Here is a 72,089-nt window from a genome sequence, read left to right as displayed (position 1 = left end):
GTTTATGGTGCTTTTATGGACCTTTTTGGACATGCGCATGACTTGCTGTTCTGAAGCAGGTTGAGATGAATCAAAATTAGGCAAATACCGGAGACAGCAGTAAACATCAAAAAAGCGGTGAGGGGGGTTCTAAAACATTGCAGACGACTCATAAAAGAGGCTTAATGTTGAAAATACCGCAGTTCTCCTTTAAATCATTTGAGTGCAAATACTTACAATTGTTTTCACATTTATTTATCATAACAGTTTCCCAACATCACCTTAGGTGTCGCCAAAGAATCAACAGCTGTAGAAAAGTGCGTACGCCAGCCCTGAAGTTGGCGTGAGGCACCACACATTTCCACGGTCTTTTCGCACTGATACATCTGATCGTTGACGTGAAAAGGTACGTACGCCACTATTTTGTGCGTATGCACCCTTTGTACATGAGGCCCCTGGAGATTGTGACAGAAAATAACAGAAATGCAAAAAAGTAATTAGAAATTATAAGAATTTTAATCAATTTCACACCTGTCAACCATAATATTCTAATTACTCTCTTCATATGGAGCCAGTCGCCCTTGTTTTGTAAAAAACAGCCTTGACCTGTCAAGGCATGGACTCGTTTAGACCTCTGTAGCTCCGCTGTGGTTTGTGGCACCAAGCCATATGTGGCAGATTCTCTCAGTCCTGTAGGTTGTGAGGCAGGGCCTTTATGGATCACGTATGTTAGTCAGTCAAATTGCACAGATAGTCAAGTAGACTGAAATCTTCCAAATATGGAGGCCAAGTCAACACCAGGGTGATGCATGTCAAAGAAATGTCCACATAAACGGCAGGACTTAAGATTTTCCAGCACAACCCAGAGGATCGCACTGCCACCGCTGGCTTGTCCTCTATCCATTATGCATCCTGGTGCTATGTCCTGCCCAGGTATTAGATGCTCTATGGTCCAATTCTGTTGCTTTCGAGGCCATTGTAGGTGCTTCAAACAGAGGACATGGGTCAGCATGGGCACTCTGAACCACCTGCATCAATAAACCTTGGCTGCCCATAACTCCGTTGCTGGTTCACCAGTTTTCCTTCCTTGGACCATTTTAGGTGAGTCTTGACTACTGCAGACTGGTAACAACCTATAAGATGCTATGACCCAGCGATATAGCCATCAGACTTTGACACTTGTCACTTGTCACTTGTCCATTTTCTTTTGCTTCTAACACATTAACTTCCTGGTCAGCTGCCTGATATACCCTACAAACTGTCAAGTACCATTGTAATGAGATTAAAAAATATTGTTCACATCACCAAATGGTCTTTAAATGCAAATTCAGATATTTACTGAGACATTAAACCTTCAGCTTTGTCTTTATGTTTATCAATATATCTTTTTAAGAATTAAAGTGTGTCTTTAAACTGTTGATGCAGTGTGTGTCCGGGCCTTGAACTCTAAAAGCACACGTATTTTCAAATTCAATTAAATTCAATTTAAATTCAATTCAAAAATACTTTATTTATCCCAGAGGGAAATTAAATGTTGATGTAACTCAATTAAATCAAGGAGTTATTATAGATGCTGATGGCTGTGGGCAGGAAAGATTTCCTGTAGCGGTCCGTTTTGCATCCAAACTGAAGAAGCCTTTGACTGAAGAGACTCTGTTTTCCGATAACAGTCTCATGGAGAGGATGTTCAGGGTTGTCCATAATTCTCTTGATTTTATGCAAAGGTTAAAATGGAAAAACGTTTCTTATGAAAAGTAGAAAAAGGTATATTATCAGTGACTATTGTGCAAACTCTGCAGCTATCATGAAATTTCTTTGTCTTCCTCTCTCTCATGCTCTCTGTCTGTCTCTGTTGTGATATGTAACTACAGGTTGCCGTAGTCACGGCAGGTGACGCCACCAGCGTGCGCGTACGTCAGGACATGTGGTGTACGTGCCTGGATTATGCTCGGTTAGCGGTAGCAACTCCTGTGGGTAATAAATCGGCTCTTTACCAACAAGACGGTTTGGTTCCTCCTTTTCTTATCATCGACACATGACATGGTGTCAGAAGTGGGCGACTTCACGCTCACAAAATAAGACATGGCGAAGCTCGGACCTCCGGAATCTTTTGACTTCACTCGCCCGGCGGAATGGCCAATGTGGCGCCGGCGCTTCGATCGCTTTCGAGTGGCGTCGAAGTTGAACAGAGATAGCGGGGAAGTTCAAGTCAACACGCTTCTCTACGCCATGGGGAGAGAGGCGGAGGCAATTTATGATTCTTTTGTGTACGATGAAGATGATGACGACGATGATGACGATGACGGCGAGGCAGAAAGAGACAGACCGGAGTTGAACTACGACACGGTGATAGCCAAATTCTCCGACCATTTTGTGCTCAAGAGGAACGTGATCCATGAAAGAGCATGTTTTCACAAGAGAGCTCAGAAGCCCGGTGAGTCGGTTGAGGCTTTTGTGAGGAGTTTATACGAACTGGCACAGTACTGTGAGTTTGGGCGGACTAAAGATGAGCAAATCAGAGACAGAATTGTAATTGGCATTTCTGACAACGATGTATCACAGAAATTACAGCTAGAGCCTGAACTCTCCCTTGAAAGGGCTATCCAAATAGCGCGCCAGAGTGAGCAAATAAAGCAACAGAATGTGAGCCTGCGCTCGGAGTGTGCAGTGGACGCCATGAGGCAGGGGAGGCGACAGTTCCATGACAGCAGGAGCAGCAACAAGGGACAATGGCAGGAACACAGTGAGTCAAAACAACATCCTACCTGTTCCCGCTGTAACAGACAACATGGTAAAATACATCCCTGCCCAGCCAAGAATAAAAAGTGCAGAAGGTGCAATAAAATTGGACATTTTGAAGCAGCATGTCAGACGAGGATGCTGAAAGAGGTAGCTGAAATGTCCAGCAGCCCCACTGATACAGACGAGATGTTTTTCCTTGGAGAAGTTACTGAAACAGTGTCAGACGTAATGGATCTACCTGATTCAGAAAATGAGTGGCTTGTAAACTTACCTGTCAATGGCAGCACTGTGGAATTTAAAATAGACACTGGGGCAGACATTACTGTAGTGTCGCAGGCTGCATTCAGGAGACTGCCACAGCGCTCACAGCTGGTATCTGCAAGGAAAATACCCATCACCAGCCCCGGCGGCGAAGTAAAGAGTATTGGCAAGTTTCTTGCAACAAGTGAGTACAGGGGAAAGAAATACAGGTTCTGGATAACTGTAATTAAAGGGCCATACTCTCACAACCTCCTGGGACGGAGTGTTGCCACAAGGATGGGACTGGTCATGAGAGTTGATGGAATGGACACTGTAATGTTAAGTGATGTGTTTGGGGATATTGGATTGCTCAAGTGTGACCCTGTTAAAATTGAACTAAGAGCTGACTGTGAGCCCTACTCACTGACTACGCCACGTCGCATCCCGTTTCCCCTCCTGCCTAAGGTTGAGGCTGAACTCAGACGCATGTTAGCCCTGGACATAATTGAGGAGGTTACGGAGCCCTCAGACTGGTGTGCCCCAATGGTTCCAGTTGAGAAGAAGAACAAAGAGCAGGTGCGAGTGTGTGTTGATCTAAAACGTTTAAACAAGGCAGTCAAGCGTGAGAGGTACATCATGCCAACATTGGAGGATATTGCTCCTAAACTGGTTGGAGCTAAAGTGTTCTCAACCCTCGATGCTTCCTGCGGATTTTGGCAGATCCCCTTGGATACTTCCAGCCGGAAGCTGACAACCTTCATAACCCCAATGGGGAGATTCTGCTTCCGACGTCTGCCATTTGGTATCACGTCTGCTCCGGAAATCTTCCAGAGACAGATGTCGACACTGTTGAAGGATCATGATGGAGTTGTCGTGGTAATGGATGACATACTTGTTTATGGAGCAACAAGGAAAGAGCACGACACTCGTCTTGATGCGGTGCTGAAGACCATAAAGGACAGTGGTTTAAAGTTGAACAAGGCCAAGTGTCATTTTGGCGAAACAGAAATACAGTACTTTGGCCACATCATAAGTGCAGAAGGCATGAGACCTGACAGTGACAAAGTTAAAGCCATCACACAGATGCCAAGTCCAACTAATGTTACAGAACTCAAACAGGTTCTGGGTCTTGTCAACTATGTTGGAAAGTTCCTGCCCGGCCTCTCCTCTGAGCTGCATCCCATCACTCCCCTGCTCAGGAAGGGAAATGAATGGGTGTGGAGTGGTGCACAAGAAGAGGCGTTTGAGAAGGTGAAAACTATGCTTGTGTCAGCCCCAGCACTTGCATATTATGACGTCAACCGCAACACCGTAATCAGCGCTGATGCAAGCAGCTACGGATTAGGAGCAGCGTTATTGCAAGAACATGAGGGGGAGTTAAAGCCAGTGGCATTCTGCTCCCGCACACTATCAGATGCAGAGAAGAGATACTCCCAAATTGAAAAGGAGTGTCTTGCAGGCGTGTGGGCATGTGAACGATTCGCCCGCTATGTGCAAGGCATGGAATGCTTCCGTCTACAAACGGACCACAAACCACTCGTGCCCCTCATAAACACATATGATTTGGACAAAGTCCCTCCAAGGTGCCAAAGACTCCTGATGCGTCTTCTGAGGTTCAATGTTGTGGCTGAGCACGTCCCGGGAAAGCACCTCGTTGTGGCCGATGCTCTCTCCAGGAGCCCACTCACTGACAGTGGTGATGAACACACAGACCAGGAGGTACAAGCATATGTGGAGTCAGTGGTGGAAAATGCACCTGTTTCATCACAAAAACTGGACAAAATCCGCTCAGCCACACTACAGGATGAAGAGCTGCAAAAGATAGTGCAGTTCATTAGGAACGGATGGCCACCAAAGACAGCGCTGCTTCCATCCCTGCATGGATATTACTCTGCCAGAACTCACCTCTCTGAGACCGATGGACTGGTGTTGTATCAAGAGAGACTCGTCATCCCTGCTGCACTTAGATCAGAAGTGCTCAAACAGCTACATGAGGGACACCAAGGTCTGACAAGGTGTCGTGTTCGGGCCAGGATGTCAGTATGGTGGCCTCGGATCAGTGCAGAGATCACAAAGACAGTGTCAGCATGTAAGTTCTGCATTGAAAACAAACCCACTCAAAGACGTGAACCGCTTCTCACCACATCGTTACCTGAGGGCCCCTGGCAGCGCATTGCTGCTGATTTGTGTGAGTTAGAGAGGCAGAATTATCTCATTGTGACTGACTACTACTCGAGAGACATTGAAATTGCTCACCTGTCTTCGACATCCAGCCACCAGGTCATTACCAGGCTAAAAGGCATGTTTGCTAGATGGGGGATCCCGCTGCAACTGGTGAGTGACAATGCCACACAATTCACCTCGGGTGAGTTTCAAGACTTCTGCCAAAGGTATGGGTTTGCACACATAACCACCAGCCCTCACTACCCCCAGGCAAACGGTGCCGTAGAGCGAGCTGTGCAGACTGCTAAGCGCATCTTAAAGCAGCCTGATCCGTATCTCGCTCTGATGTGCTACAGAGCCACCCCGAGTGCTGCTACTGGGGTGAGCCCAGCTTTACTGATGACTGGAAGACACATCAGGACCACACTTCCTAGGCTGGAAGACAAATCACAAGCTACTCCTGTGAACAGACAGCAAATCCAGCAAAAGGATGCTTAGACTAAGTCAGCTTACCAGTTTTTCTATAACCGCCGTCACTCTGCACTGCCACTTCCTGAACTTCAAACTGGGCAGGCCGTCAGAGTGAAACTGGATGGAAAAAAGGGTTGGAGAATGTCTGCTACGGTCATTGGCAAGAGCACTGAGCCCCGGTCTTATATTGTGAAGACGGACAACAGACAGGATAAATAGGAATTGGAATTGTACAATTGCCTGAAATCACAAAAGAAGGAAAAAAACAAAAGAAGAAGCAATGCTGATGTAATACATCAACCACCCAGAGACTGTTCTGAAAACTGTTCACACACATCATAGGAACAGCAACTATTGGGGGCAGAATAAACCCTACGTTGCTGTGGACGGCGGGCAGTCTACCCCAAAGTCCTAGAGCATGACTGTTATATTCATGTTTATCTTTAATTGAAGTGATGTACGCCTGGTTTAATTGTTTATGTTTAAACTTTTGAAAAAAGGGAGATGTTGTGATATGTAACTACAGGTTGCCGTAGTCACGGCAGGTGACGCCACCAGCGTGCGCGTACGTCAGGACATGTGGTGTACGTGCCTGGATTATGCTCGGTTAGCGGTAGCAACTCCTGTGGGTAATAAATCGGCTCTTTACCAACAAGACGGTTTGGTTCCTCCTTTTCTTATCATCGACACATGACAGTCTCTCACTTTTAGTTTTCTTTTAAAGAAACCTAAAGCAGAAGCAACATCTTCTGGACAGACTCCCATAAGTTCCTGGATAACACAAAGTCACATGACTGCCCGACACAGAAGTAAAGCAAATCAAATTGCAACAGAGCATCACGGAGACACTGTCAGGGTACAGATAGTAACGGTTTGCTAAAATGCTCGGAGGAATATACGTTTTCTATGTTAGGGTGCATTAAGGAAAAAGATCATCAAAAATTTCTCCGTCTCTTTCTTCTTGGTCCTAAAAAAGAATCCACTGGTAACACCACTCCACCTCACTAACCCTGATCTCCCGCTCTGTTTCCATTTCTCCTCCTTCTCCTAGTTTGTTCCTAAAGTTCTAAGAAACATTCGCAGTTCCAGTTTCAAGTAATGCTGGGAACGACAAGAAGCTGCCTGCTCCAAAAACTCCTCCTGGCCTGTCTCTTCACATGTTGTTCACATGTGAGATTGTTCCGTTGCCAAACTGTTGGTTGCCCGTCCGATTTGTTCACTGCAAGTTGGTCTAGCTGCCTTTAAAGGTAGAGTTCAGAGCTGCCTTTTTGTACAGTATGTGCGTCCAGTACTAGGATGTAACGATAAGTTTGATGACATACATCTCAATAAAAAATGTTCTTCAGATGATAAATGATTAAAGCAATTATTTTGTATTTTGTATACTTCAAAGTTTAGATATTTTTACAATGGACCAAATGAATCCTCCTCGGAATACCTTAACTGCTCTTCCCATCAGCTCCACGTGCCATTTATGTCCTTAAGTTTCTACAAGATAGTGTCTTAGCAAAAATAAACACTCTGTGCACTGAAAAGCTCAATGTATGCAACAACAAAGATAGATATAACCACAGGAAAGATGGAGCATTGAGCAGCTAAAGCTTGGTTTATATGAAGCTTATGTACGTTACCTACTGCTATGCTGTTGTGAGCATTTTTATTATTCTGATCCAATTCATTCTTCGCCACAGATGGACTCTATTTCAGCTTAGAAACATCTCAACACTACAGCAGAGCTCACTGTTATAATAAAAGGGTGTGATACCTATGTAAATAGTCACTTACTTTTAGCTAAATGATCAAATAATTCAATTCAATTAAATTCAGTTTATTTTTATAGCACCAAATTACAACAAATTTCATCTCACAGCACTTAAATAATACAGTCCAATTCAAGCCAATTGGAATTCAATTAATTGTAATCATAATCCAATCAAATCCAATTAATTAATTTAAAAATTAATCCAATTAATTCATTCAGAGCCAATTCCAAAACAATTTCTTAGCTAAGGGAACCAACAGATTGCACCGAAACTTCTCTTCGGTCCTGAGCGCGCCTGAGGCGACTGTGGAGAGAAACGACTCCCTTTTAACAGGAAGAAACCTCTGGCAGAACCAGAACCAGGAAGGGTGGCCACCCGCCTCGACCAGCTGGGGTTTGAGAGGACAGAAAAGAGGGGACAATAAACACCGTAACACCATTCAATATAGAATTAAACTTAATACTTAGACTGTCGTTTTCAACATCTACATGAATGACTTTATCCGTACTCAGCACTAACTGGGATAAAAACTGAGAATTCAGACAGAAACTCAGAATGAGGACCAGGTGGATGATACACAACAACAAATACAAGAGGTTTTTGTGATTTCCACTTTGGGAAAAAGAAAGATAAAGATGGCAGCTGTGCAATTTACTTTGGGGGAACCTATGCCCATCAGATAAAAGCCATTGCAGTTAACATGTAAAGTTTCAGAAAAAAGGAGAAAAGGTGGCTAATAAGGGATAATATTCATTACCTATTCATTAAATAAGGTGATAATATATTTTGGTGATGCACTATTCTTCATTCTGAACCTGAGGATTTGCTACCAACCAAAATACAGAAAATGTCCTGTGATGTTTTACATTAATGGAGCCCGAGATCAAACATCAGAAAACTGACATGTTCCAGGAGCTGTGACATTAAAACACTGAGGGAACCCTGTCCTATCAAATATAATAACCAACCGGAAAAACAAACATGTGATGAGAGACAGAAAAAGGCATCTCCATGTGGCTGAACGGGTATTCAATCACACAAAGGAGCATCTGTGACTGTGTGCTCAGAGGTCTGCAGGGGATTAACTTCAGCTCAATACGACAGTGTGTTTTATTTATGTCTGTGTACAATATGAGCTGTGTGACAATAGGAGCAGTGTAACTACTGTAGCATAAGTGGGGCAGGCCTGTGGCTCGGCAGGCAGACACAACTCCCTCTGAGCTGGAAGCAGTTCCAGCCTCACTTAGCTTCTGTCCGGGGTCAGCTGCATTATTCCTTAAAAAACAAGAGCTTAAAATACTGTTTAAAATAAATAAAAAGGGGTTGATTATGCCACAGAAAAGAAGTATCAACAGCAAATATAAATGTCAGGACTGTCTCCACGTTCATTCCTGCAGTCTTTCTGAACTTAAAGGGGAAGTTTGTTTTTTTTAAACCTAGACCTTATTTCTGGTATAAAATACGTTTATCTACTCACCGATAACAGTTTGGTGAAAGTCGGCGTCCTTCGAACGATATTTAGATCACTCGAGATCCGCGTATATCAATATAACGGGAGTGAACAGGGCATAGACAATACAGCCTCTAACTAAGGCATTATCTGTCTTTATTTCACCAATACTTTAAGACGAATGAATGAATGAACGCGTACTATTGCACTGTTAGTTCAGAGCTGCCGTGTTGTTGTTATTGTGGGCTATCGGGGACTTTCTACACACGCATCTACTGGGTGACGTCATTGAAGTGCGTTTTCAGTGCTTGGACACTACTTTAGTGTCACATGATGCACAGGGAACTATCCTAAAGCAGGATATTGCCAGTTATTCCTCTGCAGCAATAAGCGACACTCTTTCTGCACCAATTGTGAATGGTAACAGAAAAAGGTCATTGTATGGCCATCGTGGTGAAACAGACTGCAAACGGAAGTTGGAGGCTAGGAGGAAGTAAACATCTTTATGTTACTCAAGCTTAAGTCCATACCTGGGACTGATGACCTTTCACCTTCACATTGTTCTTTTGTCTTTATTTCAAATTTCAGTCTTTAACTCTTTCCCTTCCTTCTCTCTTCTACTGCACTACTTTGTTAGGCATTAAAAGTTCTTAGTTAGGGTTAGGCATTAAGGTTAGGAAAACATCTCAGTTTGGCATTAGAATACACGACTAAATTTGTAGAAAGCTTTGCAGACACTTTCCACGTTCCATGATGACGTATCCCAACACGGTTTCCTAACAAGTTTCTGGAGACGACTTGACATTTTGGGGTTTCACTATACGATCAAAGCCGATTCAGCATGCTTCTGACAAAGAGTGACAACAGGTTGGCTTGGCATGTTTTGCAACATGTGGAAACACTCGACTTCATTCATCAATTTATGACTGGATTGTTGATTGTCATCAAGATAGGGAGTTTGTAACAGCCATATGGTTAAAGTGGATGTGTGCATCTCTGGAACTGAGTACATCCACTATATGTGCTAGCTGCTATGCTATTGAAATGTTTAGCAAGCAACTCGATGTGCTTCAGGTGTGGTGTCACAGCAGAACCCCTGACCTGTTGCCACTTTGTTAAATGTCCCATCAGGTGCTTTATGCTACCCTAAAAGGTCTAGTGGGAGGAATACATGCTGATTTAAAGGAAAACACTGTTTATTCTTCCTCTCAACTGCTCTTCACACATCTCTGCTAACTAAAATAGTGTTTTTACAGAGTGTCTTCAATGTCAGAGATGTACAATCTGTGGTCAAGAAGCAACAAGTTCTCAGCGCTTGCGACACACAGGGTTCAGAACGTCCTATACTTTCTATTATTAAGCAGAAAGAGGAAGAGAGAATGAGGCAGTTGGGGTACTGAAGACCTCTTCCTCTTCCTTTGGTTCATCCTGTTGCAGAGTCATGAATGAGCAGGTTCCTGTCAGACAAAAAGGAGAAGTATTTGTTGTGTGTGCGTTCTCTTAATTAATGAAAGTACATGTTTTGTTACATTAAACCCACATACGGTACAAGTCTTTGCTGCGATAGAGATGTGAAAACACATACGAGATTTGTAACGTTGAAAAAAACCTTTGGTTTTTCCCTTTGAAGAGAGCGCAGAGTTATGAACTGACCAGAGTTCAGTAAGGGTTTGTAGCACTGCCTGCCTTGAGTGTTGTTATGGCAAGTTACTGAAGGCAAATTCCTATAATCTAGTGTGGGTTCATGACCAAATCTCAGAACATGCAGAAAATGCAGACACACGGTTTTGTTTTCCTTTTGTCCATATTCCACCACTTATCTGGAGCTGGATCAGTGCAGCTGTGGGATTTCTTCAGGCATTTCTTTGCTGTATCTTCAATACGATTACAGGAGGACTACCCACTGTCACCTTGATAAAATTTTGAGCCAACTTGACTTACATTTTCAACATGAAGGAAGCTTCTGCAAATGAGGGATTCCTCATCTTATTATTGAAGGTGAGCCCAGTGCCCAATAAAGCCCCCAATTATTGCTTCTATGAAATTGCCATATAATTCTATAAATAAATGGTAAATTGACTGTATTTATGTAACACATCTTGCATCTTGTTGACCACACAAAGACCACTCTTTTACTCTACTAGCCACATTTACCCATTCATACCGAATCTCATTGTCTATACTGTGTTACAGGCTGTGCGGTGCTTTTTTTTCTCTATCACACACATTCCCACATGAATAACCTGCTGTGACCCTGCTGAATTCTGCACCGTTACTTTAGGCAAGGCAAGGCATATTTATTTATATAGCGCATTTCATACCACAGGCAACTCAAGGTGCTTTACATAAAGACAAGGCATTTAAAAGAACAGCATAAAGCAGCATAAAAACAAGCAACTTAAAGAGAATAAAAAAAATAGAATAAAAATTAAAACACAGTTAAAAGCAATCAAAGAAGAGGGGAAAAAAGAAAAAAATATAAAACAATTAAGAGGATTTATAGCATTATGCTTTAAAATTATTTAAAGGAACCATAAGCACACCAAAAGAGAAATGTTTTTAACCTGGATTTAAAAGTGCTTACAGTTGGGGCTGATTTCAGTTCTGCTGGTAGTTTGTTCCAGTTGTGTGCAGCATAACAGCTAAAAGCTGCTTCACTGTGTTCAGTTTGAACTCTGGGCTCCACTATCTGACCTGAGTCAGTAGATCTCAGAGCTCTACTGGGTTTATACTCTACTAGCATGTCATTTATGTAATAGATAGATAGATAGATAGATAGATAGATAGATAGATAGATAGATAGATAGATAGATAGATACTTTATTCATCCCAATTTGGGAAATTGTTTTGTTGCAGCAGCATACACTAAAAGATATGAAAACAATTAAAGTAAAAACAAGCAAATAGAATAGAATAAAATAAATATAAAATAAATAAGATAAATATAAAATAAATAAAATAAAATAAAAAATAGTGAATAAACATTCGCCATATACAAATCAACAGTATTTTTTTTTCTTTGTTATTGTTTTTTAGGAGAGACTTCAAGCCTATTGAGCTTGAAGTTCTCTTCCAGCCAGAGGGGAGGTGTTGTTGATGGTGATGGCTGCTGGTAGGAAGGATTTCCTGAATCGGTCCTTGTGACAGCGGAGCTGGATGAGCCTGTTGGAAAAGGTGCTCCGCTGTCCAACCAGCAGCTGGTGGAGAGGATGGGTGGGGTTATCCATGATGGATAACAGTTTGTTCAGTGTCCTCCTCTCCACCACAGATTCAAATGAGTCCAGTTTGCAGCCGATGACAGAACCAGCCTTCTTAATAAGTTTATTAACAATTCCGTGATTTGTAGAGGAGTAGCAGAACTTTAAAATCTATTCTGTATCTGACCGGGAGCCAATGTAAAGACTTGAGAACTGGGGTGATGTGATCTGATCTCTTTGTTCTGGTTAAAACATGGGCTGCAGCGTTCTGAATGAGCTGCAGCTGTTTGAGACTCTTTTGGGGGAGTCCAGTCAGAAGACCGTTACAGTAGTCAAGTCTGTTGGAGCATGAATCAGCTTCTCCTGATCTGTTTGGGACATGAAACCCTTAATTCTGGACATGTTCTTAGGTTGATAAAAGGCTGATTTGGTGACTGATTTGATATGATTGTTGAAGGTCAGGTCTGAGTCTACCAGCATGCCAAGGTTCCAGACTTGGTCTTTAGTTTCTAGAGACAGTGACTCAAGGTGTTTACTGACAGCAAACCTCTTCTCTTTGTTGCCAAACACAATGGGCCTCATGCAAGAACCGTTCGTACGCACAGATTTGTTCTTAAATCGTCCGTACGAGTGATTTAAGAGAATTTGCGCATTCACCAATCTTTTCGTATTTTACGTTTTCTTTCAGGTACGAACAGAATTTACGAGTGATCCAGACCTGTCGTTAGCCTGGGAATTCCCATGCTGCTTTGCGCGCGATTTCATTCTCACTGCAAAGTCAGCCTGGAAACCACCGCCCTTATTTTTTCCAGAGTTTGGGAACCAATCACAGAACGAGGGGGCAGCAAGACGATGACGACGTCTATGCGCTACACCGAAGCTTGTAAAGTGTTAATCCAACATGGCAGCGGACACAACGTTACCGTTCGATGCAGCCTTAGAAAGTGTTTTAAGTAGCTTAGAATGCAAGTTTACTTTTATTTGACTTTTTTTTCTTCTTCTTCCTCGTCGAATTTCTGTCGTCATCTGGTATAAGTGATACAATTGGCTATGAATCGTATGCAAAGCAGCATGGGAAGAACCAGACGCCATTTGATAGACATTCGTAGCGCCCAATAAACAGCTCTAGGCATTCGTAAACCACGCCTCAAATACGAGAAAATGCACACCTAGTTCCCAGACCACCATCTCATCGAGATTGTGGATGCATCAGCCAGGCTAACCTGTCGTAGGAGTTTCGTAAAATAGTCCGCTGTTATTCAAATCAAGTTTGCTTGACTAATGGATTGTATATTTAATTACTTTGAAGAAAACATAAATAAATATATACATTATACCCCATAATTATGCTGACATTATTTTGTTTGACTTAAATTGTGCACTAATTGAAGGTTCATTTGAATCTGTAACGGGAAGCGCAGCGGCTGTCTTGTTACTTTTGGATGCCTCAGCACGTCAGGCTCTTGGAAGAGACCGTGTGGAGACAGACGAATGGCTGACATCGCGATTAAGATTCCCAAGGACTGTGCTGCTGCTAATATGCAGCTTGCTAGAGCCACAACTCCAGAGAAAAACACGCCGATCAAACCCAATTCCACTACACGTCCAGGTCCTCACCACCCTTGGATTTTTGGCCACAGAACCTTTCAGAGGGAGACTGGAGACAGATCGGGGGTGTCCCAGTCCTCTGTGAGCCGTGCGCTCCCCTTGGTCATCAAAACTCTCATCAGTTTATCTCCCGTGGTAGGCTACATCAGATTCCCATACACCGCTGTCCAACAAGTACAAATTAAGAGGGACTTTCATGCCGTGGTTGGACTGCCAATCATAATTGGAGCACGAGACACATACGCATCAAAGCCCCCGTGCTGTCGTGGAGCGCACTAAGCTGAAGGCCAGGTGGGTGTGTCTCGATACCTCGTTCATGGCGCAATATTGCCATGAACGAGGGTCTCCACCTGAACCAGCCCAGGCAGACCAGAAGGTGTGGTGCCAGAAGACCCCCCTCATGGACCACCCCATCAAAGTGCCATCATGATGAGGCAACAACTGATTGCACAGCTTTAGTTGCAGTCATCGATCGCCTGCCCATGGCGAGACGTTTTTTTTAAGCCATTTTCATATCAAACCATTTTTTTGTAATTCCACTGCTGACACTGCTAAAAATGACAGATTTTCCTTTTTGGATCTCTGAAAGCAGAACTTCAATCTCAGAGCCCGTAAAGTTGTTCTTTTTGCGCTTTGATGTCATTCTCATGACTCAACACTCAACACTTCCTGGCACAGGAGCGAGGAAGCACAGCCTTATATGGTATAATTTAGGGCGTGCAGTATGCAAATCTACTATCCTTGTGCACGTGAACTTAGATACGCACAGGTGTGATTCATCATTTACGCAGGTCGTTTACACACTTTTTCCGAAGTTAAGAGCGCTTGTTGAATCTGACGTGGCGTGTTCGTACGAGACCTTCTTACGAAAAAATTGAGAGAAATTTAGAATAAAAGTACGAAAATGTTCTTGCATGAGGCCCAATGACCTTAGTTTTTTCTTGATTTAACTGAAGGAAATTTTGGTTCATCGACTTTTTGACTTGCTCTAAGCAGTCACACAATGACTCTGTAGGACTGCAGTCATCTGGAGACAGTGCAAGATATATCTGTGTATCATCTGCATATCTGTGGTAGTTGACTTTAGAGTTCTTCAGAATTTGAGCCAGAGGCAGCATGTATAGGGTGAACAGAAAGGGTCCAAGAACTGACCCCTGAGGAACTCCACATGTCATAGCCACTCGATCAGATTGATTACTTCCAATAGTCACAAAATAACTCCGGACCTGAACCATTCTAGGACTGTCCCGCAGAGTCCTGCCCAGGTTTCCAACCTGTTCAGCAGTATACTGTGATCCACAGTGTCATATGTAGCACTGAGATCCAACAGGACAAGAACTGACACCTTGCCTGAGTTCAACCTTATGTCATTTAACACTCTAATAAGAGCTGTTTCTGTACTGTGGTGAGGTCGGAAGCCTGATTGAAATTTGTCGAGTCCACTGGAGTTAAAAAAATTACTGAGTTGATTAAAAACCACTTTCTCAACAATCTTGGCTATAAAAGGAAGATTTGAGATGGGTCTGTAGTTGGTTAAAATGGAAGCATCCAATGTTGTCTTTTTTAGGAGTGGCTTAATGGCAGCTACTTTTAAGGGTTTAGGAAACGTGCCTGATTGAAGTGAGCAGTTTATTATTTGCTGCAAATCTGTTTGGACAGAGCTTACAATAGTTTTTAAGAAGTCGGATGGCATTGTGTCAAGACAGGATGTCGATGGTTTAAGATGCTGGACTGTTTCTTCTATGTTTTTTTTGGTCAACTGTATTGAATTCTGACATCATAGTTGATTGATAGCTAGGTGGTTTTAAGGATTGCGTCATTTCATTATTTTGCTGATTTATGTTGATATTTAGCCTTATAGATTTGATTTTTTTATTGAAAAAGCAAGCAAATTCATTGCATTTTTCTGTGAAACAGAGTTCTGAAACTATCTGTTATGGGGGGGTTGTAAGCTTATCAACCATAGCAAACAGAGCACGAGTGTTGTTGATGTTCTTATTAATCATTTCATATAAGTGTTGCTGTCTAGCCTTGAGTAACCCATGGTTAAAATTACAAAGACTTTGTTTGTAGAGTTCATGGTGAATTTGAAGTTTAGTTTTTCTCCATTTACGCTCTGCTTTCCTGCATTCTGTTTTCAAGGCCTTTACCATGATAGTGTTCCTCCATGGTGTTCGCTTTCTGCTCAAGATCATCTTGTTTTTAACAGGTGCAACAGTCTCCATGACATTTGAGATTTTCAAGTTAAAATTATCTAAGAGTTCATCAACTGTCTCTGCACTCGCAGTTGATGACAGAGCTATAACTTCCATAAACATAGCACTGGTATTCTCATTTATGTACCTTTTTCTAACATACACACGGGTTAACTGACTGTTTGGAGTTAACTGTAAGTCAAAGAACAAAGAAGTCAAAGGATCAGAGAGCGCCAAGTCCTTGATACCAACAGAAGAAATGTCAACACCTTTAGAGATAACCAGATCCAGTGTGTGGCCTTGAGTATGTGTGGAACCATTCACATGTTGAAGGAGGCCAAAAGTGTCAAGTAGAGAGCAGAGTTCTTTGGCATTAGTGTCCATGTTATTGTCCATGTGAATGTTAAAATCCCCTGTTATGATAAAAAAGTTATAGTCAGTGCAGATAACTGACAGCAGTTCAGCAAACTCATCAAAGAAAGTTCCTGGGTATCTTGGTGGTCTATAAATGATTAGGAAGATAACTTTTGGATCCCCCTTTACTAAAAAACAGAGATATTCAAAAGAGCTAAAATCACCAAGTAAAATTTCCTTGCACTGAAAGACTCATTTAAAAATGGCGGCAACTCCCCCGCCCTTCTTACCACTTCGACACTTATTGATAAAACTGAAATTTGTTGGTGCTGCCTCATTGAGAATGGTATCACAGCTATATTCAGTCAGCCATGTTTCACTAAGAAATATAAAGTCTAGATTATAGGTCATGATCATGTCATTTACAAAGAGGGATTTGTTGGCTAGTGATCTGATATTGAGTAGGGCTAATCTTGTGGAGACAACAGGTGATACAGGTGCGTTTCGGGGTTGACACACTATATTCAATAGATTGGTAGATTTAACTGAAACTTTTTTATTTCTCACCAGTTTGACCACTTTTCTGCTACCTGTCATCACAGGGATTGAAAAGGCTTTCTGAACTCCATAGGGCCCTGACTTTTTCTGGGGAAGGGCATTCTTGATATCAGTATTACAGCCTGGACCCGGCACATATCAGTCAGACTCACAGATATGATGATTCAGAGGAGGTGGGGGGGCTTGGTGTCTTTTGGTTGAGGGTTGTTTCCAACGTGATGGACGTGGTGGAATGGGAGGGGCTGGATGAGGTGGGATGTTAAGGGGGAAGAATATGGGATTTTGGTGTGGTGTCAGTTGTATTCCAATATTGAGATGGCTCTTCATCTTGTCAGGGAAATCCAGAAGTGAGGAGTCCAGACTGAGTGGAGAGAGTTGGGGGCTGGGTGGGGTCTGTGGGGGGGTGAAGGTTGGGGGTTTCCTATTGGGGCTGGGGGAGACTCCGCTTGTTGGACTGTTGGGGCTGGTGAAGACTCCACTTGTTGGGCTGATGGGGATGGTGAAGACTCCTCATCTTGGGGTGAGGCTGATGACGTTGCAAGTTTTTTCTGGATCCGCTGTCCTCCAGCTTATTTATATCATTGTACTGTCACTTTACTGCATCCTTGCACCTTCTGCACTGCTTATGTGTCTTACTCAGGCCTTACGCCTATGTACATATTATTCATACTACAATACTGTCTACATGCAGCTCTTGCATTGTCCACTCACTGTATGTGGATACCTAATATATATACACTCTCTCAACAATGTACATATATTTACAATAGATATTTATTTCCTATAAGATTTCCACTGCACTTTATGTAAATAATTCTGCATATTGCACTTCTGGTTAGATGCATTTCATTGGCTCTGTACCTATACTCTGCACAATAACAATAATGTTGAATCTGATCTGATAAAGTAATCTGAGGCAACGTAGACACGTGGCAAGTGTCACAGAGTTTTGGTCAGCGGAAGCGGGCGATCGAATCACCTTACGATTGGCAGACAACCGCTCTCCCTCTTGAGTTACTACAACCCCACATTCAAGTGACTGCAGTCAAAGTATTAAATATCTCAACAACTATGGTTCAGACTGTCATAAATATGGTTTATGACCATGTTTAGTTTTGATTTAGAGAAAGCTGGCTGTTGAGCAGGTTCGTGGACAGGAGGAAATGTTAAGGGGTGCAAAGCAGTGGCTCAGGCTAAGCAGGGACGGTGGTTGAATTGGGAAGGTGTAGAGAAGAAAAAGCTTAGTTGGAAAGAACTGTGGAGTATGGACGAAAGGAGTATTAGATTTTTGATAGGGGCAACCTATGATGTATTGCCAACTCCCCAGAACCTAAAACTCTGGGTAAATGGAGATCCGTTATGTTCGTCATGTTCAGGTACTGCAACTCTAAGGCATATTTTGTCAGGTCGTAAGGTTAGTCTGAGAAAGGCCGGTATACATGGCGACATGACCAAGTATTAAGAAGCTTAGCTGCAGGTATTGAAGATAAACGAAGGCAGGTAAACTTAGGAGGGTCTAAGGTGAAGAGAGTTGCAATTCAGATTGTTCAAGAGGGGGAGAAAGTTAATAATACGATAAGGAGGCACGGCAGCTTGGAGGATGCTTGTGATTGGGAGATGCAGGTAGATTTAGGAAATAAACTTGTTGTTCCCCAGGAGATAGCCTCTACAAATCTAAGGCCTGATATTCAATTCAATTCAATTCTATTCAAATTCAAAAATACTTTATTTATCCCAGAGGGAAATTAAATAGTCTTGTTTTATATTTAAATAATTAAATATAGTCTTGTGGTCTAGGAGTAGCATGAGAGTCTATTTCATAGAGCTGACTGTTCCTTGGGAGGAATTAGTAGCAGAATCATATGAAAGGAAAAAGCTTAGGTATGTGGAGTTGGGGGCAGAAGCAGAGCAGCGAGGATGGAAAGTTAGGATATGTCCAGTGGAAGTAGGATGTAGAGGATTTGTTGCAAAGTCTGTTGTCTCATTGTTGAGGGAGCTGGGTGTAAGTCGACAGAGTGTGAGGAAAATAGTGAAGGAAGTATCAGATGAGGCAGTAAAGTCCAGTCAGTGGATTTGGATTAGAAGAAGCAATAGCAGCTGGGGGCCCAGCAGGGGAAGCACTTAGGGTAAACAGACTTTTGGAAAAGCAAAGAAGAAGTTCAAGATATTTAGGTGGAGGGTGTGGCCCATGTGAGCCTTTTGAAACCAGGCGGCCATTTTGGGTGAGTTGGCTTTGAGTAAGTTGAATGGCTTTGTTTTTGCTGGCATTTTTAGTGATTATAGGACTGTTAAGGTGAATTTGTCTGCTGAATCTGCTAGTGTGTCTTGTCCTGCCTCCACCTCTGGCACCCTCTATATTTTCATTACCCCCTACCCGAACCAGGGTTTGAATCCCATTCCTACTTATCTTTACCTCTTTTATTTCTCCCCCTACCCGAACCAGGGTTTGCATCCCCACCCCGCTGTGACTCGTGTGCAGTTGGTGAGAGTGAGTTGTATGGCTTTGTTTTTCTGGCATATTTAGTGATTATAGGACTGTTTAGATGAGTTTGTCTGCTGAATCTGCTAGTGTGTTTTGTCCTGCCCCCACCTCTGGCACCCTCTATATTTTCAATACCCCCTACCCGAACCAGGGTTTGAATCCCATTCCTACTTATCTTTACCTGTTTTATTTCTCCCCCTACCCGAACCAGGGTTTGCATCCCCACCCCACTGTGACTGGTGTGCAGTTGGTGAGAGGCTGAGGTAGCTTGTGGCTGTAAAAGATGGTTGTTGTGGTGTGAGGAGCAGTATTGGCTGGCATTAGGGGGGTGACTCTGGGACGCCAGTGGTCATCTAGCCTCCTGGAGGTGTCGTGGGCCCAACTAGACGAAACACTGATGAAAGGAGGTTCCCACCTGATGACCCCAATGACATGTTGGTCAGCATTGCTCACTGATCTATATGGGGAGTATAGGGAATTATTCACTGAGTCTGGTCCATTTTTTTCCCCCTTTAGCTAGCCTGATAAACCAGCCTAAATGGATTGGATGTCTAATTTAGTCTGGCACCGATCAATGGATACAACGGAACATTGTTGATGAGCACAACCCGTTGTCTTTCACACCGCGTCTGTGCCTATAGGCCAACGCTCTGACGAATCAGCGCAACTGACTGTGACGTAGTAAGCGCGACAGAAAGCTTTGGTGGGAGGGGACTCTTCCGGTTTCCAACGAGGCGATTTTGGTTGCAGTTCCACCCTCTTTCCACGTGGGGCGCCCAATTTTGGAGACCAGAATGAATGGAGTCCTATGGAGCTATACGCCCTTTCGTGCCCTTATCTCAAGATATAATTTTTTCTCTAGTAATTCGAATGTTGTTTTCGAAAAAGGGTGTTTAGAAAATACCCATGGCTGAGTTTTAGATTTTTAGAGCCACTCATTTGCTTAAAAAAAGGATTTGAAGTGTATATGACGTCATACATAGCGGGTCGACCAGCTGTCATTAGCACAATGCTAGCGCGTTGTGGACAACAAGAAGCCAACCAGTAAGAAATCAAAGCGATATATGTACTCGTTCAGTAGATTTTTTTACTTGAAACCCATGTTGAGCTCTCAGAAACTACATTCAAATCTGAGCGCTCTTGAGGAGACTTATGTGAAACTGACCATTTGTAGCATCTAGCTCCATAGGGCCCCATTCATTCTGGTCTCCACCGACGCTCCCAGTGGAATTCTGGTGGAACTGCAGCCAAAAAGCCGGTACAATGGGGCTTAATACAGAGTGGCAAGGCTGTTCGTTATAATGGCTGTGTGCCAAGGCTGAATCAAACGAGCACTGTTCCATTGCCGCCGCCATCTTTCTTGTTGTGCTTTCGCTTGTCTATGTTCGCTTCCACTGCCCAACGTCGCACTGCTCTGTCGTCACTCCCTCAAAACCCTCTGGCCCGCCCGCGTTGATTCAAAACACATCTCTGCGTTGTGATTGGTTTAGTTGCCATCTGCCAGAATCAGGGCAGTATTTTCAAAATGACAAGTGGATCGAGGCCAGACCCAACCGCAGGCAAAACATTTTGCCGTCCAGCAGTTGGCGCTGGTTTTCCAGGCTACCCTTTAGCACAAGTTTCTTGTGTTTACCTTGAATGAATGATCTGGTGCCAAAACTGTCAAAGGTGGTTTGTGACCAAATTGTTGAAAAAGTGGTGTGAGCTGTACTTGTTTAGTGCTAATCAGTGTCTTACGGTGACTATGGTAAAGTACCTGCTAAGCTTTTGTTACTATGCTAGCTAGCCTACAGACTTTCACACTTTGCCCACCATACATTATTAGCGTGGCTCAACTAAGGTAGCACCAAAAAAGTATCTACAGTCGTAAAGTATTTGTACAAAAAAATTCCATAAGTTTGTAACATATTTAGCTACTTTAAGAAAGCAAAAATTGAAAGAAAAGAAAAGAAAATGGACTTTAAAGTGACCTCAGCCTCTGAACTTACAATGTTTTAAAATGGCACCAAAGAAAGCAGCAAAGTTCTCAACTATTTTCTCAGTTGTTCAGCCCTGCCTCAGGCTGCGTTAACACTATAAAACAAGCTCTCTGTGAAAAGATCAGAGACTTTGGATGCACCTCATTTAGATGCCTGGAAAACTTGACTAAGATTGTTTTTGTTTTTCTAAAGTAAGTTATGATATGTCATGAACTACATCCAACCATTCTCCTATTGTAGGGGGGTTTGGCTTTAACCATCTTCTGGATATTGTTTTTTTGGTTGCTACCAGCAGAATAAGTAACAGCTTTTTATCCCAGTAATCCCAGACATTCATTGAAATATTTCCCAAGTCTAAAGTCTCAAAACTATAAGGAATGTCTACATCAAATATCTTGTTCAGATGACCGTGAACGTCCCTCCAGTATGGTGTTATCATTGGGCAATCCCAGAAAATATGAAAATGATTGGCCTCACTTGCCCCACAGGCCCTCCAGCAGCCAGTGCTTGATAGTTGTGTATGCTGCTGTAGTGGTGTTATAAAAAATCTGGATAAGTTTTTCCAACTATATTCACGCCATGTGTTCGAGCATGTTGTTCCCCATTGTAATCTCCAAAGATTTCCCCATTCTTCTTCAGATATTGTAAGATTACCTTCCTTTTCCCATTTATGTTTAATGTACAGAGTATTGTCTGGGCTAGCTTGACGTAATGCATGGTAAAGTTTAGATACAACCTTCTTGCAAGTTCCTGAACTAATTGTCACATGGAACACCTCTAAGATACCTGTCTTTTGCCCCTCTAGTGCTCTAGCTATATTCTCCTGGAAATAACGTCTTAGTTGGATGTATCTGTAGAAATCTTGAGGTTGTAATGCATTCTCTTGCTGCAGAAGCTCAAAGCTTTTAAGTGTGCCTTTGTTTACAAAAGTGTGGTAGGTGGTAAGCCCTGCTTTAGTCCAGGTCTTAAAATTAGAATCCAAAGTGTTAGGGGAGAAATCTGTGTCATAGGCACACCAGCGTAGTATTTTTAAGCTATGTTCCAAATCACAGAGTTTTCTTACTTTCTGCCATGCTCTCAATGTAGTATTAATCCATGGGTTTTTTTTTCCAATCATATTGTTAATTAATTTAATGTCTGCTGTTACGGCTGCTAAAGGAATCTGGCTCATATTGCTCTCTATATCTTTCCATCTTGCGGAATATGATGAGTTGCTCCAGCACAGTAAAGGTCTTAACTGGGCTGCAAAATAATATTCCCGCAGACAAGGAAGGCCAAGACCACCATAATCTTTATGCAGTTGGAGAGTTTTGTACCTAATTCTGGGCTTTCTACCTTGCCACAGAAATCTTGATATCATTTTGTCCCATTCCGTGAATTTGTGGGCATGTCCACTGGAAGACTCTGGAAGAGGTATAGTAGCCTTGGTAGCACATTCATTCTTATAGATTCTACCCTTGAATAGAGACCAAGGAAGGGAATATTGCTCCATCTCTGCATGTCAGCTTTAATGTTGTCATTTAGTGGTCTATAATTCAAACAGGTTAGTTTTGTAATATCTTTTGGGAGATTTACTCCAAGATATCTTATATGGTCTGCCTCCCACCTTAATTTGTACTTTCCTACTAAGGAGCTGGAAGGGTCGAAATTAAATGTTAGCACTTGGGTCTTCTGAACGTTTAATTTATAACCAGAGAGAACACCGTAATTCTCTAATTCAGTCATTAGTTTAGGAAGTGTCAGATTGGGCTTTGTTATGTAAACTAAAACATCATCTGCAAAAAGTGCAAGTTTGTGTTCCTCATTATGTATAGTTATTCCTTTGATGTCGCCATTCTGTCGTATCCACTGACTCAGGGGTTCGATAAATAATGCAAAAAGCATAGGTGAGGCTGGACAACCCTGCCTTGTTCCTCGTTCCATGGTAAATGATTTTGAGAGGGCTCCATTTACCTTAATCCTGGCAGTGGGTTTATCATATAAGGCTTTGAAAGTATTAATGATTGAGTTATGGAATCCAAATTTTGCTAAAACTTTGTACAGGAAGGACAGCCTGACAGAGTCATGCGCCTTCTCTGCATCCAGGCTTACCAACATTGCTTCTGTATCTTTTTGTATGATATGATTAATGATGTGAAGTGTTCTTCTCACACTGTCCTGAGTTTGCCTTTGCCTTATAAAACCAGTCTGGTCGATTTGAATTAACAATGGTAAAATGTTGTCAATTCTGTGTGTCAATATAGATGTAAATAATTTGTAGTCTATGTTTAATACGCTAATGGGACGGAAATTACCACACTCCAACACGTCTTTCCCTTCCTTGGGGATTAATGAAATTGTTGCCTCTTTCCAAGAGGGTGGATTTTTGTTTTCCCTTAAGACCCAGTTGAAAGTATCCAATAGTATAGGAGCTAATTTTTCTCTTAACGATTTGTACCATTCCCCAGTAAAACCGTCTGGGCCTGGTGATTTGTTTGCTTTTAACCTTGAGATTGCTGCATTTATCTTATCGGTTTTTATGCTGCTGATAATTGTTCATTTTGTTCTGCAGAGACAGAGGGGAGGTCAAGTGAGGCCAAGAATGTATCAATATGTAAAGAATTGTCAATATGTTGCTGAGAATATAACTTTTGGTAGAACTTTTCAGAACACTGCTGGATTTTCCCTAGTCCATGTTCGATTTCCCCAGAGTCAGGATTTCGAATCTTAGAGATTGTATTGTCTGCTTGCTGCTTTTTCAATTTGTATGCCAGTAGTTTCATTGCCTTCCCTCCAGCCTCATAATAACGTTGTTTTAGAAATAGAAGCTTATTTTGTATTTCTTGTGTACTCATTTCCTCTATCTCCCTCTTAACCGCTTTGATTTTTTGTTTTTCACCTTCATCTGAGGTGGTACTGTGGACCCTCTGTAAATGTTTTAGTTTATTCTCCAATTCTTGCCGCTTTTGGTGCCTATTTTTCTGTAGAAAAGAGGAGATGGCAATGATTTTACCCCTTATAACAGCCTTGAGTGAGTCCCAGAGGATACCAGGTGTCACCTCCCCATTATCATTTAAATCCATAAACATGTCAATTTCTGCTAATAAACAATTCTTCATATCTGGATTGTTCAGTATATTTGAGTTCAATCTCCATAGTGTAGATCTTTTTTTTCGTATTCAAAGACATGTGGATAAACACAGGGCTGTGGTCAGAAAGAGTTATTGGGCCTGTGTTGCACCTCTCAATTTTGTGTAGATCTCTACTGAAAGTAAAGAAATAACCTATCCTGGTGTATACTGAATGTGGAGCGGAATAGTAAGTATAATCTCGGGTAGTAGGATGTAATTCTCTCCATATATCTACAATACCTAATTCCTTCATTAAGCCCATTGTTCATTGTTTTGTCTCAGACTTGCCATTTGAAACGTCTAGTGTTGGGTGGAGATATATGTTAAAGGCCCCCGCACAAATGACCACCCCTTGCGCTTTAGTTGTCATCAAATCAAACATTTTCCTGTAAAACATCCATCCACTGCCTGGAGGAGCATAAACATTGAGTAGAGTTACTATTGACCCTTCTAATTGACCTGTAATCAACAAATACCTGCCCTCTGTGCCTGTGATTTCTGACATATGTTCATAATTCACACCTCTTGCTATCAATATAGCTACTCCTCTTTTATGTCCTGACCTATCGGATGAAGCAAAAACATATTTGAAACCCATTCTGTTAAGTTTGGCATGCTCAGTGGTATTGAGGTGAGTTTCTTGCAGAAAGGCTACTTGAACCTTATCTTTTTTAAGCTGTGTTAATATTTTCCCTCTTTTTACTGGGTTATTCAGACCATGAACATTATACGTGGCTACTTTTATGTTCTGCATTAAGGCTGATATCAATGATCATGTCCTACATTTAAGTGAAAAACGACCCCTGCACAGTATAGAACAACTGCAAACACACAATATAAACAATGAACAGAAAAAAAGAAAAAAAAGAAAAAAATGAGAAAAATCTTCCACGTCATGAGCTGGAAGTTCACTTTAATTATATTCAATTTTATTCATATCGTGCCAAATCACAACAAATGTCATCTTAAAGGAGCCATGGCATGAAATTTTCACTTTTTAAGGTTGTTTAACATTAATATGAGTTCCTCTAGCCTGCCTGCGGTCCCCCAGTGGCTAAAAATGACGATAGACCTAAACCATGCAATGGAAATGATTCTCCGCCTTTGGTAATGTGACCATGCAGATGGCCTGATCGGGAAAGCTGCCTCTTATGACGTGGAGGTTGTTTCCTCCAAGAGCCCATATATGGCTATGCCAAAACTGCCCCGCCCACAGCTCTTTGGCCAGCTCATTGCGCTGTACATGGATGTAAAAAATCTGTTTAGAGCTCCTGCATCAGAACCTCTAAAGAGCCAGTGGACAGATTTAGTTTTTTCTGGGAAAGTGACAACAGAACCGAAGAGATTTGTGTGTGCGCCAAACATTTCACAGACGAATGTTTCCAGAACTTGGGCCAATACCGAGCCCAAGGGAGAGCCCAGACACCCTGCGGAGGAAACTCATTTGGCCGCTTGTATTCGGGATCTCATTCTCTCGGTCACTACCCACAGCTCGTGACCATAGGTGAGGGTAGGAACATAGATTGACCGGTAAATCGAGAGCTTCGCCTTCTGGCTCAGCTCCTTTTTCACCATGACGGGCCGGTGCAGAGCCCGCATCACTGCAGACGCCGCACCGATCCGCCTGTCAATCTCCTGCTCCATTCGTCCCTCACTTGGGGAAGGATCTCATTCCCGAGAGTAAGTAATTTAACGCTCTATAATTGTGTTGCTTTCCTGTGTACAGTATAGTTATATAGCTTGTTACCACAAGAAAAGGGTTTGTATCGTTAGCTATGCAGCTAATAGCATCTGCAAGCACTTATCTCTGCCAACTGGGCTGTTGGAGGTGTTTGCATGCCCATGAGATGGTTAGCTCGCTCATTTTAGACAAAACCCCCCACTTCAAACTTCCTAAAGAAGAATGAATCTGCAAATTCAGTGCATTTCATCAGGATAATGATTCATTCATGGTTCCAGCGCTAGCGCTACGTGCATCTTTGCAAACCAGAGCAATCAGCTGAGAATGTCAAAATCCTCACTCCTGCTTTCCCCTTCACGCACGGCTTTTTTGCTGTGTCTTGTGTAGCACTTGCTTGATGTTTGACTGTGTTAGGAGAGCTGTTCACTAACTAGTTCTTCATATTGTCAAAGTAAGCTCATTTCAACAGGTTTCACTAGTTTTACGGCATAGGGCTGCCGTGCCATCTACGTGCCATAGCGATTCACAAAACATTTGCGCATGGTACCACGGGCGTAAGTAAGGCCACACCCCCACCCTCTGCTTTGGATTTAAAGCTGCAGACCGTAAACAGCTCATTCTGAGGATCCTAACGGTGCGTTCAGACCGGACGCGGTGCAAATTTTTCACGCAACGTGATTACATACAAAGTCAATGCAAAGACGCGCGAATGACGGTTTTGAGGCGTGTTATGGAATTATTGTCTTAACTCCCTATTAAGATTTTGCTTACCTTCCTATTACATCTGATGAGAAGTGAAATAGAGACTTTCAATGTTTCTGCCGGCCGGCCACGTGTTTATTTTCTTCTGCAAAAGAGGTCAGTCTTCACCAGTCAGCGTTCATGGTGAGAAGAGACCCAGAACAAGGGGAATCAAAAGCATTTATACAGGAGGAAGGGGCTTTGTTCTTTCAGGTGTGTATTATTCAAACTGTCTCCTTGCCACACCCCCTGGGGGAGAGTCTCGCACTTTGGGGAAGGGTGTAGAATCTGGTGACAATGGTCATTCAAATGATTATTTTCTATGTGTTAATCAAGAGACGAATAGTCTGCAGACATTGGATTTACAACAAGATGTCGTCTAAGAGACAAAAGGTTAGCAGACATCGAATTTACCATAACAGGCGACGCGAATGAGGCGAATGACGCAAATTCCGCCGTGCGAATGACAAGAAAATCAAACTTTGGCGACATATTCACGTCACGACAGGCTATCAGCGTTGAGATTCTGGACGACAGTGACGTCATGCGTCCCGGGATCTTTTTAATTGATTTATCTGCCACTCACCGGAGACAGATGGACAGGCGCTCCGCAGCTGAAATGGAGTCGTGTCTGGGTCAGTGACATCATCCGGAGGTGCACTCAGCTCGGAGAATTTCACCACCTTCTCCAGGAGTTGCGTCTGGATGACGGCCGCTTCCAGCGGTATTTCAGGCTCACCAGGACCCAGTTTGATGACCTGCTCGGGAGGATCGGTGCCGTGATCTCTCGGCAGGACACCAACTACAGGCGCTCCGCAGCTGAAATGGAGCGCCGGATGATGTCACTGACCCAGACACGACGGCGTGTGCGTTTCCGACGAATCTCGGACTGCCACAGCAGGTACAAGGACACGATGGTACTTACATCAGCCATGGTTGATGAGAGAATGAAATGGATAGCCCCTTGAGCCACAATTCGCTCGTTGTTTACTCGCGCGAGTAAATTCAACTACACCCGCGGCAAAACTCGCGCGACTGACGCGAAAATTCGCACCGCGTCCGGTCTGAACGCACCGTAAGGAAAGCTCATTTTTGGGACTGGCTGTAATTCTGCACCAAGGCAGAATTTGGGGGAAAAAAACTCAGATACAGTATTAGGGGACCACTAAAGCCTATAAAAATATATAAAAGCCTCCATTTATTTTCATGACATGGAACCTTTAAGGCTCTTCTGTTCTGATGCATAGAAAAAAAAGAAGCCTGGAACAACAACAACAAGTGCTTCTCTTTTGTAAGAAAATAAAGCTGATTGCATGCACAAAATGTACGGAGCCGTGTCCAACTCATCACTCGAAATCGAACTGATTTAACAGGTGAGCCTGAAATAGACTCATACTGACAAGCTGAAGAGGTGCATATTGCCACCTATCGTAGTAGTGCCGGACAAACTTTAATCTCAACAGAGAAAGAGGGAGAAATACCAAGAGCTGGTGGAGGAATGTCGGAGGAACAGGTGTATGCCAGTGGAAGTGGGCTGTCAGGGATTTGCCAGCCACTCTCTGAGCAAGGCCTGCAGCACACTGGGCATCACAGGTGCCAACTGAAGAAGAGTCATAAGTAACAACATGGAGGCAGCAGAAAAAGCATCCAGAGGGCTCTGGTTGAAGAGGGGAGAGCAGTGACGATGTGTCCAAGGTTGTGCATTTGAACATGTTTCTGTAACTAATCAGTAAATGAATTCCCCTCCTGTGCTCGTATAATGGGACAAGGAGAACACACTAGTCTTATTACAATGGCCCATCCGAGCTTTAACTGTGGTTCAGCTTAATTTTGCATGTATGAATAACTGGATAACAAGATCTAAAAGAATGGACTCAATCTGGGGATTGAGTCCAGTCTCTTCCCTGAACCAGGAAAGTTCTGTTTTCAGTTTAAAGATCCACTTCCATCGTTATTTCATTTACAAATATACATATTACTGTGGTCACCACTATGATTGAATGCATTGTGCATCGTTTCTGTCAAAAATATCGTCCTTGTCTCCTTGTTTCAAGCTGTTTTGTGTGAGCTGGAATTGGCCTGTGTGGCAAACGACTGGCTTTTCCGGTTTTCCTCATGAATATCCGCGACGTGACAATAAGGCACCTCTGATTGGTTTCTAAAAAAAAAAACGTCACGGGGCACACCCCCTAGACCTACAGCTGAGCTGTGCCACTGCCAGCCCGCAGCGCGCTATGTTTGAACTGTGCCCGGAGTTTCTTGCTGCACTGCAACGATTGGCAATCATTGCTGTGAATTTGTGAAAGTTGGCGGATAAAATCATGTCTTCATGTCTTCATGTATTCGCACCGCCTTACTCGCGCGAGTATTGCCGCGGGTGTAAATTGAATTTACTAGCCTTATTCGCGCGAGTAAAAAACGAGCGAATAGCTCAAGGGGCTATCCATTTCATTCTCTCATCAACCATGGCTGATATAAGTACCATCGCGTCCTTGTACCTGCTGTGGCAGTCCGAGATTCGTCTGAAACGCACACGCCGTCGTGTCTGGGTCAGTGACATCATCCGGTGGTGCATTCAGCTCGGATAATTTCACCGCCTTCTCCAGGAGTTGCGTCTGGATGACGGCCGCTTCCAGCGGTATTTCAGGCTCACCAGGACCCAGTTTGATGACCTGCTCGGGAGGATCGGTGCCGTGATCTCTCGGCAGGACACCAACTACAGGCGCTCCGCAGCTGAAATGGAGCTACGGTGCCGTGATCACCTGAAATCGGTGCCGTGATTTCAGGTTTATTTTTTTATTTTATTTATTTTATTTAGTCAGGGACCATGTGCAAAGTACATTAATTACAAAGTAAAGAGATGACCTGCACCAGATTGTAGTTTAGAAGCTAATTTCCATCTGCAGTCCCATCTGCATGTCACAGACACGACTCCATTTCAGCTGCGGAGCGCCTGTCCATCAGATTAGCTGTGGCCATGCCATACAAGGCTATGGGCGAGGCTTACGACCGAGTGACGAATCAAAGTTTCGCCTTCTCTCACGCGCTCATTTGTCTGTGTCTCTAAGTGGGTTGACCCTTCAATGACTAGTGCAGCCCAAGTAGATCGAATTACACTTTGGCGCGGCGCATACTCATATGACTTGTTGTGACCTACCACATTTTAAAATGAGTGACACAAAAGTGGTTGGCCTTTAATAAAACATTGTTTTTGTGTTGTCAGCATGAAATTTCAACACATTCATGTCAATGAACTGTTACAACGTCCGAGAAGTTTCACAATATTTTGTTAATCAGGCTAACTCAGCTCAGCACTGACTGATATATACTGTTGCACAAAAAAATACAGTTTTAAATAATGAATGAAAAGTACGTCTTATTTCATAATCATGCTTTTTGCTACTTGATCTGACAATGATCGAGGCCGGTGATGGTGGTCTGCAGACTTCCTCATTTAGTAAAAACTCAAATGAGTGACATCCTGATCACCCTGGGTCCAAGTGCAAATGTGTCGACTGTGTATATGAATTTGAGTTTCGTTAGGTTTTCACAGTTGGGACGCTTTGTTCTGCTCTTTTAGCTGTATGAGGTGAGAAAGCAAAAGGAGAAGCTAGAAGAAAATGCTACTGATATTACTAGAAAGACTGTAGCCTCTAGTTCTGTTTTCATGCATGTAAGTTGGGACATTTATGGCAAAACTGTAAAGGTCTTGTCACTCAGGAGACATTTCAACCTCGCTGTCGGCTTTATTTTTGTTAGGTTTGTCTGGTATTACTGGTTATCTGCAGCTTTGTAGCCTCAAGTGTTTTAAGGCCTAAAAATTCTTCCTGAGGATAACCACACACTGGGAAGCTCCCAAGAGATCGATGGACCCTAAAGAGCTTTTTTCCTGTTTGCATTTGCACTATCAATACCAGTGCAGTAGTGATGCAACAGTCATTTGGTATGTTTTAAATTCATCGTTTGCGTATTAGCTCAATAAAGCCAGTATTTCATGTTTTGTTCCATCTTTTGAGGCCATGCTAAGAGAAGCAGTTTGCAAGTCTATCGTTAAATGGTGCTCGCATGTTTTCTTAAAATGGCATTTGCTGGTGTTGCATTCATGTATTCGACTTATTAAAGTACAATTATGTCCGGACCATCAGCATAGTCAACATAATTCCCTTTCCTCTTGTGCTGGGACTGTTAATAGGCTGTGGTAAGAGCTAAAAAAAATTACCCTAAAAGTGGAGTGATTTTTAAGAACTGTGATTGTCTTTTAGATTTTAAGTGCAGTGTACCTTCTCCGATTAAAAAAAAAAAGTATGAAAATCTTCATCTGGTTGAAAATGCCATAATCCCCCACGCCATAAGACTGCTAAACTCTCAACAACCCCCCCCCCCCATACGTATGGACACTGTGAACTCTACTCAGACTGTCTATTTCTTTTTGTTTCTGTATATAAGCCACATATTTTTATTCTGTTTCTATTTCTTTTATATTTTATTCTACTTTATATTTATACTGTTTTTACGAAAACTACAGTACTGAAGTCTGTCTAAGTTTCTCTGCGTCTCCTGTTTAACTTCTATGGTCAATTAATTGGGTTGAAAAGATGTCAAAAAGTTCAAATTCAGTCAACAGGGGGACAAAAAATAAAAATAAAAAGAAGATGACTGAAATGTAAGCGCAGGTTGACCAAATCAGAAAAATTGTCAGTTTTTACAGGTAACAGGAAGTTTAATAGGACACCAGAGCATCTGGGAAATGAAAGACTTCAGCAGTGAATTAACACTAAGGAGAATTTATCTTTTTTAGCGTAACTACAGCATCAACAGGGGAGGACTGACAGGCGATTACTTGCTCCTGAGCAACAACGAGACTGCCAAAAATGCATCAGTGTGATCCATAGAGGCTTTGTGTTTGTGCACCCAGAGCTTTAATCCCATGTCGCCACCACAGCGTCCACCATGGCCAATATGGCTAAAGATGTAGCTGAGAGACAGGCCTGCTGTATTTCCCGTCTCACACACTAAAGTTCATTACACAATAAGCACGTTTAATATATCACGTTTTAATACATGCAAGTCCAGTGGAAGCAATTGGGCATAGTGATTAAAGATTTTGCAAATAAATCATGACAAACACGAAGCTTGTGAGCTCCACTTGGAGATGAAAAATAGCGGCAGACAAAAGCATTTGATCTTGGGTCTTCATAATTAGAGACCACAAAAAGGTGCTTCAGTTCTACATTCTTATTCAGCAGCTGAGGTTTAACCACTTCAGACAAGTTGAATTATTAAAACCACGAGCTGCTTTTAATCCATTAAACATGGTTTTGCACATTGTTTTGCAGATTTCCTCACATTTCGGTTGGTTTGCATTACATTTTGTTGGAATCCTGCCCACAGCTTTGTGTTGTTTTCTTGATATGGACTGTGATGGGGGGTGTCTGTGAGCATCATGTTCTTTCACCTTATGGGAGGAGATATTTCAGTGGAAAACCTACTCTGTCAAACGTTTCTTCACTTAAACAGAAGTCAGAAGTTTCAGTGACGCTCTTATCAATCACCTTGTGTGAGCGTGTGGTTGTTGATGAGTGTTTGTGTGGTAGGCTCAGGCTTCAGGAAGTGTGATGCATGTGTGGAACCAGATAGTTTGTATCTGTGTGTGAGCAGGTGCTTTATGTAGCATTCTTTCACCAGCTTTCTTGTCAATGGACTGGTGTGTGTGTATGTTAGGACAGTAGTGTGTGGCCGCTGATAGTAGCGTTGAACAGTGTTTTTTCTGTTTTCCACTGATTGTCAGTCGGGATTCTCTTATCTGTCCTGACGCAGCACAAACTGATGATGTTCACACACACACACACACATACCAGCAACTGATTTCCCCTCTGTTGAAACACAACGGTCTGTGTGCGCACACAGACATTATGAATTGTTTCCTGCAGCAGAAGAAATAAACCATTTCTTTATATATTTCCAGGAAAACAGGACTTTAAAACATGTGCAAACAGAGTTTGTACAATTCTAACGAGTTTCAAAGTTAATGTTTGGTCTTCAACACAGCCTGAACCCTCTTAGACAAGCTTTCTGTCATTTCTTTAAGTAGTCTTCAGTTATAGTTCTCCAGGCTTCTTGAAGGAAATTCCAAAGCTCTTCTTTGGATGTCGGCTGCCTTTTGTTCCGTTCTCTGTCCAGATGATCCCATACTGCTTGAATAATGTTGAGGCTCTGGGGAGGATTCATCTCTCCGTAAGACCTGTTGGCACAGATTTTCAGTCCACTTCTTGTTTAATTTGACAGCCACCCTTCCATGGAGACCATCACATTTCAGATGAGGCTTCAGTGAACAGTAGTTGGATCAAGTGAAGTCCAGATGGATGCTGTTCATCTGCCGTAAATAGTTTTTCACTGTTTAGCCTGCCACTTCTTCTTTTGTCCTCCACTTGTCCAGTTTCCTCATTTTGTTTTAAGGACACACTGCACACCATGCTGAGATACACCTATCATCTGATAACCTCGAGGAATCACTTTGTTGGTGACAAAATACAGTCTTTGTGACAGGCTGCTAGTCACAAAGTGCCAAAAGATTTGTTTAAATTTGGTTTCTTGCAAAGTTGTCTGTAATGTGTAGACACAACACTGGTACATCCCTTGGGTTAGGTGTCTTTTTTATGCTTCAATGACGCAAAAATGAGTGAAAAAGCAACCAATGTCCAAAGAAAAAACTTTAAAAGACTTTCAGAAAGCCTGGAGAACTGTTGCTCAAGACCACTTTGAAAGACTATGAGAAAATCTGGAACCTTCAGAGCAACAACACGAAAAAATAAATGGTGGCTCAAGACGTTTGTACAGTACTTCTACAGTACTGACCAACAGAAATGATGGTCAGATAAATCAGTCTGAAGTTGTGCATGCGTCCTTTCACTGGAACGATTAACTCAGAACCTGCTGTTTGCCCTTTAAAACTGCAGTTTGGTGGTGAAACAGATACAGGTACAACTCTCACTTGGGTTGTCTCCTTTCTGAATACTCAGTTTAAGCTGTGAACCAGCTATTGTTGATCAGGCCACAGGTTGTATTCAGGAAAGCTTTCCTCTCCCATGGGTCTGTTCTTCTAATCCAAAGCCATCTCAAGGACCTTCTCATTGCCTCTGTGATGTTATTGATGGCTCTGCTGTCTGCCTTCCCAAAGATGCCATGATGGCTTAAAGGGGACTTAATATATTCTATGCATCCAGCTTTGATGGACCAGCAGTTTGCCCCCTGGAGCTGCTTCTGGCTGTTGATAACTAAGGCCAGATTATGTGTGCCGTAACACAGTTTTCATGGTTATTTTTCTTGATATAAGGGCTTACATAAACATCTGTAAGTGCTGTCATTTCATCTGACAGATATTCTGGAAAGCCAAGACATGTCCAGAAACCAACAAGATACAACATGTATGAATTGACTCCAGGTGTTTTCACTTTGACTGTTCACACCTCATCCTCAGGATTGACCCTTCCCACTCACGTGACCTTCGTAAAAGCGGCGGCCATTTTGGACATGTAGTGGACTGCAGTTTGAATGCAATACGAGAAAACTAAAATAAAAAACTAAAATAAAGGACTAAAATAAAATGCAGAAAACACCTTCACTGTCCAGCGACGTAGGGCATTTACAGGGTGAGCAGAGGGAGAGGTATTTAGAGAAGTTGAGATTAGCTGGCGTAGAGAATGACGTTTACCTGCTTCCATCAGGATTGTTCTCTGACGTTCGGAAGTTCACGGCGATCTCATCATTACCCGACTTCACCCCTTATGATCTGTACCAGTATGTGATTAACAATCCATCGCCATACACAGGTAGTGATCTGAAAGAGTTTAAAAGTTTGGATGCTTACAAGTACTTTGTGTCAGGCTGGGTCACATGCCTACATCAGTGGATCGTCCCTGGAGCCGGTGTTCGCCATCTTATTACAGCTAAGGTTTGTTTACATTTTCATTTAACGTTGGTCATCAGGATCAGGATAAACAAAATGTTATGAACTGTCATTGAAATAACTGCTTAATCTGTTGAGGAATGGTCCCTGTCATAAATGTGCTGCTATCAGAACCAAGCACTGTATTACTGAAGGGTCGTTGTCTGTAGTGTTAGTAGCCTACAGGGGTCGGGAACGTGGGGCTCGCGAGCCACTAGTGGTCGTCCGAACTGCATGTCGCACACTGAAACAAGTTAGTATTAGCATTAACAAGTTATAATTATGTTCGATTCCACTTATGCACGTGAGAAATCCTACTATTCGCGATCCATCTTCTCCGTCGCTCAGCATCTGTTGGGATCCGATAAAACGATATACCTTGCCTCGAGTGTTGATTGTTACTACAACCAGGTGCGCAACAATATAATGGCATGATGGAAGTGGGAAGTTTTTCCTAAAAAAAAAAATTTTCAATGTTCTGTTCCTTTCGATCATCCTCTTGCTACTTTGCTCCTTGTTCTTGGTTGTTAGCAGTGGTAAACTACTGGTAGTCCATGTCCAAAATGGCGCTTACTTTTGCTCTGACGTCACACGGGATGGGTCAATAAAAGATGGATGGATGGACTTGAAAGTATATCAAGCGATCAGTTTGACCTTAATCATAGTCAAGTATTTAGTTTTTTAGACTGATAATTGGTACATTTATTTCCCATTTTCGGACAAACACTGAAGTTTCTCCAAAATCCACCATAAAAAAATCTAACATTTTCATCCAATCAAGGCAAACTGTCGACCGGAATACAATGTAAGCAAGACTTTGGGGATCATGGATTCCCATAGGAAATAATTGACTGCCAAATGATTCCCATACACATAGTTACATGGAAATTAGACTTAGAGGAAACTTCATCTGAGACTCCCAGGACATGCAGAAAAAAACGAGGTGGTTGTGGGAAGGAGGACATTGTGCATTAGTGGGTCACATAGGCAGAATGATAGAATTACAATGATATTTAAAGAACAGGAACCAGGGGCTGATTGGCTTGAAGAATGTGTGCAGAAAGATCATTAAGTGTGGTAACTTGAAAATTGTGAATGAAGAGATTTTGACAGCGTGGGAAAGAGGAAGTCAGGGAGAAAATAGAGCAGCAGGAAGAGAGCACTTTCACCCACAGAGGACGAGAGACACAAGGACAGTGTGGAAAGAGATCCATTTAATTTAAATCTACTGCTGAGCCGCATAGAAGCATATCACATTAAATTTGTTTTACAATCGTATTTGCTCACATCTTCAGGTGCTTTTAAATGTTTTTTTTTCCAAATGGCATATGTAACTGCACTAACTGTAATGTGTGTTGATATTGGGCCTATGAACTCATTTGAATTGGCTGATACAAAATTAAAATGGCATCAGCCTCTTGTCGATATTATCGTCGTATTAGATGAGAGATGGATGGATGAGACACTGTGGTATGTCTTTTCACATATTTTAAGTGAACAAGCTTACATTCTACAGAAAAGAAAGATGGAGAATTTTTCAGTACCATGAATCTCTGTATTTTCATCACCAGGCCAGTGTGAGATCTTAAAAACTCCAGCCGGCAAATTAGATTTTTTTCTTCCCATTAATCAAAGCATTTAATTACTGAGTACGAACCAGCCTCATAATAACTCACTGACACAATTTTTATTGAATCTACTCTAAAATCATCCTCAGCTGTGACTCATGGGAACAGATATGAAGCACAACAAATCATGAATCTGTTTCAATCACAGCAGTACTTTTCCTCCTCACTAATTGTGCCTGGCAACATTGCAAGGGCACGAGGGTAACTGCAGCCAACACTGACACGTAGCTTGCTCCTGTTATCGTAGCCTCTTGGACAGTGTGCGCCATACATGTCCGGTAGGTTGATGTCTCCAGAAAGGGTCCGGTCGAATATTCTTTATTTCCTCATGAGGGTTCCTGAGTGAAAGGACCCAGAGGTATCTCAGTTGCAGTCATGATAAGAGCTTGTCAAATTATTTGAATAGTAAGGAAATGAGCTTCAATGCCTCTTTTTGTATCTACTTTAGTATAGGAAACACTGGCGCATTCTTTATGGAAGGAAAGAAGATAATTCCATCACACAATTTGTTCCAGTCGCAACTTTCAAAGCAACACAGTCGTAATGTTCATACATCCATCCATTTTCTATGCCTGCCTAATCCAATTCAGCTGCAGCCTATCCCAGCTGTCTGGCAAGAAGCAAGGTACTCCCTGGACAGGTCGCCAGTCCATCACAGGGCCCCACAGAGACACACAACCATGCACACTCACTCCTAGAGACAATTTAGAATCATTAATTAACCTAACATGCATGGTTTTGAATGGTAGGAGGAACCGGGTATCAAACCAGGAACCCTCTTGCTGTGAGGTGACAGTGTTAGTCGTAATGTGATGAGCGTACATAGATTGAGGGGCATGATCATCATCTTGTGACAACAACTGCTTTCACTTTTGTGGCTTTAAGATGAGATAATATTTTTCATGAATTAATAAATGGCGACATTTGAAATGTTTTCTGTGCCCCGTTGTAAGGGAAAAATGTTGGTTTATTTGCAAATTTATCTCGCCTGTTAGGAGAGCTTCTGATTCTGCAAACTAAGGGCGCTTTGATCGCTTTCTGCTGCAGAGTAGACTCCGTCTGATCATGAGAACTTCTCACAATCCCAATGAAATAACCAACACATTAACATGTTTAACAGAGATATTCTTTTTGAAGTCATGAGGATGTTAAAAGAGCTCATCATTATGAACAAATGCCCTTACTCCATTAGTTTAAAACGGAAATGTGTCCACACAACCGTATGAATGTCTTCACACACACACACACACACACACACACACACACTGGAGAAAGTGCAGCAGGATGCACTTTTAAATGTTCCTGGCAAAGATGTGGTTACTCCCTTTGATGATTACCACCAAGCATGCAGAGCCACCCACCCTCCCACACACACATACACACACACCACATGAAGGCTTTTCCCAGAAGGAATGCTCCATGGGTGCCTGCCTCTCTTCCTCCCTCTTCTTCCAGCAGCTGACTGAGGTCAGTCGGGTACTCGCCTCCATTTAAATGCTTGAAGGAAGACTCCACCCGAAACCACTTAAACCCTTTAAAACCCAGCTGCTTGTGGTCTGCCTTCAATTTTCTGGCTCTGTTTGGCATTTCTGATGCATTGTTCTGTTTCCTGACTCTGATGTCAAATCCAGATATTGCCACTACGTTTCTTTGGTCTTAAACAATGGCAATTGTCAGTTTTTTGTGCCTCTTTTTACATAGGCTTCAAGTTCTGATAAAAGCTTGTGTCTTTTCTTTTGCCGCAAACTAAACAATACATATTCTGCTTTTTAATTAACTCAAGCTACTCCAGCCAATTATTCCTTAAATTACTAATGAATAATGACATTAGCGAGGTGCTGTCAGGTAATTAACTTCACCACCTGGTCAAACTGATCAAAGAAAGTGTTAGAAGCTTCTGTATTTGTCTCCTGGCTTTTGTTTGGTCATATTTTCTCTCACTATACCACAAACAACATCCATAAAGCAGTGAGATGCCACAAATGCTCCATATTAACTTTTAGTTTTGGCTCTAAGTTATAACTTGTGTGATCTCAAGGCCTTTGTTGCCCTTTGAGCTGGGTTATGACCTTGTTCTGGCCTTTCGGGTGGCACACTTTCCTTTATTTTACAGCCATGATAGCAGCAGCCCCTGTCACTGCCTGTTGAAAGTAACCTAAAAAACATAAATCTCATCCCAACTTCTTTGCTTGTGCATGATTTTTCTCAGGACATAGGACATAGGACTTATATGCATCTCTACAACCCAACAGCGCTAACATTTAGACTTACTGCGTGCGTCTGTGTTTCTAAAGGTCTGTTATTACACAGTTGGGTGAGATCCTGCGCTGACCCTGCGAGAGCTGTAATTTCAAAGGAATGAGGGGAGGACATCTGATTCTCTTTCTCTCTGTGACCTCAGTGACCTACAGTAATGATATAAAAGGTTATAATTTTGTCCCATTTTTCCCATTTTACTTCTGGAAGGGATGCAATTTAAGTTGTCCCAAAGATCCTCAGTACAAACATATACACGTATACCCACACACGGTGACAAATAACAGCCATCAGTAGCTTAGACTTAGACCTCTTTCAGACATGAATACCTTCCATTTATGAGACAGCAACTGAACTTGTCGGTGTCATGTCTGAATTAGCCCCCTGATACTTTTTGTGACAGCAATCTGACTAGGTTGCACCCACTGCGGTTCTCTTCATCACTTTCATGTCTGAATAAAGCCTGAGGAACATTAACCCAAAAGTGACCTTTATCTGGAATTTTGGGAATCTATTATCTGAAATGGACATTAGCAAGCAGAGCTGAAGTGTCGTAAAGATTGTGTGGATGGAAGAACATTAACTCTAACTGAAGAGAAATAACATAGTGATGTCACTGATGAAAAGTAAAGCCTATATTTTCTTTTAGATATTTACAATATCTACATAAGTATAAGAATATGTAAGGGATATGATTTAGATTAGGCTTCAATCAGTAGCGAACCTTGATTCCCAGAACCATGACTCTCGTTCCCTCGCTGGGGGAAAATGAATAAATAAATGCTATAATAATAATAACTAGAAAATTTCTGAAGAAATTTAGAAGGGGCCTGCCAAAGTGTGCGTATCGCTCAACCAATCATGGCTTCTCAGGAATGGTTCGCAAGGCCTAAAGAAGAAGCATTCAAGCCTAAACGGCATCAAAGGATGACATGGATGCTTCTTCTTAAAGCGGTGAACTGTCCCTTTAAAGAGGCGAACTGGCCCTTTAAAGCGGCGAACTGTCCCTTTAAAGAGGCGAACTGTCCCTTTAAAGAGGCGAACTGTACCTTTAAAGCGGTGAACTGTCCCTTTAAAGAGGCGAACTGTCCCTTTAAAGAGGCGAACTGTCCCTTTAAAGAGGCGAACTGTCCCTTTAAAGCGGCGAACTGTCCCTTTAAAGAGGCGAACTGTCCCTTTAAAGAGGCGAACTGGCCCTTTAAAGCGGCGAACTGTCCCTTTAAAGAGGCGAACTGTCCCTTTAAAGAGGCGAACTGGCCCTTTAAAGCGGCGAACTGTCCCTTTAAAGAGGCGAACTGTCCCTTTAAATCGGCAAAGGACTGGCTGGGCCACTAATAGCCTTGTTTCTATGGTAATTAATCTCCCTCATTTAACTGACAGTTAAAGGGGAACTCCGGGGCATTTGAAGCGCATTTCCATTGCTAGAGGTTGTCAAATACTGACGGTAGGACACAGACCGGTGCAAATCGGCGCTCCCTGTGAAGCGATTGCGCTGTTTGCGCAGCCTGTCATGCTAACCAAATACGTGGTGGCTAAGGGGCAAGAGCTAAACCTTCCATGTAAAACAACAACTTGCACACTGCAGAAACGTCACACCACTTTATAAACCATCCGACAATAAAGTCACAAGCCTTACCATCAAAACCATATGCATGGTTCTCACATTACTGGCATGGGGACGTTACAAAACAACTTTATAAACAGCATGTCACTTACCTCTTGTCGGTATGCTCGCGCATGTTAAAGCCCAAAACAGTCAATGGACGATAATCCCATATACAAAACAATTATCTTCTCTAGAAAAACTGCGTTCAAGTATTTAAAACATTACAACAATATTAGCAGTTTTTCTAGAGAAGATAATTGTTTTGTATATGGGATTATCGTCCATTGACTGTTTTGGGCTTTAACATGCGCGAGCATACCGACAAGAGGTAAGTGACATGCTGTTTATAAAGTTGTTTTGTAACGTCCCCATGCCAGTAATGTGAGAACCATGCATATGGTTTTGATGGTAAGGCTTGTGACTTTATTGTCGGATGATTTATAAAGTGGTGTGACGTTTCTGCAGTGTGCAAGTTGTTGTTTTACGTGGAAGGTTTAGTGCTTGCCCCTAGCCACCACGTATTTGGCTAGCATGACAGGCTGCGCAAACAGCAATCGCCGCACAGGGAGCGCCGATTTGCACCGGTCTGTGTCTTACTGTCAGTATTTGACAACCTCTAGCAATGGAAATGCGCTTCAAATGCCCCAGTGTTCCCCTTTAAGCTGCGCTACACTAATTATATGAGACTCAGGCTTCTCAGAGCCAAAAAACCTCTACGAACAGATGCTTCCCATTCGGAAACCGTAAGAGCTACGGAAAAAATTCTCGCAGAATGAGCAAGGGATGCCTTTGGACTTCAATATTCCCGCGTTTCAGATCTGTAACACATTCACAGTGAAAGCACGGATGAGAGAAAGAAGGGCTGCAGGAGCTGCTGAGATTCTGAGAATTGGATGAATTAAAATGGGGATTTGAGGTCTTTGAGCCCCGACATCACTTTGCTCTGAGGGGCTCTGAGAGCAAACGGTCAGCCCTAGATGAAATATGAAAACATTTTATGAATCCCAACATGCGTGCCTATATTATGACAGTACATAATGGCATTGGAGCGATATTTGTAGGCGTGAGGGCGATTCGAAAATGAATCTGAGGTCAGAACTCTTGCTCTTCCCACACTCTAATGAAATGGCAGTTGTGCTCTAAAAATTCAAATTTTGCAGATTTTGGCCAAAACTTTGGGTCGCTTGGAGGCATGCTGTGGGAAATCCGTAGCAGGTATTGAAATGGCGTCTTCACTTCTGAACACAGCACGGACGTATCTACAAACTGACATTTGAATGGCGTTTCTAGGTTAATGCATGATGACACAGTAACTGCTCAAAATTTAGGGTTTTTTATGATTTTTCCAGGTCATCCCCCTGTTTATTCCTAGGGGGGCTTTGGGGGGCTGTTTTTTGCTTATTAAGTCACCATGGTAACTCCAATCTTCAATAAAAGTAATAGCCCGCGAAAACTCATCGAGCCGGTCGTTTTGATATATATATATTGTTGGGATGTGCGGGCCCATTAATGTGGACGGAAGAATAAATATATAAATCTATAAATATCCTATGCAATGCTATGGGAGGCCCCAATAATGATCATTGTAGACTTTGCTTCTGTTCTTTCATATAATTGTCTAACAGTAAAAGTGTCCTTTAACCACTTCAGCTCCATAACAAAAGTTAAATCAATAGTACGGCAGTGCAGTTTAGCAACAGTAAGTAAAAGATACCAAAATAAATAGCTAATTATGGAGTGGGGGTGGAAATAATTATATCATTACTCAATAGGTGCACTATAGGTAGTGATATTAGCACAGGGAACAAAATGCATGACAGCTGAACACACAAAGCCAATTCAGATCTAAGTTCACATCATGAGAGCACACGCACACACACACAAGCCAAGCACCAGTGATTACATACAACTGATAACTGATATCAGTTGTATATCAGACTATTAAATGCATGCCAAGTGTGAAGGTGGATGACTTATAGTAAATGCAGGCTCAAAAGCAGAAGGTAGGCAGGTGTCAAAACTGAAGACTTTATTTTAAAGTGCTGCATTAAGAAGAAATTCAAAGGCTGAAAACAGAGAAACAGACATAAAAAAACAGAGAAACCAAGAAGATGAAGACAGGGCTCTGGCACTGAATAAAAGAAATCTGGGAGTATTTATACTGCGGGAGCTTTTATCTAACAAAAGGCAGGTGTGATAATTGTCGGATGGCGACCAGGTGTGCAGGAAAACAAGAAAACAAGACTAACAGAATATCCAAAGGCCAAGACCAAACATAGACCCAAACAGAAAACTCTGATATAAACTGAACAGAAGAGCCATACTCACACAGAACCAAAATTATAACAAAAACCCACAGACCATGACAGGAACCTGGTAAATGAATCATTGGATAAGCATTACAACTGTTTTCCCCAAATTAACTTCAACACAAGCTACAAGAAGACAGTGGACTCAAATCAGAGTAAAAGCATAATAGCATAGCTGCCCACTGAACTTGTCATATTCATTACCTTTAACAAAGGCTTTACTTGAAAAATATGGGCAGGTAATGACATCAATGGACTGACTTGGATAAACTTTTTAGATCCATATTTCTAAATGGGAAACAATCCCAGCTGTATAACTTCTGTGCTTTTGTTGACCCAGTTGTCCAGAGGTAGCTTCACCTTGATATCCTGCACCAAATTCAGCTCGATGTGGGTCTTCTTTTGATTATCAACGCCAACTGTGCTTTAAAAGTTAATCCTGAGAACTGCATGACCACCAAATTGGCAACGATTTCCTCCTCACTGTCGCTGCCATGAACAACAGGTTAGCTAGCTCTTTCACTTATTCTGAGCTGTTCTTTGGTTGTAACTTGTAGTGAAAAGTCTTCAGGTAGCTTGTGATTCGTGGTTCCACGGCAAGCAGAACTTGTCATGCATTTTGTATTTACACAGCCCACCCATTGAGGGAGGATATATGATTGGCCGATTTAGATAAAGTTTATTCATATGTTCAGTTCAGTAAATCATTATTATTGCCATGTCCGTTTTAAATATACAGAAGGCCCACCAATCACAGAGCTGAATGCATACCATTGTCTGCCTAGCAACACAGAGCTGGAAAAATTGTGATAGGATGACAAACTGGCTTATTTTTATAAACCATTTAGCACAGACAGTATGGACCAAATTCATTTTTTTTTTTATTCTGAAACATTTGGTTTAGTTAAAATTAGAAATTTGCATGAAATTAATTTAATTGATTTTTTTTCAGTGTCAAATCACAACAGATGTCATCTCAATACATCTAAATGAATGTTATGTTTATGTTTATGCATTTAGCAGACGCTTTTGTCCAAATCACCTTACAATTGAAAAAATCTTTAACATTACAGCTAATATCAAAGCTAACAATAAGCTACATAGAAGGGAAATTAATGTAATTGTAATCCAATTATGATCCATTCAGTGATATCCAAATTGGTCCAATTAAAATGCCAATTCATAAAAAAGTTGTCCAGCTAAGGAAACCAACAGATCTTATCAAATATTCTCTTTGATTCAGTCCTCATCAAAGGAGGCCTAACACTGGAGAGGAAAACTTCCTTTCAACAGGAAGAAACCTCTGGCAGAACCAGACTCAGGAAGGGCGGCCATCTGCCCCGACCGGTTGGGGGATGAGAGGGGGAGTAAAAGAGGTCAACAAACACCATAACATCAGGCCAGGCATAGCTGCTGAGAAACAGAAACTCAAGTTATTGTCATTTGTACATGGAAAGTACAGGGAGCAGGAGGGGTGCTCAGTGCATCACGTTACAACTGAGGATATTAAAAACTTAAATTTCCTGATACATTAGGCCTTCATTGAGGACCTAAAAAGCCCCTAAGTTTTCCCTCAGGGTTAAATTCCATTTATGCAAGTCAGGGCATCGCCCTTAAAGTGGAACTTCACTTCTATCACTAGACCACATTCCTAACAACACTGGACTCATGTGCCCTTTAACTGAATCAAAACCTGTGCAACAGAACAAAGGTATTTGCTGTATTTAATGCCACTCTCTTTCAAACCTGTCACCCACAATGCTACTCAACTGTTACTCAAGTGTGTTGTCAGTGGCTAGTGTCGCGTTGACCCATTACACATCAGCAGAGAAGAGGTTAAAGAGTTCAGAGTTCACTTCTTTTTCCACACCCCTGTTAGCCTGGCTGACGCGTCCACAATCTCGATGAGATGGTGGTCTGGGAACTAGGTGTGCATTTTCTTGTATTTGAGGCGTGGTTTACGAATGCCTAGAGCCGTTTATTGGGCGCTACGAATGTCTATCAAATGACGTCAGGTTCTTCCCATGCTGCTTTGCGCGCGATTCATAGCCAATTGTATCACTTATACCAGATGACGACAGAAATTCGACGAGGAAGAAGAAAAAAAAGTAAAATAAAAGTAAACTTGCGCTCTAAGCTACTTAAATTAACAACAAAGTAGGCCTATATGCTATATTCTACATGAATTTTTATGTTGTAGAGTTGTGAATTTATTTTAATAATGGAGAAATTGAGCAGACTTGCTTTGTTGTCTACAGTAGCAGATCAACCCTCATCTTACTTTGAAGCTCCCAGCTCCCAGAAGTGACGTCAACGAAGCTTTAGCAGCAGAAAAGCTATCAGGCTTGTGTTGATGATAATAATAAACTCCTGGACTATGTACAAACTTCCAAATGCATCGTTTTGTGAGTACAGACCATATTTGTACTACTGTAGAAGTTTGGTGTCATGACATGTGATTTTAGTGTGGTAATTTTGAAGATACTGCCAGGGTCCGTCAGCGCTTGTACTAAGCTATTCGGGATAACTCAGTAACTCAGCTGATGTTCAGCCAATATCGGAAAAACTTCGGGTGGGCTACTTGGCTGGATGTCACGGTTCACATGACCCTAGGGTGAATCTACTCCGAAACGCTTTCTAAGGCTGCATCGAACGGTAACGTTGTGTCCGCTGTCATGTTGGATTAACACTCTACAAGCTTCGGTGTAGCGCATGGACGTCGTCATCGTCTTGCTGCCCCCCCCGTTCTGTGATTGGTTCCCAAACTCTGGCAAAAATAAGGGCGGTGGTTTCCAGGCTGACTTTGCAGTGAGAATGAAATCGAGCGCAAAGCAGCATGGGAATTCCCAGGCTACACCCCTGTCCCATTTTATTTTAGTTTCCAGCTCCAACCACTGCTTACTCAAATACCAATACAAGACCTCACTAAAATCCTATGACTTATAATTAGGATTTTAATTTTTCTTGATATGTAGTAGTGTGTTTACTATAGAAGGGTAAACACACATGTGCAGTTGTATTTTGTGAAAAAACAAGCAGACTTTTTATCTTTCCAAAATGGCTGTAAACACCCTTGCGTTAGTTATACAAAAGCACATCTTTGTTTTTGTTTTTTCAAGTGGTTTTATGAGCCTGGGGTTTTAATTTCATCTTGATAAATGACACCACAGTCTGAAAAGCATGCAAATGCCCCAAATGATAGGACAGGGTTTTAAGAGAGAGTAGCTCAAAACTTTATACCTTCTTGAGAAAATACTCTGACACAACATACACTTGATGTTTGAAACTGTGGCAACTATGGAAGTGACCGAGGGGAATGTAATGCTGTGAACCAGCTTGAATTCAAAAAGTGTGGTGTAATTGGATTAGTGACGCAAATTAGTGAGCGAGCACTTCAAATCTTAATTTTCTACAAGAAGAAGTTCTTAGAAAACGACTCCACGTGATTAGGAACTGGAATGTTTATAATACACTGATGAGCATGTTTAGCAGTTTAATTCTGGTTTATTTAAGGAATCTGAACAGTGAAAATGGTGTCCTTCTTTCTGTTTTAACACTAAATCACATGGGATTTCTTTAAATACTCGCAATACGCTCGCTCAAACAGCTATCATGAGGACTCTGAAGGCTTCCTGGTCCAGTATACCTCTATCTCCCACTAAGCAAGCCTGTCACTGCGACAAAGTCAAGAGATGGCATTACAGTGGAATCTGCAGGCTGCGCTTCTTATAATCGTGTATAAACCTGTGTTTTCTGTCCTTTTTTGTTGCCCCAACAGCAGCAACCTCAGTGAAAATTAACATGTAAACTCGGATGTTGTGTTCCCATTGATGTCGAACCAAGCCGGAGCTACTTAATACCTGCGTCTGCAGCAGACTGCGAAGCTGAATGTCGATCAAAATCTTTGACATTACACTCAAGAGCCAGATGTTTGCTGATTTTGTGACCAGTGTCACCTTGAGATGCCAGAGAATCCGGCTGCACTAACACTAGGCTAACACGTGGCTCTGCCTTGGTAAAATTCCAACAGTCCCAAAGATGTGCACAAATTATGCTGCATACTTCGTCATCTGTGCTTTCTCACTCTTAAATTCCTATTTATTTACATGAATCCCGCCTAGTATGACTGTGTGCAAATAAGCTGTCAACAATGTTATCTCCTTTACTTCCATAAAGGCTCCAGTGCTAAAGGAGATCACTAGGAGAAAGTGCTTGCTTGTTTGATGCATTATTTTCACTGTGCTCTGGGGTAAGGTTTAGGAACTGAAACTACTTGGTTAGATTCAGTAAAAGTTTGTTGTTTGGTTGAAATGACACAACCTCACAATCGTAATCCGGTGATATCGATGTGACAATACCCCACTTTGCTTTTCTTATCTAGAGCATTGAAACTGACTCAAGGATCCTGACATAAGTGACTCAGAGTTTAGACTATACTATACAATCAATACATTCCAGACCTTAATCAATACTGTTGAAGTAATTACTCACAGTCCTGTTGCAAAGTTTACTTTTGAGGGTGTTGTAATTTAGTATTAGTTGGTTGGTTGGTCTGAGAAGATTGACTGACACAGAAAGTTGGCAGGACTTTCTACATTAAGGTACATCAATGCAAAATTTAAAAATGCATAACTTTTGTTACATTTGCACCTTGCAACCTCACAAGTCAAATATTCTAGAACTGCATAAATGGAAACTTTAGGAAATGATATGAGAGACACCGATTTATTTAAAGCACTCACTATATTGTCCCTCCTTAATTTATTATACAATTCTTTTTCAAATCCATTTCAGGCATGTTAAAATGGACAGGGATTTGTTTTAAAATGCCATTTTAAAGGTAAGACATATCAGTTTAGCTTATGAGATGATCAAAAGGTAAGTGGGGACGACTGCATGTCAAAACTGTCAGATCGGTAGGTGGTTATCAACAGTGATTTGCATGTCGGTGCCATGTACTGGTGGGGAGTTTACAAAGTCAAAGGGCGATGAGATCACAGGGTTTGGCGCAGAACAACAATCAATAAGATAGAAGAAGAAAGCAAGATCAATAAGTTAAAAAAACTGAGGGTAGTAGAGTGTTTCTAGACATAACTTGATTAGCTTTGGTGGACAATTTCATCCATAAATAATAGAAAAACTATTACAAAGACTGTCCTCTTCATGCCTGGTAAATTAATATTAATACTAATATAGAAAATGTTACGAATAATTCAGTAATTTATTCATAAATTAATAGATTATGAAATGGCTTGTAGTTGGCAGTTGTCACATGATTCATGATTTGAGTGCTGGGGGCAAAGAGGGGAGTCGCAAGCCCCTTTCACACTGCCATATAACCCGTGTTTAATCCGGGAATTTAGCGTGTCCGCTGTTGCGTTCACACTGCCGACCCAGGCTGCCGCGTCAACTCGACTCGCCTTTCGACACATTTCGGGGACTATAGTGCTCTTGTATTCTCCGCATATGTTCTTCGGCGGCATCCCACGTTGTAACCATCCACACCCCGTAAAATAACATCTCCATGAACTGCATATACAATTGCAAAAAGACCGCAGAGGTAGGACATCAGCATGGATAATGGTGCCCAACATGTTTGTATCACTCTAGTGACTAAAGACATGACATCATATTATATTCCATTGTTTAGTCAAAAGGATTTATCAATCAGAAGTCAAAGGGAAGTCCAATTCAAAGGAAAGCTTTTTAGTGTTAAAGTAGAAAATCATGGAGATACTTTAAAGAATCCCATCCTGCAACAGTCAGTGAACCAGACCTCAGACCAGAGTTTGATAACTGCCAACTTCAGTGGATGGTTTGTATGTGTATGAGCTCATTCAGTAGCTGCTGATGTCTAATTTAAGCATGCCACAGACAGACAGGCAGCAGCAGCCTGTAAGTCTGCACAGAGAGAAACTGCAGGATGAAGAGGCCTAATAAGGAGGAGATTGTAGTGGAGAGGAAACACGCGCACGCACACACACACACACACACACATTTATACACGGTGGTAATCCCATTCCCTGGCTCCCAGGGGGTCTGTCTATGTGTGTGTGCTCTAATGGCTTTCTTATGCCACTGAGTTCACTGGGCCAGTTAGTTTGGTTTGTCGGTCAGTAAGTCAGTCAGTCAGTTAATTAATTAACCTTTTACCTCATCAGTCTGAAATTTGATCATTTTAAACAAAAAGAAGCTTACATAGACTGAGGTTCCTTTCAGATTCCACATTTTACCACCTCGTTTTGTCAAATCATATACGTTCAGATTTTTAATCAGCTCTAACTATTACCCCATTCAAGTGTAGATGTCTGATGCAGCACAGCCCAAACTAATCTGACCTTTTATATGGAACACATGCCACATTATAGAGCATATCCAATGCCGTTTCCTGTATAATCATGAAAGTCCACGACACAGATACTATAACACTTAAATTTATTGACAAGCACAAGACCAATTATGATTGCTGGACTGATCCCCCTGTGAAAATAGTTTGAAACTCAGTTCAAAATGATCCAAGTCATAATTATTAAGTGGGTTTACATGCACACTACTATCTTGGTATTGATCATATTCTGCAGGCAGGTTATTGATACCATTATATAAATTATCCAGGTTTCAGTCCCTGTGTCTACAGTTATGTCTACTTTCTCATTAACAAATATATTTACCAGTAGGGCATGTTCAGAAGCCCTGACAGGGTGTTTATTTGCCACAGTATACTCAGGCTTATCTCATTTGTCTAATTTGTGCCACCGTGTCTCTGTTCACCTCCGTCCTCCTGTGAGTGACCTGAAACTCGACCTCAGCAAATTACTTTGACGGATGTCTCGATTCTTAAAAAGCACCTGGAAGAGAAACAAACGATGAGAGAGGAGGCATGCTGAAGCAGTTAGCAGTCAGAGTACACTAGTGTATCCTTTGTGGAAATGGGACATATTTTGGAAAAAAAAAACTGGAAAACTCAGAAAAAAACACAACTAACTTCAACTTCAGATATTTCCGCATTCACTGTATCTCGGAAGTGGGAAGTTAAAACCCTTTTTACTATCAACATCAAATCTCATCAGTTATGTAGTATATTTGACTCGAGAAACATGAGCGAACAATCCTTTATCAACACTTTATTTAATGTTTTATAACCCGGCACGAAAAAACCTGACTTCTGATTGGTGTTCTTCCTATTTCTCATAAATACACCGTCAGAACAGCAACACTGGTGAAATATTTCCCATGTAAGCAACAGTTAGCATGTTAGCTGCTAAAAACTTTATGAAAATTAGTGGAAGAAAAAGCAGCTGTTATGTCTCCTTTGAATTTAATTATAGATTAATATATATTGTTAAAAAAACACATTTAAGGCTCATCCGAAAGAAATACTAAAATACAGGTGGATGCTACAGAAAAATGGTTAGAGGTTGCAGTTGTATCACACCTCATATTTAATTTAAGAGGAGTATTTCATGTAGCATATCCAGGTTTCTTCAAACCAGGATAACATAACAACCAGGTTTCTAACAACAGCATGACACTGTTTGCATGCACAACAAAAAAATCTAATTAATGTAATAATTGACTTCTATTATTCACACAATTTGAGTCGTGCTCTTAATAATTCATATTTACTGATTAACCCTGAGTAAAGATTTGGATTTGTTCAGTCTTTATTTTTATTTTTGGACAAATTAAACCAACTTTAAAAGGATCCCATAGGCACAAAAGAGGGGCCTTTACATGAAAACAGTGGATCGCCAGGCACTCTGCAACTTACGAGTGAGTCTCTCAAGAAAATGTTGACAGTTATATTCATTGTAAAGGAAACCAGCCAGTTAATTACCATTTTAGCAAATTAGTCATCCAGTGAGTCAGTTGAGATGTTTATCTTTCAGTTATAACGGCATGTGTCATTTTGGTTGTTCAAACAAATTTACCACAAGAAAAGAAACCTGTGTTCTGACAGGAACCTTCATACCAAATGTTGCAACACAGTGCAGAGTCAGAGCTTTATTAATAAGGCAGTGCTGCAGCATTTTCTCAGGTAGCTGTGCAACACAAAGCTGCACCATTTCTTTTTTACTCTTCTTCTTCACTGGTCTATATTTGTATAAACACAGTAAAGAGTGGCAGGAAAATAATGCAGTGGCTTGGCTATAGGTTACAAATTCAGTTGTATCACACACTAAGAAGGGAAGGTAAAGGAATGGTCACAAGGAGCCCATATGTTGCAGCTCATGGTGATGGATGACCCATATACAGAAGACTCAGGCCAGCACTTTGCAGAGCGCAAAACTTAATTTTGACAAAAATGAAAGCTGCCAAAGCAGAGAAACCTGTGAAGAACTAAATTCCAAGCATGCTGGAATCCAGACAGCAGTGGGACAGCTATATAGCAGGCAGCTGCAAGGATTTGACAATGACCAATGAAACCCAAGGAGTATATATACTGGGTGAATAGATTAATTGATGCAGGTGTTTGATGAGTAACAGGGAACAGGTAACGTACTGCTCCAGGGACAAGACAGACGAGGACATCTGTGGACAACAGCGGGAAACAGAGAAAAGCAAACTCAACAGCAGACTGGGACTCCCAGTAACACATAATATGAGAAATAAAATAAACTACACAATACCAGACCAGGGTATTCCACGAAAGTAGCTAAAGAAAGCCAGGCTATAGCCGCAAAGCGTCGCTTGAACTAGCGCCATCTCCCAATTAAGCCTCAAGTTGTTCCACGAAGATATTTTAGCTGCATCTCGGTGAGGCTAATCCAAGCGAGGCTTACATAGCCTAGCTAAGTGCGAGTGCACGAGGAACGTAAGAAGCCCTGACGAGTGGATGATGGAAAAACGGAGATGGCAGAAAAGGAGAGCAAGACAAGAGCTGTTATTTTTTTGGCAGCTGAACAAATAATGCTTATGGAGCTGTATGAGGATTTTAAACGCGTAAGTTATGAAAGTTTTATATAATTGTCAACATTAGACATTTATTTTACTGTCCTCATGTATTTATGCTCTCCTCTTTGTGTTATAATTTCTTTACATAAAGCATGCTGAATTGTCTCTGTATGAGATGTACAGCACAAATATACTGGCCCAGCTCAGTTTATTAATACCCAACAATCGACACACATCATCATACTTTGTGACTATATTATCTTGAGTGTGTGACCCACATATTCATTTTTCACTGTTACATCTCAACAGGAGCTATCTTAACAGCTACTGTACTTTACCTGGCAGCAGGTGAAGGTAAAGTACAGGAAAATATTTCAGAGTGGTAAGTAGCCTTTGAAGAAATTTGTCCAATAAAGAGAGCGCCAAACTAGATATGGAATACAAGAAACTGAAAATAAAAAAGATCAAGCTAGAGATTATGACACTGGAGATGGATGTTAGTATAAATTCAGATAAAGGAGAATTTTGTGTTGTGAACTGTATTTAATTCTGTTTTCTCTCCACAGCTTGAGAAACATGTAATAATAATTAAACAATTCAACACAACTTGAACTCAAACTTGTCATTATTGTACGGTTCATGCAACGTGTTAGAAATGTGTTTTTTACATTTATATTCACAGTGGGGTGCCATGACCTAAACGTGTGGAAAGTTATAAATCATCTCTGTCCATTTAGCCTTCTTACACTTGCTCTGACTTAGGCTATGTACACACGTAGCCGGGTATTTTTAAAACCGAATGTTTCCCCCCCTCCGTTTATAAAATAATCTGTATCCACATTACCTCGTTTTCGAAAAAAACTCCTTCCACACATAACCGAACATCTGCGTTTTCACCTGTCTTGACAACCCAAATGCTGTTTTGCGCAATCTGCCCTCGTCAGCTAAATAATAAAGTGTGCACGCAACTTTTTTGAGCACACTGACAGGTGATCGCATGACAGTCCTCGATATGAGGACGTAATAATTCCGACAGCGAGAGGACTGAGGACCGGGACATGCGAAATTGTCACGCCATTCCTCTGGGAGTACGACTTGGGCGTGTAAAATCAAGGCAGTAAACAGCGCCTGCACAATAATAACCACCACAGTTCTCAAGGCATCCATGCTTCTTCAGTAAACAAAGGTCGCACTTTAGACTTTAAAGCAGATTTGTTGTTGTTTTGGCGCATATTGTGACGTTCGAAAACGCAAAACTCCGGTTATCTCTGTCTACACGCAGCTGCATAAACGGAGTTTTCAAAAATCTTCACTTTGCCCGGAGTTTTCAAAAACATTCGTTTACGATGCGTTTTTATGCGTTTTCATGTGGATGACAGGTCCAAACGTAGAAAAATATATTCGTTTTAGTAGATACCCGGCTACGTGTGGATGGGGCCTTAAACTGCTACTGTGTCAATGCTAAATTATGAAAAGAAGTTCTAACTCAAAGGTCACAACAATAAGGATCAAAGGAAATATGTGTCCCTGTATAGGTCGCTCACTGTGTCAGGAGAAACTGAGTCCTTTCAGGCACTAGAACCTGCAGGGACTCAACGAAGAAAAGACTTGAGCCTGAAAAGTTGTCCACAAGACAAAATGTATAAAATATGAAGTATACTATTAATTTAAGATGGCTCTGTCAGAAGTCAGCCATGGTGCCTGAAAACTTTAAGCAATGAACCTGTATTTAATTTGGCCAAAGGTCATTTCTATCCGTGCTTTTGTTTTAGCATGTGCATGTGCATGCCCTTGTTCCTGGATCAGGATATGGCGTGAGGAGGTACGGCCAGCATGCATAGCCTCTGTCCCCAAGCAGGACACCATTGAACTCTCCTGCAGAATAAGAGAAATGTTGGATGGATATACATGTGTTAAGACTTGGCAATTTGATGCAATATGTGCCTTATATGGCTATCTATAATAAAGTATGACGAGCACTTTAAATTCCTTAAGATAACCTCTACACCTGACATCTCATTAGATTACCAAAATTCTGCCTATGCTACACCTTACTTCAAAAGTACACTCCTTCGGGTAAGTAAAATTCTTGCGCTTTGTGCAAACCTCTGTGCCAGTGAGGATGCTCGGAAGATCCTAGAATCATGAACTGATCCCGGCCATTTAGCCTCAATGTTGGAAATGAAATGACCTCCATCACAGATCATCTGTATGCACGGAGGATAGGAGTCAATGATGAGGTTTCACAGGGCATAAATGTAACATTGCTCAGCATTACTCAAAGGGGTTGATGTGGTATTTTTCAAAATGAGAAATCCAGTTCAGGGTCTATGGACAATTATCTCCAAGTGTACCTGTACATTTAGGATATGGAAAAATTTTCGGTTTACATAGTCAGCCTCCACGGGTCCAGGAGGGGCCTGGACAATGTGAAAATGTTTAAATCCAGACTGAAAACAGTTCTATTTAGATGTGCATATGACACCTGAAAGTATTTTATCTGCACTCTTCACTTTTAAATTAATTAATGATTTTTTTGTTTTTTGGAATGATTTTATTGCCTTCTTGTGATTTTATGTAGCTGTAAAGCACTTTGAATTGCCTTGTGTACGAATTGTGCTCTACAAATTGCCTTGCCTTGGATGCGTACATGACATTCGCAATACTGACACTCTCCCTCTGTTCAAGTCTTAACTCAAAACCCATCCGTTCAAGTGTGCTTACCTCCATTGATTGCGCCGTTCTGTGTATTTTTAGTATGGTATGATGTTTTAATTCCTGTGTTTTATCTAATATCTTGTTTGTACAGTGTCCTTGACTGTTTTGAAATGAGCTTTCAATAATTTGTATCATTAACATTATTACCTGTCCCCCATTTTTCTGAGTCTGGTCCTACGTGGGTGTAGATCGGATGTTTGTTAGGTATTGATTAGTTTTAATGAATACCATGTTCTCTCTCATTTAATTTCATTCAATATGTGTGTATAGTTGCGTTTCTTTAGTTGCACTGGCACCGACTGATTGATTTTTCGAGACAGTGAAAGTGGTGATATGATAACCACAGTTTTTGTTTAGTTTTTTAGACAAGACATGAGTTGTGGGAGCGCAGAATTCTAGGTGAACATTTCTTTCGGGAGTCTTTTTCAGCCGGTCGGACATTCTTTGAGATGCAGCTAAGCTAAGCTTCAAATTTAGCCTGCCCGGGACCAGGCTAGTTCAGCGGCATAAGTTACCATGGTTACTCAGCGGGCATTCAAATAAGCCACGAACGTGGAACGGAACTCTCTCTAAGTTTAGCCAGAAGTAGCGAGAAAAGCCAGGCTTTCCGCTAAGCCAGCTTCGTGGAATACCCCCTAGGTAAACACCACGTAAACACAGAACAGGAGCAAAAACAAAAGCAGAGAATCTAACTTTGGAGATAAGAACAGAACATGAGACCAAAATGGTGACAACATACACGCTTTGTTGCATGTGAGATGCACAAACTGCACCTCAAAATTTTGTTCATTTTTGTTCCTTCTAGTCTTGCGTTTTTTCTCCCTTGTATACATACAATGATCAGCAGGATTTTGCACAAAACCATTTTTCACTCACCCACGTATGTAACAAAGCTTTCCAATACCTGCCAGAGTTTCAAACCATATAAAGACTTCTGTAATTTGCAAACCAACTTTTCACCCGTTTTTTACTTTTTCCTCATAGCTTTCTGGTTGCTCTATATAGAGCTCACAATCACTTGGTGCATGCAAATAGGCTGTTTTTACATCCATCTGGTGTAGGATCAGGTCTTCCTGCACTGCCTTTTGCATTATCACTCTCACACTCGTCATGTCCGCTGTGGGTGAAAATGTCTCTTCGTAATCAGTTCCTGGTTTCTGACTGTAGTCTTTTGCTACGAATCTTGTCTTATATTTATCAGATCCATCTATGTCACTTTTTAGTGCGTAAACCCATCTGCCCCCCACTGCTCGTTTGCCCTGTGGTAGTGGGGTGAGGTTAAAAGTCTAATTTTGTTCCAGTGATTTAATTTCTTCATCCATAGCATTTTTCCATTGCCTTGACTTGAGGGATTTCATGGCATCCTGAAAAGTCTGTGGAATGTCACAAACAGCTCGATAACAAAAATCCATACATATTTGTAGTTTGTCCACTGTATTCTCTGTCTCAAATTCCTGCAGGTAAGCCGGTTTCTTTCTGACTTACTGTGGGTTTCTTCTGTGAACCGTCTCAGTGACTCTACCAGGCTGTGTGTTCTCAGTCTGTTCAGGTAAAGTCCCAGAAACACCACTCTGCATTTCCTGACCGGGTTCATTTTGCATTTCACCACCTTTTTAATTTCTTCACTGTTATCAAACTTAGGATGTATCTCCTCATCAGCATATTCTATGCCTGGCTCAGGTGTTTGTGTTCCTTTTTCATTTACCGTTTTGGTTGTGAACTTCATCAACCTGTGCTTTTGGACTTTCCTTGTGTCTGGGGAATACACGTAAGCTGGACTGTTTTTATCATAACCAATAAAAATACCTTGCTCACACCTAGAGTCTAACTTCCCTTTCTCCTGTTTGTACGTGAAACCCATTGAACCAAATTTTTGCAGTTTGGAAATGTTTGGTACGTTGCCTGTGAACAGCTCATATGGGGTTTTCTTTTTGCGCCTTCTGTAGCACCTGTTGCTCACATAGGCTGCCGTCTGTACAGCATAGTTCCATAGCGTATTTGGTAACTGACTGTCTAACAGTAGGCACCTACCCACGTCATAGAGGGTTCTCCAACCTCTCTCTGCAGTGCCATTTTGATGGGGCGAATAGGGTGCAGAAGTCTCATGTCTGATCCTATTCAACAATGCCTGGAAGTCTCTGCCTGTAAACTCAGTGCCGTTATCAGAGCGAATACACTCAACTTCTCCGTAAGGTGCAAAGTCTGCTAAGAACCTCTCAGTAGCTTGTACAGTGTCACTTTTCGACTTTACACCAATTTGGTACCTGAATAATCATCTGTAAAAGTCTGTGCGTATCTGTGCCCTTCGATGCTGACTATTGACATGGGACTGGCTAAATCAGTATGAACCAATTCTAATGGTTTCTGTGCTTTTGTGTCTGGGTGCCTGTTTCTCACCTGAGTGAATTTGCCCTGCGTACACACTTCACACAACTGATTTGGCCTGACTGTACTTCCCTTTATCTCCATGCCTAGCACTACACCTTGTAGGTTTTGCACATCTTCATAATTACAATGACCCAAAATTTGATGCCAGGTTTGCATGTCATGGCAATGATTACATTGGTCGACATTCATCTGAACAGTTGGCAAGTAATACAAATTACCACTCTCATGGATGTCAAATCTGCTGCCATCCTTGGTAACCATGTAGCTGTCTCCTTTGGATGTGTTTCTGAGGATAACGAACTGGAATACAGGATGGTCATCAAGGACTTTGTCAGCTGGTGTGAGCTATCTTCAGCTTAATGTCAGCAAAACAAAGGAGATGGTCGTCAACTTCAGGAGGAAAACACCCCACTTCACACCGGTGAACATCCAGGGATTGGACTTTGAGATAGAGGAGAACTACAAATTCCTTGGTGTTCACCTCAACAATAAACTGGACTGGACTGATCACACACAAGCCCTCTACAAGAAGGGCCAGCTGAAGGAAGGACCACCTGCTGAGGAGACTGAGGTCCTTCGGTGTGTGTTGCTCCTCCATCCACCATGATACCTTTCTTTTTCACATTGTCTGGTGATCTCTCGCTCTTTGAGTGCTCAACTTTGTAGAGGTGATCTTTGTTGGAGTCTTCTTCCTCTACAACTTTTCAAGCTCTATCTTGTCCTCCCTTTTTCTTGCATAGGGATTCTTGGTGTGTATTATTTTTGCAGTAACTGCACCACACTTTTCTGTAACATTTTCTTGCCTTGTGACCTTTCATTCCACACTTGTAGCATGTCTACTCTGTCTTTTTCATCTTCTCTGCCTCTTCATAGACTCACAGTCTTCTTTTAATGTCTGCCAATGTAACATTGTCTTCGTTTTGTGTAATATATACAGCTAGGGGCTTGAAGGAGTCTGGGAGTCCACCTAGTACCATTGCAACAGTTAGTCCATCACTCATGGTCTCACCTGCTTCCCTCACCTGCAGTCCCCTGCTGTGTATGGAGGATAAAGCAGGATGAACTCGGTCTTTCTCTTTAGCCTCTTGGCATATTTATTAAACATATATACAGACTGATATCACCAGAGCTCGACTCAGATAAAACTGGGATTCATTCACTCCATGGCGGGAACAAATTAACCGAGTACGAGGAAAAACGTCACTTCCTGTATCTACCATATACCTTACAGCCTCGTTTCCACTATACAGTCTGGTATGGGTCGGTACGGGTCGGTTCGGAACGGTACAGTACGGGTCGGGTCACTTTGGGGTCAGCTTGCGTTCCCAATGTACAAAGGGGACCCTCAGAGGTGAGCGGAGTGCGTGCCGAAGCGTAAATAGCAAATAATAGCAAATAACAAATAACATCCATAATTTCGAACCACCTCCAAGCTTCTTCAGCTTAATGCAACACTGGCTAGCGGTCCGGTTGAAACCACTCTCTACCATTTTTGCGGCAATCAGCTGGAAAACTTTTTCGTTTCGCACAGCGCCATCGAGCTCCCGCTGCACAGCCTCCTCACCAACAATGGAGAGCAGAGCCTGGAACCGGTCCTAGGTACCCCAAGCAGAAGGGTTACAAAAATAGTAACGGGTTCCATGGGACCAGTACGCTTTTGTGGTAATGGAAACACTGAAAGAAGCGAACCGTTCCGAACCGACCCGTACCGGACTGCATAGTGGAAACGCGGAACAGAATAGAGAACAGTACGGTTAAACACAACATCATATAACAGTGAGTAAGGGCGTCATCAAATTATAATACTTAACAGATACATAAATAAACCTAAACATCTTTAAAAGTACCGTTTATGGAGTGGTCATTTTATCATTTATGTTAGAATATAAAATCCGACCTTGTTATTGACATATCAGCAAGCAGTTTTGGCTTATTTTGGCTTTAAAGTGACAACATCAGCATTCAATAAAAGATAACCAGAAATGAGCAGTTGGTTTTACTGTGAACTGGAATGGATATGGTACTCTAATACAAATCTGTTTGAGAAATTTGTATGAATTGATGTGGGATTCCCACAATTAACCAGTCATCCAGGGATTTACAAAGTGAGTCATTAAACCAGCAAAGTTTTGCACTCAGAAAAGAAACCAGGACAGTTAGTTAGTCTGCCAGTTGGCCTGTAGGTGGCACATTAACCCACTTAATTACTCCATAGACTTAATGTATCCTCTGCAGAGACTGAACGTTTCCTTCTGCTGTTGTAAACCGCAGACATCCCAAGTCTCCCGGAAGGTCCGGGAGTCTCCCTGATATTGATAGTTAATCACGGATGCCCGCGAGTCGGATAAAATATCCCGGATTTTAGACTATTCGAGGGAGTTTTTTTTTTTTTTTTTTTCAATGCGAGTGAGAGCGTGCAGGCAATAAAATAACTCGTGCAACTTGCGCGTTTCGACTGCGCAGGCACGAGAGAGAGAGGGGTGTGGGGAGAGGTTGCTTTTGAAACCTGTCTGTCCAAAGCGACGCTCTGTTCAACGAGCGTCCAGGGCGACTGCTTGTCGGGGTGGGGGTGGGGGGGGTGGGGGTGGGGGGGTGGAGAGGAGACTGAGTCATCTCCCTGAAATGAGTTTTTGGAACTTGGGATGTCTGTAAACCGTCCTAATCAGCTGCAACTGACAGAAAAGAAACCCCATCCTCCCAAAGTGGAACAACAGACTCTATCGCATCACCGCGGGATTATGCTGCATCTCTCATGCATTATAAAAACGTAAAGTGCATTTTCTCCCTCGACACCAGTATTTTCCATGCTACAGACCACCAACAAGGCTATGATTATTTCAAGCAGTGCAGAATGCATATCAATTAAGCCATGCATGAATTACAATGAACAAAAGCTGTTTATTTACATGTCTGAACGCTCACAGTGGTGTAGGTGAGCATAATCCAACAGCCCTTTTGTTGAGTAACTTTATGCTTATTTTTACTTTACATTAATAAACTGTGCTTCTTTAAACTTTAAATGTATGGCGTTTCCTTTTATAATCATCAAATCAACTGCGGGACCCCATGTGAAACAAATTCAATCGTCTATTTAAAGTTTTGGTTATGGATTCAAATATGCGACCGGTATGAAGACGGCGGCTCCTGTTACAGGATTTATTGGGAGCTTGATGAGAAACCACGTGAACCGCTGCTGACTCGCGCTATGATTGGGCGACGTGTGTGCACGTGTACCGGCGAATCCCTGTCCGTTATGTAACGTGAGGACCAGGCGGTAGGGCTGTAGTAAGTAGCCTGGCTGTTTGCAGTCCATTCATGCCAATGTGGAGCCCTTTCAACTAAAACGGCTTGATTTCACCAATTATAAGCGCCTGTTTGTGTTAAGTGTCTTCAAAAGACGTTTATTTATGATGTATTTTACCTAACAGCTTGACTTCACTTCTGCAAACAGAATTCAAGCACACTTGAATTATATTGATTTAAAGGGATGGGCCTGGTCCTGCGTTAAGAGCTGCAGATTGTTGTGCATGTGAGGATGTGGGCATAGATGATAGCTTGAGATAGTTGTAGATATTGTAAAACCTGATGTGTAGGAGGGAGGGGAAGAGTTGGGTACAGATGGATTGTGAAACACCCTGCAAGACAATGTGACTCAATGTATTTGAAAAGATTATCATTACCAGCCAGGTCACCTTTAATCATTTGGCAAATTTAAAACAAACAGTACGTGTCATTTAGGGCGATGAGAGAAATAAAAGCAGAAAATCAACAAGAATGTTTTAAATGACACATAACATGAAAATTAGGACACAACAGAGTGTCATGAGGGGCGAAAATGGTACAAATTCCTTTAGGATCACGAGACAATACTACGACATTGCACAACAAAGCCCGCATAAGTTGTCTTTTCTCCGCAGTAAATCATACGTATCACAAACAGGATTGCTGACCCCTGAAGGTGTCACTTCATAAAAAATTCTCAAGTTGTCTTCGCTCCTCCTCGCGGTTTCAACTGCCGCCCTGAAGCAGCTCCTATACACAAGCCGTGGACACCCGGCTTCTTCTCACAATCCACGTGTGTGTCTCTATCCTTACATTTACCCGCCACCATTTTCCTGGAATCCAGTCCTACGCCGTATCACTCCGCCTATAGTCCCCCCTACTTCAGCGCGTTTTTTACCCTTTTCGACCGCTCCCCTGGTTTTTCCGCGAGGACTCAATCGCGACGTGGACAGAGGGTGATTATATTGGCGAAAGGTTTGATTATCTTTAACGACCTTTTGGGGATTTTCAGTTTTTTGGCGCGAATTTGGTGACAGCGGAGGAACATCGTCGCAGTGGATACATAAACCCAGCGACCCACAGCCACACCTACTCTGTCTGATAGTAGCGGGGGAGGAGAGGAAGACCTTGGAGTCACACACAATGCTGCCTTGTTCCAACTTTAATTTTACACGCAGAAAGTTTCGCTCAAACTGAAACGAGTAGTTTAATATCTCCCCTTGGACGCTATTGGATGTGTTCTCTCTTTTGCCCCTTTCTTCATTTTGAATTTCTCTTTGAAACAATTGAAGGTAAGAACTGAATTTTGGTTTAAATAAGTGGAGCTAATGGCAGCTCACTTGCAAAATGTGTGGTTTTTAAGTCTCCCTCGTAGCGGTGTGTTGGATGCATTGTGCATTTTCCTTGTTGCATGTGTCCGTGCACCGCAGTGCTAGAGAAAAATTACTGCCGGTTTTCACGTGGAGATTATGGGGTGCTCAGCCCACGCGGCGTTTAAATGACCCGCAGCACCGACCAGCAGTTTTTAACATCTAAAAGCTCTCCTACTTTATTTATTGTGACATTTCACGCAAAGTCGCATTGTTGCCAGCTTCAGTTTGTATTTGATTCAGGGGTCACGTGTAGAAATAAACCGTTAGCATATGGTTTTCCGTTGCACCGAGCGGAGTTTCTACAGCTATCTGTCGTTAATTCCGCTTCCAAACACAATCTCCTCTCCTCTTCCCTTCATCCACTTTTACCTGTTTGTGTTTGTATTTACTGCAAATGAAAGGCGTGCATTCATGCGCAAATGTCGGTCAGTGTTGAGTGAGAGGGAGACTGTCGTTAAGATAATAATTTAGTTCTGCTCTCCTGTCCCGGCGCAGACTGCTCTGTGTTTAAAGGCTTGGCTCGTGTTTCCTGGGCTGAGACTGTAAAATAAAGACAGCCTTTAACTCCGACTCTCACACTGCTGCTTTGTGCGCAAACACAGCCCGCTACGCACACGCATACCATAGGACCCCATAGGAATATCGCAGGATTCAGCCCCACCGCAGTGGCTCGGCGTTGGTTTGTAATTTCGGCAGCATGCATTGACTGGTTAGTCAGCAAACAGATGTTGGCTGTGGCTCCCTTTGTTTACTCTGAGCGGTGTAGTTTTTCAGGCCGGAGACGTGGTGATTTTTCTCTGCCGGATTGTTTAGTCATGTGTGAATCAGCAGCAGAGGTTTTAAGTGTTGAGCAGAAAAGAAACAAAAGCGTCTCCACGGAGTATTGTTTGCGGTTTTCTTTTTTTGTTTTGTTTTTCTGATGTTTTTATTAACTTTCTGTGAAGGAAAAATGTGAATTGTGGAAAGAGGTGTTAAGTTTCTGCCCCCGTCTCTCCCAGCTGTTCCTGTGATGTCATGGGGAAGGGGAGGGTAGTCTTTGGGGAGATTTACGGGCCTCCCCCGAAGCAGAAGGGAGGGACTAGAGTGATGTAAACACAGATAAAAGTGGCTCTCTGCTGGTGGGGGTTTCAGTCTGGAGAAACTGGTTTTAACTTTCACTACAATAGGTGTTGCTGCTATTTTTCTTTTTCATTTCTTTGGATTTACCTCATTAAACTGACACGCTGCTGCTGTAGACACACTACTGGACTGGTTTATCTGGATTTTAGGAATTTAATTTTTCCACAACCTCTAATTTTCTTTATTTATTTGTGTGGATTTTTCTCAGATTCTGCAGTCAAACATGTTACCAAGTTTTGCTCAGTCGCCGGACTGGCTTTACTCTGAGCCGCTGCTGTTTGACGATGACTTCTGCCAAAGTTTGATGAAAGACCTCCAGTCGTTGCCAACACCCCCACAGTCCCCTCCCATGAAGGCCGGTGTGGGTGACAGCAAGCCGCTCTCCCACGAGGACCAGTTGAGCTATGTGTCGGACATCCTGCTGGAGGACCATGACATGCAGCAGCTCAACTGGACCTGCGACTTCTTTCGCTCTGATGCCGCAGAAAAGGAGGATGAGCCCAGCCAGCCCAGTTCCACTCTGGAGGATGGTGGGGAGGACTGCTTGTGGCAGTGCCTTGTTGCGGACAAAAGCCTGGAAGAGAAGCTGGTCTCCTCGATGCTTGGCTGCAGCCCACTGTTGTCTGACATCGATACCAGCATCTTCGAGGAGATTGCCGGCTCCACGCTCGACTGTCAGAACCTGATGGATGCTCAGGAGTCAAGCGAGTCTACATCAGACTACGGATCCACTGGTGGCGAGATGTCTACGTATTCATCAAGTGACTCTGGTGAGTCAAAAACTAAGTGTTCTCTCCAGGATTTGATTGGCTGCATGGATTTGTGCGTATCTGTATTTTAAGTACTGTCCTTTTTAAAGTATTTTTGTTTTAATCCTGATTAACAGATTCGATTTTAATCTCAGTCTGTCTCGGTGTGCTGCTTATCAGTACAATTGCCTCAGTCAGATCAGCTTCACCGACGCGTCATTGATATTTCATTGTAATGTGTGGTTGCACAGAGCGTTGCTCTTTGCACTCTGCTTATCTAAATTCCACTCACTCACAATCTGCAAAGGTCTTTATGACATTGTTAAAGCGTGCATGGGCTGGCGGCTGTTGCTTGAAGTTGTAACATTTTGACTCCTAATAAACTTGAGTCATTTCACCAACTTAAACCCTACAGAAACTGACAGTTTTTGCATCTAATAATTATCTGAAACTGCCCTCATTCAGTAACGGTTTACAGCCAGTAAGTTTATGGCTGTTTGCGGTTGTTGGAAAGATTTTCACTACTCGTTTGTTTGTGCGTAAGAGAGGGTGATCTGAGCCCACATGGTGTGCTGTGTCTACACTCTATTTATGGTTTCTGTTCTCTTCTGAAATGTCATAGAGCTCAAAGTTGCCAAAAGGTTTTACCAAAAAAAAACCACACACAGACTGACTTTTTTGTTTGTTTTCTCTCTGACAGAAGAAGAAATTGATGTTGTGACTGTGGTGCGGTGCCCCTCCAGCCCTTCCCCTCTGCCCTCGTTGGCTGACGTCTCAGTTCGCAAACGGAGACAACAACAAGACGAGCAGCGGGCTCTGCTGCGCCACCACAATGAGATTCAGCTACAACACAACTACGCTGCTCCCTGTCCTGCCTCGCCTCCATCCTCATCCAACAAGCGCTCAAGAGGCGGCGATGGCTCATCGCGCTTCCATCACTCTTCCCGTAACTCTTCATCATCGTCCTCGTCGCGCTACCACCACTCTTCGCGAAACTCGACAGAGACCGAGGATGAGGAGGAGCGGCGGCGGACTCACAATGTGATGGAGCGACAGCGCCGCAATGAGCTGAAGAACTGTTTTATGCGCCTGCGTGATCACGTACCAGAGCTGTCGCACAATGACAAGGCATCCAAGGTTGTGATACTCAAGAAAGCCAGAGACTGCATCTATGGCCTGGAGGATGAAAGCCACAGACTCCAAAACAAGAGAGACAAACTTAAAGCAAAGCAGGAAAAGCTGAAAGCGAGACTACAGGCGCTTCACAGCTAATGGACCAATGGAGGACTTTGTACAAAGACTAAGACGGGTGGGGATAAAGGATGGCACACCATGCTGAAAAGCGCACAGACATTGACATTTCAAAGTCTTTTGGGTTTCAAATTATCTGGACTGTGTATGAACACTGGTTCCCAACTCAAAGAACACAACAAACCCTTTGCCTCAAAGTTGATCTCAAGCCTTGACTGCTGACTGTTTTTAGTTGAGTGTAGGTGGTTTGTTTTGGTTTTAATTTATTTTTTTTTCCCTTCTCATTTAACATTTTTGGGGATGCCAAATGGCACAGGCGATTTTAGGAAAAAGCCAGCAGTTCCTGGTAGGCCAAATAACTTGAAGCCACAGTTTCTCAGTATTCAGTAGTTGAAAGAAACTTGAATATGTTTTCAGGATGTCTTATAGCCATATTGACAAGTGATCCCTCCACTCTGATGGGTGTTTTGGTGGCTTTGAAGTCATTTGGACTACACTTGAACACAATGCTCTGCATTAGTTCAGTTCATCACCAGTTCACTCTCTGAATGTCTGTGCATGTGCTCAAGCTCAGAAGCAGCCATATCCATGTCAGGTATGTAAGGTTTTGAGGAGACAGGAAGTGAACTGTGAGCAATCCTATCATAGCAAATCGGCCAAAGCTGGGGCAGAAACCACTTTAACATTTTATTCTTGCAGGTTCAAAACTATAACTCTCTTAAGGGATTTGTATTGTGGAGAATTGTGCAACAGCAGGGATACTGGTACAGTTTGTTCAATTACTCATGGGATTGTAATTTCACTATGTCAGTTATGAAAGTTAAATGTCACTGTGATTCATAAGTCTGTGGGCCCTTCAGCACCTGTTTAATGATGGAACATTTCCAAAAGCTGAGCTTCATGGCTTTTATGTTCAGAACTTTCTGGAACATGTAGCAGATGAAACTACTAATATCACAGCTACAGATCAATCTCCCTGGGTGTGGAGGGGCAAAAAAAGGTGATCATGGGCCAAACGTTATTGGAGGTCACTGACTTTGACCAGCATTCCCCTGTTGTAAAAGAGGATTTCCCCACACAGGTTTTGTGATTGTGCCAAATTACAGAGGCACAACTGGCTGGGACATCCAACACAAAGTAGTAGTTTAAGACTAAAATGCAACACGATGCGGTTTTTCTTCACCAGGAGCCTGGACATGTTACCAGATGTTGGTGTAAAACTTTGCCCATGTTGGCCATACATGTGCTGTTTAATAATGAAGCGCACATATGACTGAACATTGGAGCCTGTGTGTGTCAAATGTCTTAAAATGTCTTGTTTTATGTTAAGAGTTCTTCCTCCTGAGTTTGAGAGGACTTGAACGGAGGCTGGTTTGTAGATGTTTGGTGTAGTGATCATAAAACAAACTGTTTGGCCTTGAAATCCATTATTCAGGACTCTGTCTCCTTTCTGAGATTCTGTTGCTGTCTAGTTAAAATGTCTACTTCTTCCAAAAGAGGATGGTTTGTCACAGAAGCCTAGTATTTTATTTTTCATCCTGTTTGAGTTCTTAGCTTGTAGATATTCAGTCTCAGAGTTGCCTTGAAGATGCAGAGATTTTTTTTTTTTTTTTTTTTTTCCCATATAAAACTTGGCAATCCTACCTCCACCTGACTGCAGTTGGGCATGTATATGTTTTTCTTTTGTTTAATTGTACAGATGTTATTGTATCATAAATTATTTTAGTCCTTTTATTCTTTGTTCATTGTTCCTTTTTGTGGATTTAAAAGGAAAGCACATTTTTTTAATATTGAAATAAAATTGGAAATTAGTCAAATTCTGTCTTTAATGGATTTTATTTTGAATTACTCTGCAATTGAGTACCAGTATACAGTATCGGATCTAGTGAAGGTCATTTCAGACTTTTCATAATGTAAATGAAAACAATGGGTAAGTATTGTGTCATAACCCCTTGAGTTCTTGCACCCGAGTTGCAAATTCCTTTACATGATGTGAACTATAAACGGATATAGGGCGACCTGACGGCTAACTTTACTCCAGGATGCAGACATTGTTAATGAAGACCTCTTTGCGCTGCTTTTTACTGAACATGACAGCAGGACTACTGTTCAAAAGATTCCTCAAGGTTGAGTTTTGTCTCCATAAAGAAGAGTTTTTAGTGTTTACCAGAGGAATGTGTATCCAGAATTATTGACCAGCTACATTACAAAAGATATTTCCTCCAACTAATTTTGGAGTTATTGGAACAGATTTTTTACAAATACCAACACTTGGATAAATCTCATGTTGAAGGCCTTTTTCAATTGATTTTATACAGGTGAGAAACGTGTTCAGGACATTATGGTCTCGGCTTTAACCCTATTCCATAAACCGTTCCGAATTCTGGTCTCAAAGCCAGTGCCAGAACCTGTTTGCTGGTCCTGATCTGCGAACCGCTTACGTCATGGGATTCTGATCACCAACCAGACTTAATTTCTTAAATGTAACGGATATTTTCCCAAAAGCAGAGAACACATAAGCTGAAGGAAGAGATTGAGTCTGCTAATTAATACAGAATTTCACATTACCAAGAGGAAGTCATCGAAACTAAACCAGATCTCAAAGTTGTAACTGTTCAATCCGGGTCAGCGTTGGGGGAGGGCTAGAGGTGGGTCTCTTTCCCCCCCAACATGGGTCACCAGTACATCACAAGGCCCCCACACAGATGCACTCACATGCACAAATGCACACTCACCCTAAAGGCTGATTTATACCTCTTTTAACTGCCCTTGCGTCTTGCGCTTGCGTTAATGGCTCGAGACGTTGATGCTTCATTTTGCTTTGTCGGCGGTTGCGTGTGCTGCGTGGCGATTCACCGCCAGGACAGTAGGTGGAGCAGCGGGTATTTTCAATGACAAGCCTACTATGATGAAAGGAAATTTACCGCCAGGACCTCTTCGGCAAGTCTCTCTTCGAGTGGATTCATGCTTCTTCTTCTTCGCTTTCTACCTTGGCGTTTGAAAACAGCAGTCTTTTATTAGGGGATGAAACCGGAAGATGAACACGCCGCAGGATGTGATGTAGATAGTGGCTTGCGCTTGCGTCTTGCGTCTTGCGTGAAGTTAGAAAATTGAGGTGACACACGCAAGCACGCAAAGGGGGGCTTGCAACCGCGCAAGGGCTTGTGTTGCGTCTTGCTTCTTGCATTGCATCTTGCGTCTTGCATTGCGTCTTGTGTCACCGACCATAAATCAGGCTTAACTCCTAGGGTCAATTTAGAATCGCCAATTAACCTAATTGGATGGTGGGAGGAAGCCGGAGAGAACCCACACATGCATGCAAACTCCAGCGAGGAGTCAACCCCGGAGCTCTCGCTGTGAGGCAACAGTAGCCCCTTTCACACTGACGAATAACCCGCGTTTAATCCGCGAATTTAGCGTGTCCGCTGTTGCGTTCACACTGCCGACCCGGGCTGCCGCGTCAACTCGACTCGCCTTTCGACCCGCGTCGGACCCTAGTCTTTTTGCCGAGCCGAGTTTGGTGTGAACGCAATCGACGCGGGTCGGATGTGGGCGTGGCTTGACGTGACGAGTTTAAAAGACAGAATGGACAGCTGATTCAGAACAACGGCGACAGGTGAGGACAAGTTTTACTCTGTTTTAGCCTACATCAAGTTCGAGACATTTTTTAATATGGCCAACTGGGGAGACAAGGTCCGCGAGCTCCTCAGCCTCCGAGCAGAGGACGTTATTTACCGCCACATTTCGGGGACTATAGTGCTCTTGTATTCTCCGCATATGTTCTTCGGCAGCATCCCACGTTGTAACCATCCACAACCCGTAAAATAACATCTCCATGATGTTGCAATTGCAAAAACGAGTCCTCAAGGTGTATTTAACCCTACCTCCGACGCATAGCTTGTGCCTACATCATTGTACACGCCCAGCATTTCCTGTGTTTCGTGTGACGCTCTGCCACTAGGCAACGCCCCCTGAACTTGGCTTCAGCCGACACGGGTCACCTAATACGCCAAGCGTTCACATTGCTCGACGCGGGTCGAAGGTGCAATTTGGACCCGCTAAGGTAGCAGGTCGCAGTGTGAAAGGGGCTAGTGATAACCACCACCATCACCGTGCAGCCCCAATAAAATAACATCTGTATCACTTTTTTTTAGCCTATACGCTGCAGGATAAAACCCAATTCACTGCTGAGAATGATGATCAACCTTAAATTAGTCATAAATTGCAGTTTAGTAGAAATCTATCATGATCGATCATAGTATGGCAGTCCGTTTTATTTATACATTTAACATGTGTTGTCATTTTACTTAAAACAATAGGTTAAAGGTGTTTTTTAAAGCTTTATTTAACCAAGAGAAAGTTTAATATGTTAAAAAAAATAACTCGCTGGATCAGGAGTCTAATGGAAAGGAAATCCTTTAGTTTTATGTTAGTAAGCTTTATTTAAGGCATACTAACATGTGCTGCAGGATAGTAAGAACGAAACTGTTGTGGAATTTAACTAATTTCCTGAACACTGATAAGAACTGGGCTGATTTTGGACGATAAAAATTACTCCCACTTCAGCCCTGTTGACTTCTGCCTCTGAAGGCTACCTTCTGTTTGACTAAAAGATGCAGAGGTGCCGACTAAATAAGCAGTTTTAACTCCATCGGAGTTAACAAAGTTTCACGCATCTTAACAAATACGAGAGCACGTGAGGGATGCTTGTTAGAAGAGCAAGCTAAGTAAAAATGTTCCCCCTCACACACCTGTTATGCCGCTATATCTATACACCACTCCTAGGTATGGTGATATGCAAACTTTTTCTCGGGGCAAAGTATGAGGCTTCAACAGGTATGTGTTGCGCAAACTGAGCTCAGCCCATGTGTTGCAGTGTGCATGTGCATCAGGTGGACATGTGCCAGACAGGTAAGTGTGTGTTTGTGTATCTATGTTATCTTGTTCCTCTGCAGCGTGGGTGTTTCCTTTGAATTCTCTGTTTAAAAAAGCCAACAGCTATAGCTTCACTGTCTTATCTAAGATCTGTACATGTTAAAACCATAGAGATGACTTCAATCTGTAGTAGATTTCTAAAGTAGTAATTATATAGTTTAATTCAGTTGAATTATATAGAGGTACAAAGTCCTTTGCATTTCCAAGAAAAAATGAAAAAGTACATACTGGGGTTTATGTCCTGGAGATTTGCTAATGTTTGAAATGTTCAGTTGTATCTAAATGTTTTGGCTCCCGTGATCAACATTTCTGTTTATGTCAATAGAAAATTTAAAGATAAACACATTTTTAATGGACAGGAGGAGGCTCAGGTCCTTTAACGTCTGCAACAAGATGCTGCAGATGTTTTATCAGTCTGTTGTGGCGAGCACCATCTTCTTTGCTGTGTGTCCTGGGTGTCCTGGGGCGCGGGCGTCGAGGCAAAGGACCCCAACAGACTGAACAAACCCATCAGGAAGGCAGAGCCTGTTATTGGCTCTAAGCTTGTCACCCTGGAGGAGGTGGTGGAGGACAGGATGCTGGCAAAACTGCCGGCAGTCCTGGACAATCCGTCTCACCCCCTCCACAAAAACACTGGACAAACTAAAGAGCAGCTTCAGCGACAGATTCATTCAACTCGCTGCTCTAAGGAACGATACAGGAAGTCGATCCTCCCAACTGCAATCAGACTTTATAACTCATCTACCTCTGTCAGAGCCGCTGTTACAGAACTGGACAAAATCTACCTGTCACCTTTTGCAGTCTGTACCTCAAATACTGGAACATTTACTTCATATCATATGTGATATGTGCCAATATAACCATATTGATATCATATATCATATTTATACAATATATTCTAATCTTTTGCACATTCTAGTTATATATTCATATTCATACAATATTATTTGTCCCAATCTGTGTTTTTATTTTTAATTTTTACCTCAGTTTTTTATTCTATTGTATTTTGTTGTATAGTGCTATGACTCTATCTATCTATCTATCTATCTATCTATCTATCTATAGCACTTCCAATTTAACATGAACTGAAAAGGAACTGAAGCAAAAGTTTGTTGCTCAACACCAACTTTGTTCCCATATTTCAACACTGGCATGTAGCACAGCTGTTCAACAGTTACATGCTATTCTCCCTGCTAAATGAGTCTAGTTCTATGACATTCTTGAGCTGCCTTGCATACACAGTCTATTGTGGATTTTTACGTGTGTTCAAGACCATTCTGCTTTTTTTTGTTTAGCTGTCCCCTTTTTATCCTCCCCTTTTATTTACAGAATGCGGCATGTTTCCATCCAGAAATCAAGTTCATTCTTCTCTCTATCATTAAAATATTGGCTGCATAAAGCATGGTCAATCCACCAAAATACACCAAGCATCTGTAGATGCTCACGTTGCGAAACTCAAAGGCTGACTCCTCCTATTTGTGCAGGTGTGGCTGCACAGAGCTCCACCTCTCCAGAGTCAGATGAAGGTTTTTTGCCTTTTGAGCAACCTTAGCAATTTTAATCATTCCAACCTCAGCTTGGCCTCCATGCTTCATGTTAACTGTTTAACACATTTGACTCAGTTTGGGCAGCCACAGTATTTGCATCACATAAACTTTCATAATGATGACTTAACAAATAATTGTCTTTACAAGCTAACTCAGACTTTTCACATTGTATGTTTTATGTGAATTTCATGCTCATCTTCCACCCGTTTAACTATTCGTGGTATCAGAAAATCACGAGTAGGCGTGCCCATACTCCTTCAGCCCACTATGTAAATGTCTTTATGGTAAGAAATATAAATTGTTTGTATTGCTCACTTTCTTATCAGTCCAAACATGGGATTCATGTACTTAAACTTGTGTCATAAAACTAATAATAAAATCAACAATTATGTAATTTTATATGTAAAATCTATTGTGACTCATCTGTGTTTGATCCTTCTTAGCAACTGAGTAACTTTCTGCTCATTTGGCATTTTTTCTAGATCTTTTCTAGAAGATCAAATCGAGCGGATGAGCCTGAGCTGTTTGTTCTAATTGATTTTAAACTCCTTTAATCATGCATTCATCTTAGAGCAGCCAGGGAACAGAAAGGGAAACAGGACCAATTCTGCTGGAACTATGAGAAGACTTGTAATGAATAAAAGGTTTTGTCTGTAGTTGGTACCTTATTCTAGAGTTTATCTCTTCAAATGTTTACAGAAGAACAAAAAAGAAGAAAATTATAATTTTCTTGTGGGCTGAAGTGAGAAATAAGATAGTTTCAGAGTTTCAGAAAGAACATATGTGTAGGGATGACTGAGTGAATGTTTGTCTGTCTGTGTGTACAGCTATGTAGGTCAGGGTGAGTAAGTGGATGCAGTTGCATCACGTTTGCTGCTATCTGACACACCTGGTAGTTACCAGGTGTGTCAGATAGCAGCTAACGAATTGACCCAGGTGCCATAAACGTCTTTTCATCACAGAGCAACAGATTAGGTTTGTTGTTTTATGAAAGACTGCAAGGAGAGGCCTGATAATTTCCTTAAAAAGAAAAAAACGCTCACTAACACTGCTCATCAGCCATAAGTTCAAAGTTGGAGCTTTAGTGGAACCAGCTGAGGCACTACTTTGTGTTTACATGTTTAATTTATCTTTATTTAGCTTTATCTCTTTATCTCAGCTACCCATGCTGCCAGTGGTGTAGTCTACCTTTTTGAGGTGGGTATACTGTATAGTTGGCCAGTCATAGGGGGTCGGGACTCGGGACCCCTCGGGACCAATAGTAGCCCCTTAATGCATGCCGTACCTCCAGTGGCGCGCTGTAATAGTCATTGAAAAGTTAAGTACCATAGTACTACAATACTATGACATAACACAGGGCTTTTAATAATGCACT

At 42.1% G+C, this 72,089-nt stretch overlaps 1 protein-coding gene across 1 annotated transcript; it reads left to right on the top strand.

The window, feature by feature from the left end:
• The first annotated feature begins 60,507 nt into the window (after window positions 1–60,507).
• mych (myelocytomatosis oncogene homolog) lies at window positions 60,508–66,049 on the top strand. Its single transcript, XM_075461815.1, has 3 exons — window positions 60,508–61,032; window positions 62,441–63,002; window positions 63,682–66,049. The coding sequence occupies exons 2-3, from the start codon at window positions 62,456–62,458 to the stop codon at window positions 64,251–64,253; spliced, it is 1,119 nt and encodes a 372-aa protein (XP_075317930.1). The 5' UTR covers window positions 60,508–61,032; window positions 62,441–62,455; the 3' UTR covers window positions 64,254–66,049.
• The last annotated feature ends 6,040 nt before the right edge of the window (window positions 66,050–72,089 follow it).

This window comes from Odontesthes bonariensis, chromosome 3 (assembly GCF_027942865.1).
Source record: "Odontesthes bonariensis isolate fOdoBon6 chromosome 3, fOdoBon6.hap1, whole genome shotgun sequence".
Taxonomy (NCBI): Eukaryota; Metazoa; Chordata; class Actinopteri; order Atheriniformes; family Atherinopsidae; genus Odontesthes; species Odontesthes bonariensis.
This window is presented reverse-complemented; position numbering and strand designations above follow the sequence as displayed.

Excerpts from the sequence above, each read along its gene's own strand:
- mych (XM_075461815.1), top strand. The coding sequence starts at position 62,456 with ATGTTACCAAGTTTTGCTCAGTCGCCGGACTGGCTTTACTCTGAGCCG. Across the intron at positions 63,003-63,681 it reads GTATTCATCAAGTGACTCTG|AAGAAGAAATTGATGTTGTG; the intron begins GTGAGTCAAAAA and ends TCTCTCTGACAG.